This window comes from Anguilla rostrata, chromosome 1 (assembly GCF_018555375.3).
Source record: "Anguilla rostrata isolate EN2019 chromosome 1, ASM1855537v3, whole genome shotgun sequence".
Lineage (NCBI taxonomy): Eukaryota > Metazoa > Chordata > Actinopteri > Anguilliformes > Anguillidae > Anguilla > Anguilla rostrata.
Genome location: NC_057933.1, coordinates 73,861,931 through 73,934,019, shown reverse-complemented (window position 1 = coordinate 73,934,019; position 72,089 = coordinate 73,861,931). Strand labels below are relative to the sequence as shown.

At 40.2% G+C, this 72,089-nt stretch overlaps 2 protein-coding genes across 4 annotated transcripts; both read left to right on the top strand.

The window, feature by feature from the left end:
* The first annotated feature begins 32,469 nt into the window (after nt 1-32,469).
* fpr1 (formyl peptide receptor 1) lies at nt 32,470-45,832 on the top strand. Of its 2 annotated transcripts, none has more exons than XM_064300255.1 (2): nt 32,470-32,818; nt 43,258-45,832. In XM_064300255.1, exon 2 carries the CDS (start codon nt 43,273-43,275, stop codon nt 44,434-44,436), a length of 1,164 nt encoding a protein of 387 aa, XP_064156325.1. In that variant the 5' UTR covers nt 32,470-32,818; nt 43,258-43,272; the 3' UTR covers nt 44,437-45,832. The 2 variants fall into 2 exon arrangements, with proteins under 2 accessions (XP_064156325.1, XP_064156318.1); XM_064300248.1 differs by lacking the exon at nt 32,470-32,818 and adding an exon at nt 41,536-42,273.
* Nucleotides 45,833-50,754: 4,922 nt separating this feature from the next.
* On the top strand, nt 50,755-65,731 carry si:dkeyp-84f3.5 (uncharacterized protein LOC334144 homolog). Of its 2 annotated transcripts, XM_064300237.1 has the most exons (3): nt 50,755-50,965; nt 60,687-63,508; nt 64,785-65,731. In XM_064300237.1, the coding sequence occupies exons 2-3, from the start codon at nt 61,709-61,711 to the stop codon at nt 64,821-64,823; spliced, it is 1,839 nt and encodes a 612-aa protein (XP_064156307.1). In that variant the 5' UTR covers nt 50,755-50,965; nt 60,687-61,708; the 3' UTR covers nt 64,824-65,731. The 2 variants fall into 2 exon arrangements, with proteins under 2 accessions (XP_064156307.1, XP_064156300.1); XM_064300230.1 differs by having other exon boundaries at nt 50,756-50,965; nt 60,687-65,731.
* The last annotated feature ends 6,358 nt before the right edge of the window (nt 65,732-72,089 follow it).

Sequence of the window (72,089 nt, the reverse complement as noted above, 5' to 3'; positions counted from 1 at the left end):
CCCCATAGTTGGTTTGTTTTGTTTCACTGCTTTGGATTACATTACATTACATTTACCATTTTGGTAAATTCTTCTGCATACCGTTTTACTTCAGATTGTCATAATACATTGTAAGTTCATAGTGATGTTACAAACTTTGATCAGTAGCTGGCCATCATCACTATGCAGATTTGACTAAACTGCCTAATTATGTTGCACTCCATTGTCTTTTTGGTATAAACAGTGAACAAGTGAGACCTGCCGTCATGAGAAACACTGTATTATTTGTATTTTACAATAAAAACATTTCCATTCTCACACATTGAGTTCTGCTTTGATGTGTGCAACAATAAGATTGCAGTAGGGAAAAGTCTGGAGCTCACGGATGCAAAATAAGCCCACTAATGGTACATTAGTGGCCTTGCCTTGGCAAGCCCACTCTTGCTATCTTTCATATTTTTGGCTGGACCGCAATAGTGGGACCAGCCCTATAAACGCAAATGTCTGTGACTGAGTCACTGAGTGATGAAGTTACACCATTGGTCGGCCGAGTTATGAAGTTACACCATTGGTCGGCCGGTCCATCCATATACTAGGTTTTGACCTGGTCTTGTTTTATTATCTGCACTTTCCGGCCAATTTTTCTAGCTCTAACTAGTCCTACAGTTTTTGCACTACATTCAAACTTTTTTGACCGGCTAGTTCCAGACATTGTTCTATGTATTCAGATTTTTGAAATATTCTAAACTTTTTGAAATATTCAACTTTTTGTGAGCAATTTTGGTGGTCACTCCATAGAGGGTCACTCATTGACATTTAGTGGAACGCTTTAGTAGGACGCATGCGCAGGTGGTCACTCACTCACTCATGGACGTTTAGTAGGACACATGCGCAGGTGGTCACTCACTCGCTCATGGACGTTTAGTAGGATGCACTTCCAATGGCACAAGATTTTTAAGCACAGCTTTATCGCCTAACGTTACTTTAGCTAACCCTAACTTGTTAGCGTTTCACCTACTTCAGTTAACCTAGTTAGCGTGTACGGATGCTATCCTGCACGCATGAGTAGGTGCCACAGACACACAGCTACAACCACTGATACAGGTGTATAGACACACGGAGGACAAAAATGTCACAGAGGTGAGGACATGCCATAGCTAGCTAGCTATATAGTTAGTCAAGTTTTACTCATGACACTTTTAGGATATGACTAATCCCTCGAACATAATCGCTACTTGCTGATCCCTGGCTATGTATATAACATACGGTGCAGTGTCTGGACGGTTTCGTGCTTCTTTTGTTTTCCACAAATTTCTCTCCAAAAAGTGACAATTGGAAATTGAAGTGCGTTTTTTTATATTTGGCAATGCTAAATGTGAACGGATTTAGCTGGATTGCAGAATTTGCAACATTTTACAAATGTCTCCTCATACAGATAGGCCTAAAGTAGTCTAATAATCATGACTGCATATCAACGTAGGTGTAACTTTTGCCGTGTTTGTATAAATAGCGGGACTGTTCATTATAGTCATATTTGATTAGCTAACTACCTTACTATCTGTCATCGCTCACTAGCCAGCAATCATCATCAGCAGTCAAATTCAGACTTTTGTTTGTGTTGATCAGATGTTTAACCTACAGGGTCCAAGTTAAACTACCTAGTCATTCCCTGCATTTGGAACTGTACTTCCCCCTAGGGTTTTGAACACACTTGTCCTAGTGTTAACTAATCTTTTTTTGTGAATGAACTGTACTGAATAGTAGTAGTAGTACTTTTGCTCGAATCGTTCGCGAACGACACATCAGTACACTTGCCCGAATCGTTTGCGAACGACACAACACTAGTTCGTTCCTCTTGCTGTAGCAAATGCAAGGAGCGAGGAGTCTCTGGGGAGGACAGTTGGTACGGTATGGAATAATGGATAATAATTGGATAATAATCAAACATCACTGTCAAGTGTGCTGTTTATTTTCAATGAAATAACAAGACGTCTCAAAGTAGGCTAGCCAAGGCTACTATTTTATCGACTACATTTTATGTAAGAAAACGTGATCTACTTAACCAACGTATATCAGCACTTTCTATTTCAAGCAGCCGTTAGAACAAGTCACGGTAAAGAAATCAACATCTAGGGCTATAACAACCCATTTTGCGAACTGTAGTGAAATGAAATGGCCACATGAAACACATTCTTTCAAACTAAATTCTGTAGAATAAAATCGAAATGAAAAACATTTTATGAAAAATAGGGGAAGAAAGTGTTTGGTTCCTAGGCTATTAAATATTCTTTAGGAAAATGCTTTGTCTACAAATGCTCCCCCGGTCCACAACAACCAACAGCCTGGATAATGGGGAACCCCATGCTATTCTAGATAAACTCTGTGTGGTAATGACTACCATGAGTCAGGTTCTTCGGTTAGCATCTCACATCCAAATGACACTGCCTTATACCACAAATATGCTGTCTGCAGTGACTCATGGTTGGATAGCTGGTAAGCCTGTGCTCTGGGCGGAAGGTGAACATTACAGACCAGATGGGCTGTTCAGTGCTGTCATCATCGCAGATGCTGAGTTCTCTCATATGCACATCGGCTCCAGGGACTCTGAGACATGCATCACAAAAAAAAAAAAAAAAAAAATTAAACGAATGGTTCAAGGCTTTATTCAAGTTTGTTAAACAGACCCACCCTATAATCACAAGAACTGAAGGAAATAATTGTTTGGTTTCAAACGAGATGTCCACTATCTTAAACAAAAAAAGGTGACACCTGCTTATCACAAAATGAGCTCACATAAAAACAGATTTTTGATACTTTTGAAAATGTATTGGCTATCCTAAGTCATTTTCTTACAAAATGATAGCATTTTTTGAAGATTGAATCCTCTTTATTTGGGAGATATTGAGTAATGAACTTCAGGCAAAAATAAATTTCCCCCAAAATGGGCAAATCTCCTGTTGAAACCAACTGTATCTCATGAATGAGGCAAAGCAGGGGAAGCCATGATTGGGCCACTCTGTCCTGCACTGCTTCTTCTCTGAAACAGAGGCAATTCAGAAATGGCATTGACCCAGTATGACCAATCATGTCACGCTGGTAGGATATGCCACTCCCCCAAATCACAGAAGAGGTGGGAGCAGCCAACTTTTACTAGACTTACTCTGTGAAAGCCATGGGGTGTTCTGATTGCTGTTTCACCTCTCCTTTGATCGAGATGTGCTCTTTCACAGTAGCCCGAACAGCATCCAACAGAGATTCTGCTTTCTTCTTGACCATCGACTCTGGCTAGTCCCGTATGACATGCAAGGCCATTTTTAGTGTGGACCGTGTCACCGCTGAGGCATCCGAGGCCCATTCAGTTGACAATAGGCACGGGCGGGGCCCTCCCATTATTCTGGCGCAAAGGCTCAACATTGTTGGTAAGGTTTCACCAAGTTACGCCTTGTTGCGGCGGCAAGCCATACCATAACGTTAGCTGCCTTTGGCAACAAGACGACAGAGCGGGCGTATAACGTGGCTGTGAGATTAAACTCAAAAATTAGCGTTGCACTTCGGTCTGGTAGGTTATGCTAGATAATGACTTCTTCACGGCATGTATATTGATTTTCTTAAAAAGTGACAATGTTAGCTAGCGCTATAAATCCTCTACCAACGTACTAACAATTAGTAGGTCTGTTGTGTACAATAGCCCATTAAAAATGCTTCCATTTAAAAATATGAAATACATTTTCATTTTTGTCATTCATGGTAAAGGAAAAATTACTAAATCCATGTCTACGTGTTTCGTTCAGCTAGAATGTGTGTTTGCATGCATGTATGCGTATGAATGTTTCTCAACCTACATTTATATGAATTATTATTATCACTAACTCATAACAAACACATCACAAATAGAAATGATATCTGATGGAAAACAGGTTTTCAACGTACAAAAATGGCACGTTTTTCTTACACATACAAAGCACTGTCTAGTGTCAATACGTCATTCATTAAAATCTAGGCCTGCTATTAAAAACATAAATACAGATAAAAATTAGACATATTGAGGCCTATTAAATAAATATTGAATCTTACAAACCTATCCACAATTGTCATACTCATTAATGTACTGTATGCTCGTACACACAGGGCCAAGTTACTGTAGTCACATTTAGGCTACAATTCAACATGTTTTTGGTCAAAACAACAAAATTGCAATTTACAGCTTATTAAGTTATAATAAAATTAGTGCTGGGGACAAAAATGTGGAAATTCCCACATGAAGATGCTTAACAGTGGCTTGGGCCGCCACATCCTACAGAACAGTTTGTATTGACGGTGGCATGTCAGCTGTACCCCTGTCTGTAGTTCTGTAGAAACTGGCACCCATCCTTCCATGAGAAAGTCCATGAACTTCTGAACTTCGGAACGTCTTTCTATAATTTCCTAAAAAAAAAATGCTTGATTGGGTTATAGATGATCGTCTGCCCATATCACATTTCTCCACTGCTCAGTACTTCATTGTCTGTTCTCTTTGCACTGCTGAAATTGGTGTTAAGGGGTCTAATGTGTGCCAAGAAAACATTCCCCACACCATTACACCACCAGCCTGCACCATTGGTACAAGGCAGGATGAATCCATGGATTCTGACCCTGTCATCACAGGAAATCGAGATTTGTCAGACCAAGCAACACAACACATGTGCCCACTGTAGTCTCATGAAGACTCAGTTGTAGCTGCGTTCACTTTAAATTTTGACATGTTGTGCATTCAAAAATGTCCTTCTGCACACCACAGTTGTAAACGGCTGTTATTTGAGTATTTCCGTTGCCTTTCTGTTAGCTTAAACAAGTCTTCCCATTCTCCTCAGACCTCTCTCACTTAACAAGGTGTTTTTGGCCACAGAACTGCTCCTCACTGGATGTTTATTTTTTATGGCACCATTCTGAGTAAACTCCAGACACTACAGTGCATGGAGATTCCAGGAGGGCAGCTGTTTCTGAGATGCTGGAACCACCACGTCTGGCAAAAACCATATATCAATATCAAAGTTGCTTAGATCTCGCATCTTGCCCTTTTCTAATATTTGGTCAAACAAAAAGTAAAACAGGAGCAGAATACTTTAACAGAATGCTTTAACATGCAGGTATACCTAATAAAGTACCTGGTGAGTGAACACATATATATATATAGTCTCTTGGTTACTTCTCTAACACTTGCCCTCATCGTCCAATTTTGATGGATTGTCTGATCTTGATAGTGTCTGGGTTGTGCCATATTTCTACTTTTTTTTATTTTTTTTTACAATGGACATCTCGATACTTCATTTAATTTTGCCATTATTTTAATTCCTGTTTTGACATTATAACAGCAAACTAAGAAATAATCAATGGGGAGGATAAAAGCTTTCTGAAGGAATTTCATTTAACACACACGCATGCACATGCACACACGTACTGTGCACACGCACACGCACACATACACCCACCTAGACCTAGGCATAATCATAATTATTGCAAATAACTCTGGCCCCACCCGTATACCCGATCACCTGCATGCTTCTCCACCCCATTCCACTTGTTGTTTTATTTTTAAGCTTGTGGGTTTTTTTTGTGCAAACAAACGTTTAAAATGACCAATGCAAGGAAACATGAGCAGAAAATATATAGCCTCAAAAACAGTGCAGACATGCTTTTAAAGGTCCCCAGAAGTTTACATTTTTCCATTTAGCTAGTGCTCTTATGCCAAGTGACTTGTACACACAAAAAAAAAAAAGATTAAATACAATACATCTGCATGGGCTCATATTGCATTGCATCTGTGAGGTCCGTGTAAATGCATTGTATTTAAAAAATTATTTTTTGATGCTTACTTTTAAGTCACTTGTAAGAGCGGGATACCAAAGGATATAACAACAAGAATCTGTCTAGGAACCAAACCACAACATTTGCATTACAAGCCTTATGTGCAAAACATGTTTAACTGCATAAACTGACAATGGAATTTTCATACTAAATAACTAACATATGCATGTTTCTCGAGGCAATGACCGAATAAGGTACAAAAAAAATATGTTTTTTTTTTTTATTTTATGGAAGGGTTGTAACGTAATAAATCTCAACTCGACATTATGACAAGACAAAAAAGTTAGTAAAAAAAAGTTTGTACACATGTCTACTATATCATTGTGATGTTTTACATGTAGAACTTGACAGGGTCCGAATTACTTGGGATTGGGGGGGTCTGCGGAAACATTTGTATATCCGTCTTACCTGTAACCGTAAATATTGCAATATATTTCCCATCAGTGGCGTCACTTGACACCAACCCTAGTGACGCCACTGATGGGAAATATATTGTAATATTTATGATTACAGGTAAGAAGGATATATGAATGTTTTGACACCCCCGACCTGTTGTTTTTACATCTTTTGGGGGGGTCCAAGTCTTAATTAGGGGGGTCAGACCCCCCCAATTCCCACCGTAATTCAAACCCTGGAACTTGGCAAATGACTTGCAGATCTGCGTAGATTAGTTACCTAAGCATCTGTATCTTGCATTGCACAAGTATGAAAGGACAAAAGCTTGAACGGATAATGGTGAAAGGTCAAGAAGAAAGTACAGGGGCCTTGACAAAACATTGAATGAAAAGAGTATTCTTGGTTTGTGGAAAGAAGTACCACATTCCTGAGTGCCAGCCCTTTTTTTACGTGTTATACAACTTGACTATGCACCGTGTTAAAGGAACACATTTTCTTTTTTTAAAAATACGTCTATACTGTCCGACATGCCTTCCATGGGCTTTGGCATTTGGTGTTGTTATAGACTGCAATACACAGCAAAATGTCTAGTGTCAATTCAACACTAACAGAGTTTATGTGAGTCCACTCTGGCCATAGGGTTTGATTGATTTAACACTGAACATTTTGTTGTGCAATTGAGTCTGTAAATTTGCAGCTTTTAAAAAAAAGTTTCAAAATCCAACACAGAGGTTGTTATGTGAGTTCCACTGACTGGAGGCTGGTGCAACCCTTTTACCGAGCCCTTGATATCCTTTAGTGCTCAGTTGTTTCCCCCCTTTCCTTCCATCAGCACCCCTCTTGGCTATGCTCAGCCGAGTATTAATGAAGTACAGGGGCGCAGTTTCTACTCACGTATGAATGGACTGGCACATGCCTTTCATTCTGCCGTAACCTGCCTTAATCGGAGGATGTTTTACTGGGGCGTAACCAGGACCTGCGAAAATATTGACGTCAAGTGACTCTACCGGGGTGGGGTGAGGTGTGGTGGGAGTGGGCAGTGAGGACGGAGTATTCTCTCTTTTTTCCCTTTAATTTACTAATTTAATTGAGAATGAATTTTAGGGTGTAAATGCTGAACATATTCCTCTAGCTTAGACGTAATTTATTTTTATTTTTATTTTTTTTTTAAATACCTCCTTGAAGGAATTGCAACCAATGTTCTTACTAAAGAATGACGCTAAATATAAGCTTAGGAGATGGACATGAAAAACATGCAGAGCACATGACCTCAATGGAAGTTACAGGCCTGATATTATATACTTTTTTTCACTGTTGTGATTCAGATAAAGTACCGTGCTTTAGAGTACTGCAAGAGGATGTTCTGCCCTTAAAACCATCTCGGATTTAAAGATGTTTCTGGATTACTTGCCACTCTGTATCATGCACCACAACACACGACCTGGTACCTTATTGTTTATGTTAAGTATGATCAAAACCTTTTGACGACTTTGCGGTTAATATTTGACGTACGCTTGATTGCCTTCCATTCACTGTAAATGATCGGCACTTTACATTACATTACATTCATTTGGCAGACGCTTTTATCCAAAGCGACGTACAAAAAAAGTGCATTTCATGGTCGTAGACAACTGCTAAACACGGGTTCAGTAAGGTGCTTCCTCTTCATCTTTTTGAGTGCGAACATATGAACCCACTGCCAGCCAATTCATCAGTCAGCCAGACAGGAAGTCCTGTTTCTGTCAGTGAGATTCATGTCTCAGCTTGTCAGTCTAATCTGTTTCCTGACCAGCCTGGGCAGTGCTATACCTTAATTTCCCTGGGTTTTGAACAGATGCATTGTCTTTGTTCTGTTTTTTTATTTTTATTTTTTTCACATTTCCCCGCCTTTTTTTTGTTATCTCTTCTTGTTCAAGGATCCTCATTTTGTCAAATGTGATCCCATGTTTCATCAGTGATAAACCAAAACCCGGATGATTGTTCCTTTTGGCAACGTGAGCCCGAAATATTGTGAGCAACTGACCTGACAGCACGCACAAGGCAACAATGCAGGTGATCTCAAAACAGCCTCACATATCACAGAGACATTCCTGCTTTTCTCACTGGTAATACTCAGGGAATTACTTAGAAATGCCCTGCCAACCTTGCCAGCACAGTGTTATTAAGACTCCACAGTTCTCCAGGACCGTGCCCTAATAATAATCATCTGAACTGTGTAGTTTTATACACGTAAAACTGGTTACATACGTTAGCATCTACGTGGTTCATATTTGCCTCCCATGAATGCGTAAACTTGGCTGGAGTTTGCATTTGCGTTGCCATCGACCTGTGTTGCTCCTCAAACATTGGTTATGGACATTAACCCCAGAATTTCTGTGAACCCAGAGAAGGAGCCTCTTCCTCTTCTGTTAGTCCACTGTCTTAGTGCCAATTATGTTCTACTTTTATCTCATGTTGTTTTTCAGACGTGTGTGTTGTGCGTTTTCTGCCTGTCAAGAAGTCTGAGAACTTTGGATGACGTTCCTTAAAAAAAAAACTTTTTTATTCAGCATGTTCCACTGGCATGATATACAACGGCGTTCCTTGACATTTAATTTGTATAACGATTGAACGATTGAGTTCTGAATGGTAAATGGTTGATTTACAGGACTGGACCGTGAATTGCAATGGCAACACAGGATTAAAAGAGTGTGTGTGAATGTTTGGAGCGGGCTGAAGTGAATCTAACTGTATCCATCCAAAATGATAACTCCACAGTTCGTCAATTCCAATGTGTAGGCCATTTCTGGAAAGCCAAGGGAGGGATGCATTGCCTTCTGTTTCAATACTAGGTCCTGAAACTGCAGCCTCCGCCACTGCAGGAACGTGCTACTCTTCTGTTTCCTCTGTTGGTTTTGTGTGTATGTTCATTGCGCAGAAACTTCACCAACATTAATGTGCATGGCGCCCTCTATTGGCTGCAAAATAACATTGTCAATTTGTTTGCGGTCCAAACCCTGCAGGGTGTCAAGACACTCCTTCACACAACGAGTCACTCAGATTGATACACAAAATGACAGTATTTCGGTGCCATGACGCATTAGACACACCAGAAACAGGGTTATCAGGCTGATACATACCGTATTATGTGCAATTTTAACAAATAAGTGACAGGTTTAACTGCTAGATAGAGTTCTCAGTGAGGACATTTTCAAATAAAAATTTCAGTTCTGGCCACAGAACACATAAGCCAATAAAGCAGGATATATTATTATGTACAGCAGAAGGCACAGCGCTCTGGCTGAAGCGAGCCCTCTTGGAAATGAGTGTCCAGTATCTGAGACTGGAGGGGAGAAGGTTAAAGTGACATTACCTCACACTTCTTTTATTTTTATTTTATTTTATTTTTTGTTAGTTATAGTTTTACTATCACCAGAAATGTATTCCTCCATTGTATTTTTTATTGCTGTTTTATTAAGGGATTTGATAAAGTACAAAATATTGTTATTATTATTATTATTATTATTATTATTATTATTACTGCTGTTGCTGTTATTCTAATTCGAATTATAATCATCATTATTATCATTATTATTATTGTAATAGCTTGAATTTTAACATATGAGCTTAACATATGAGCATGGTAAAAAATAAAAAATGGTGGCTTATTTGGTTAAAAAAAATACCATGGCAAATAAATGGTGATGTAGTCACTGGTTTCTGCACAAAGATCTACAGATATGTGAACAAGAGAGGCCGCTAAAACAGGTGCAACAAGGTAACAAGAGAAATGGAAAGAGAATAATTCACTGGATGGTTCCACTGGCATGATATACAACGGCGTTCCTTGACATTTAATTTGTATAACGATTGAACGATTGAGTTCTGAATGGTAAATGGTTGATTTACAGGACTGGACCGTGAATTGCAATGGCAACACAGGATTAAAAGAGTGTGTGTGAATGTTTGGAGCGGGCTGATGTGAATCTAACTGTATCCATCCAAAATGATAACTCCACAGTTCGTCAATTCCAATGTGTAGGCCATTTCTGGAAAGCCAAGGGAGGGATGCATTGCCTTCTGTTTCAATACTAGGTCCTGAAACTGCAGCCTCCGCCACTGCAGGAACGTGCTACTCTTCTGTTTCCTCTATTGGTTTTGTATGTATGTTCATTGCGCAGAAACTTCACCAACATTAATGTGCATGGCGCCCTCTATTGGCTGCAAAATAACATTGTCAATTTGTTTGCGATCCGAACCCTGCAGGGTCAAGACACTCCTTCACACAACGAGTCACTCAGATTGACACACAAAATGACAGTATTTCGGTGCCATGACGCATTAGACACACCAGAAACAGGGTTATCAGGCTGATCCAGAACATACCGTATTATGTGCAATTTTAACAAATAAGTGACAGGTTTAACTGCTAGATAGAGTTCTCAGTGAGGACATTTTCAAATAAAAATTTCAGTTCCGGCCACAGAACACACAAGCCAATAAAGCAGGATATATTATTATGTACTGCAGAAGGCACATCGCTCTTGCTGAAGCGAGCCCTCTTGGAAATGAGTGTCCAGTATCTGAGACTGGAGGGGAGAAGGTTAAAGTGACAGGGCAGTGGGTAGGTGTTCTGGGTCATGTGCCTCTGTGTCTGACGTTCATGTGGTGGCTTGTGGAGATGACATCAGATAACAATCTGATGGTCACGCACAGCTGCCAAAATCATTGGTCTTATTCCGATTGGAGATTGTAAGCTCATTGAAAGGGGTCCCTGGCTCCCTACATGAAGCAAGCACACAACAGGTTGGATGTGATCTGAAAGGGGTGGGCATTAGCCCTTGTGTTCTTTTTACTTATTAGCTGCGGTGAAGCTGTTAGCCTGGGTCAGACATACCCAGGACATTGCTGAGATTTTCATGCAATACAATACAGAAATAGAATTTACAGAGGAATACTTAATATATATATTATCTTTATCTCAGATACAAATTATTTAAACAGCATAAGCGGTTAATTTTCACTATGTGCCTCTGCTGGATCACATTTAACAATGAAAGGGTCATTCGTTTTTTTGTGTGTTTTTGTGTGATGTGATCTATATAAATCCACTCTAATAACTCATGGGGGCATAAATCTCGCTCATCAGTGAAAAGTTTAAATGAAATAAGGTGTTCATGTAGTATTTTGCGAGGGAGAAACAGACAGAGGCAGTGAAAGGCTTTAATCCTCAGCCCACACCCCTAACATGTCTGAAATACTGTCCTTCTGATATCTAATTTCTCAGAGCCAGTGGTCATAGTTCCCACCACAAGGGGGCGCACTTGATTTCTACACAGCCCATGTTCTATCCAAAGAATGTTACTGGTGCAGCTATTGCTTGGACTTTACCTCACACTTATTTTATTTCTATTTTATTTTATTTTTTGTTAGTTATAGTTTTACTATCACCAGAAATGTATTCCTCCATTGTATTTTTTATTGCTGTTTTATTAAGGGATTTGATAAAGTACAAACTATTGTTATTATTATTATTATTATTATTATTATTATTATTATTATTATTATTATTATTATTATTATATATGGCTAATATGCAGTTAATATTAAAATCCATGCAAATGGATGTGTCGTTTCATCACAGGATTGTGGCAAGTGCGCTAACATTCCACAGGTGAAGAGAATCCTAGTTAATGAGTTCGATAAGTAAAGTCCCATCATCAGTAATTTTGTTTCAATCACTTGGATTTGGCTAATTGGCACAATTCTTCAACCAGGAGGTAGAACTTATTGTGCCTTATTGAGCCTGTGTTTCATAATTTTCCAATGACCATGATGTGCACTTTTGTACGTCGCTTTGGATAAAAGCGTCTGCTCAATAAATGCAATGTAGAACTCAGTTGGCTGAATTCATGGGTGGAAGAAACGCATGAGCCCTGGACTGTCCACCTCTGCATAGTTCAAAGGCTGTGGGTCCAATTCTCTATCGGGGGTGCTGCTGTTCTACCCTTGGACAAGGTTCTTGAACTGAATTGCCTCAGTAAACATGCAGCTGTATAAACAGACTGCATTTTAAAAATGTAGTCAATGTTAGAGGGACTGCTGAATGCCAAAATTGAATGCATACATTGTAGGTGGTCATGGTGAGCTACTCCCATTCTGAATGAGTGGAAATTTTCATGAAGGGTGCTTTACAGAATGTTATTTATTATCATGTTCATGGAATGTGCCGAGTCACTTTTGAATGTGTTTCGGTGGTTTAGTCCAACAACACAGCCTACATTTCGGTCTCCAATGGTAGCATTATACCCCATGAAGCATTAATATCAACCCCCCCCCCCCCCCCCCCCCCCCCCCAAAAAATGATCCTCTGACCTTGAGGCACCTTAAAAGAAATGGTTACTGCTTGATACCCTTTTCTCAGCGCACACATAACAGAGGATAACTCCCATACATTAAAATATGTCAAAGTCATAGTGATTTCATTTTATCATATGTAAAAGACAAGTAGCTATTTGGTATTTTGTAATATATGAATAATTACAACAATCACAATCGCAAAATAAATATTTATTTTTCTGAAATACTAAAATATGTTTCCACAAAGCTAGAAATAAGTAAATCTATTCCTAAATAGATTGCTCCCTCTTAAAAGCTTTGTGTCAGGGATGGGATCAGTCCCTTTTCAATTCAGTTCATTCAGGAACTGAAATTAAATTAATTAACTGAAAAATCCCCATAGAAGATCCTCATGAATTGAATGGAATTCATGAATTGAATTAATTTCCTGAATTTGACCAAGGGAGAAGGTATTGACATCAACCCTGTGGAGTGCATTCTGGGCACGGACATCAATCAGTCCGTTCAGCTGGTCGGAGAATGTCTCTTGCCATGTTTAGCAAAAAAAAAAAATTCTCTAAGCAGCCATTCCTACCATTAAGAACCGTAGTTAAAAGAGATACATGCTTCCAATTTGGGCCACATTGCTGAGCAAATTCAGCATTTGTCCCTCCCATTAAATACAGCCCCCTTTACTCCATTACCTATTATCATTATCTTCATTATCTCAAGGACACCATACATCAGTCTTGACAAAAATAGTTGTGCAAAAATACCCATGTGACATGATGTGATAGGTTTGCAGATTTTATACATTTCTGATATGTAGTCTTAAAATCAAAATGGCAGAGGTGAACAATCCAGGTTCATAGAGTAAAAGTCCCCCCCAGTATTTTGTTTAAACCGCCTGGATTGCTAACACACAATTCTTCAGCCAGGAGGTAGTGCTAATTACTGAAATCTGCTGACTGAGTTCCTGGGTGGAATAAACACACGGCAAGACTTTCACTTTCTGACCTCTGGACTTTCCGCTTCAGCAAAATGGTCAAGTTGTCTAATTTCTTGTCTCTGCAACTGATGTGTTGCGTGCAGGTTTGCGTGTTATTAATTTCTCATTTCACCAATGTGTGTGCCCGGTGCTGCTGTGCCCTGTCCTTAAACTCAGTTTTTCAGGGTCTGGTGTTCCATTCATTGCCTGCGGTACATTACTCCTGGAAAACGTAAATAGATGCAACACATTTAATTCCTAAGCTAAATATAGCTGTACTTTTCAACAAAAGCTGCTCTATCTGCAAAAATATATCTGCCTGTGTTCATGAAAAAGAAACAGATTAGCACACTACTTGCTGGCTGTGCAGTTTTTACCTTAGCTTGTTTGGACATGTGCGTGTGTTATTTACTTCGCAGTAAATAGAAATTCATAGTCAAATTACACGCTTCTTTATTGCAAAACAGATTGCTGAACACTCATGTGGAACTTACCAACTGTTCAAAAATAGGTTTCATACATTTTTATGACTGATTCATAAATTGGTTGGATTTAAAAATGAAAACTTGATTTTAATTACATTTTAACAAAATTTTCTGATAAAAGTGGATTCAATAACTGTGTTCTGTGTAAAAAATTGTTTAAGTTTAGCGAATAATGTAAATTCTTTAAATGTTCAGGTTTCAATTTCAGCATCATAACCCACATGGAATGTATTTACTGTTCAAAAATAAGTGTGCTCCTTGAGGTTTACCACAGAACTTTTCCAAGCAATTCAGTAAGATCTGACCGTGCCTTATGACAAACATTTTCCTGGCCTGTGGCTTTTTACACAGATTTAACAGTGCACAATAATTCCAGCACTATTTCCTATGACTATTGTGCAAAAAGCTTGAACACACATAGGTGTATGAATGTATCTGATGAAAAGCACGTTTTCAATGTACAAAGATGGCAAGTCACTTTAAACAATTTAGTCACATTCTCAGAAGAATGTCGCTGTAAAAAATCTGAGGCCAGACATGGGGCCGCTCTTGGAGGACCCCCGAGCAGGTCGTCCCCTCGGAACTGACCATTCCGTGGTAGGACCACTTTGAGGAGGCCAACGGGTGGCGTGCGAAGTGCGAGCCCATCGAGGTGGGATGCAGAGGGTTTGCTGGACAGTCCCTCTGCAGGGCCTATAATATGCTAGGCATCACAGGGGCCAGCGAGCCAAGGCTCATAAAGTTGGTCACCGGGGCGGCCAAAGTTGCCTCAAGGTGGCTGTGGATCAGGAGAGGTGATCCATGGGTTTGGTAGTGCTACCTACACACAAGCCGGGACTTGACCGATCCCGGCTGGGTCGCCTGGGTGAGGGAATCTGATTGTTGAAAGACCCGAAACACCCGATGACTCCAGGTGACACCACTGATGATGTGTCCAGGTGCACACACAAGATGTATTCTACAAAGGAAACACTGGGTAGCATTGCATTGGAAAGATAGCCAATATTGTTTCTTGCATGGTAACTTGGTGTAATTTTGATATCAATATTTTCAATGGCAAGCCTAGATTTCTCCAGTTTGAATGAATGACTTATAGACAGTGCTTCATATGTGTGAGTACCTTGGCATTTTTGTATGCCGAAAACATGTTTTTCATCAGATATAATTTCTTTTTGTACTGTGTTTGTTATAAATAAGTGAAAAATACATTACCTATTAACATGTGTTTTTAAATTAACTGCTGTATGTGATCATTAGCCACTCTAATGGCTGCTGTTGTGAATGAACACTCACATTCCCTGCAGAAGCATGAGCTCATCCTTCATTCCTTTCTTAGTGCCCTCTATGCCCACCTCCTGTACTCCAATTATATAATGCCCATGTGACCAAATTATTGAATTCAGGCATAGGGGCGTAGCTGGCGGGTATAGTGACATTCTTGTGACTTTCTGTGTTCCCTCAAAATGAAGTAAGGACACACGCACGCTCATCACATGAAGCATTACAAATAGGAAGAGGAAGCCAATTTCCCAATCTACAGTATTTGCAACTGCCTGTTGCTTGTGTCAATGAACATACAGTACCCTCCAAAATTATGTAATTATGGAAGTACATCATTCTTTATTTAAATAGCATATTTCAAAACCAAGGTTGCGAAGTGCTTCACAATAAAACGCAAAACTTTTAACACATAACATCACATACATAACATCACATAGACAAGCGCTCAATAACTAGGAAAACCATGATAATTAAAATGTAAAAAAATTATTTACCCAGGGTAGGTTCGCTGAGCACGGATGCTCTTTTGCAGGAACGCAGTGCTTCACACTCATACACATTCATACCTGGGAGCTGCCCAGTACAACCACAATCCTCTATTGTTGGCCACTGAGCAGCTCCACTGGAGGGAGAGCACATTTTTTTAGCCAATTGAATCAGGGGATGATTAGGTGGCAAGTTTTTGTGAGAGCCATATCTGGGATTTTGGCCAGGACACTGGGGAACCCCCTACTCTTTGCGATGTCATGGGATCTTTTATGACCACAGTGAGTCAGGACCTTGGTTAACGTCTCATCCAAAAGACGGCATCTCCTACAGCACAGTGTCCCCATCACTGCACTGGGGCATTGGGGTTTATTTGACCATAGGGAAGATTGCTGGCCTGCTGGCCCACCAACACCACTTCCAGCAGCAACTCAGTATTCCCTGGTGGTCTCCCATCCAAGTATTAACCAAGCCCACACTTCCTTAGCTTCAGCCAGTCGGCAGGAGCAGAGTGCGTGGTGGTATGGCTTAAAGGTAAGGCAACAGTCGAGTGAAATTAGTCATTTTTGGTATATACTGTAGGTGCTATATCTAACTTTACAGAAGTTACAGTTTACATGTAGAAAAAAAATTAAAAAAAATAAGACATCCACAGAGCTTGCAGAAAGATGCAGAGTAAAAGTATTGCTTTTCCTTAAAAAATCATATTGGCCATGAATTGCTATGGCTATGATCACTTTAAATGTAATTCACATCTGTCTGAGCCTTCTGATACTGGGGTTACTGCCTCCAACAACACTCCTGAGCCAGTAGCATGCCCATCTTCATGAATACATTTTTTTGTTATGTTTAGCTTTGATTTTTCAATAGGGATTTTCCCATGTCAATGCATATGCATGTTAAAATATGGTTGATGCATACTGTATGAAGCACATAGTGTTAACATAGAAATATGTATATTCTTTCTCTCATTTTTTTGTCATTCTTGCTTTTATTATAATTATATGTTATTATTATTTTTGCTACTCTTTTCCTATTCTCACTCAGAATTAGTGCTAAATAATACAATTAAAATAAATCAACATAAGGGTCTTCGATAAATACCAAGGGCAAATAGCAGAAAGTTCATGACTGTGCCACTAAATGCATATGCCAAGGTGTTATCTGAAGTAGACAGGAAAACATTCAAACTTGAATGCACATTCAGCTGATCCCATAATTATAGGTACTCACGGTTTAAAAATACCACACTCCCTTGTCATCAAAAAGAGGTCTACGCTCTCCCTCTTTTTCTTTCTTAGTGCTATGCTATGTGGATTGCTTTTTTGTTTTTTTGTGTTACTTAAGTCTACAGTATGTATTTCATTTTTTTCAGTTGCTGCACTATCCACCATTATAATCTTTGAATGTTTACTTGCGCAAAGCAGAAGGATTCTTCAGAACATTGGGTGGAAAAAATGATACATTATGAAATGTGTGACTTGAGTTTGCGATTTGAAAGGGAACCAGAAATGACTTGTACTATTTTTTGTACTGAGCCTGTGACTTTACACTAACACTATCAGGGTGTGTGTGTGTCTGTTTGTGTGTGTGTGCACACATGCATGTGTTTGCTGACAGAAAACCTATAAGACATGGGGCAACATGGCTCAGGAGGTAAGAGCGATTGTCTGGCAGTCGGAGGGTTGCCAGTTCAAACCCCGGCCTGGCCATGTCGAAGTGTCCTTGAGCAAGACACCTAACCCCTAACTGCTCTGGCGAATGAGAGGCATCAATTGTAAAGCGCTTTGGATAAAAGCACTGTATAAATGCAGTCCATTCAAGTCACCAACAGCACCCTCCTCTGAATAAATCCATCATTGATCCTCTTTTTTGAACTGTCACCTTCATTGTTTTAATATCATCCCTTTCTCAGACCAAAGCCATGTGATGTCTTTAAGTTTCCCTTTAAAAAGAGCAGAATGCAAGTATTTTAGTAGAACCATGAGATCTAGAGTTAGCTAGCAAGTCAGTCTATTTGCTGGTCATGTTAGAAAATGTAATATGAACAAATCAGAATCTGATTTGTTTGCTAAGTAAGTTTGCACATTAAGTATTCAGATGCATAAAGTAAGCAAATAAAGTTAACAAGGTCACTCCTGAAACAAATGTCAGACCTACACAATAAATGTGTACAAGGACGCATTGTGTAGAATGGTGTCATGTCCTATAAAGTCATTTTTCAGAAAAATAACTGATTGGCAATTCATCAGAACATTTTCATGAACATAGTCTTTTTTTAACTAATAAATTACTCAGACGATTTCACCCATTTAGCTAATGAGCAAATGCATAGATTAATAGAATGCTACTTGGTGGCACAGTGCTGCAGTGAATAACACTGTAGCCTCACAGCAAGAAGGTGTCCGCGTGGGTTTCCTCTGGGTACTCCGGCTCCCATTCACAGTCCAAAGACACACAGGTTGGGTTAGTTGGAGAGCAGCTCACAGGTATGAGTGTGTGTGTGTGTGTGTGAATGGTGTGTGGGCCCAGGGATGGATTTGAGACCTTCCTAGGGTGTATATCTATTGGCACAATGCATGTTGGGATAGACTTCAGCCAACCCCCCCCCCCCCCCCACCCCCCCATGATTCTGCCCAGGAATAAGCGGTTCAGAAGACGGATGGAGAATAGTACTTCCCCTGCTCTCTCACTAACTCAAATTACAGTGTTGCAAAGGCTTCTCCACTTCCTATCCCTTTCATATCCCTTCCGATTCCCAACCCTTTTTCCCATCTTTCATATTTTTCTATATGTTTAACCATATTACATTGTCCAGTCCCACTTGGCCTGAATTGGAAGCGTACGGCACTGCCCTGGTGAGCTGGTATTGCTCCCTAACTTTTGGTTTACTTAATATATCACAAAGGAAGGTTCCTTCTCAAATTGGCATTCCCCAGCGAACAGTTCCCCATTTCTTTTCTGCTATTTCATGCAAATCACTTGGATCTAAAGCCACGTTTCCACCAAAATTACCCAGAACTTTCAGTCCCAGGAACTACTTTACCAGGAACTAAAAGGTTCCTTCAGCCAATGGTTGTCTGCGTTTCCACCGGGGTCTAAAGTACCGCGAAGATTAGGCAAATTAGCCCACTGACGTATGAAAAAGCGACGTTGTCGTCGGTCCATCTGTCATATGATTTCTTCTGTAACCCCATACTACCACCGAAGTAGCCTACATTATTTTCTAATAACCGGGACAGCCCGGAGGGGTTTATTCCACTTATATACAATGGGTTACCAACAATGACTATATATGGTTACTTTTGTATTTATTGATTTTCATATATCCTCTCAAACACATTCATTATGTTTTTATGCGAACATTCGCTTTCATGTCTTGACATCCGAAGCGACAGGATGCATTCACATTTATATGTATAACTGGCAACAACAGCAGAAAACATGCACACGTTGTAAACAATTTGCTGTTTGATTACTTTCTCGTCGTCAATTCCATATAGGCTAATCGCAAAATGACAAGAATAGAACGAAAACTCGGACTTGCGTGAAAATGTAAATTAGTAGTGGTACAGCCACCGTTTGCTTTCCTTCAAAGTTACTGCTAGCCGAGCAGCGAAGTGTGCCCTCCAGATGCGAACCATGCACCATAAATTAGTCCATAGTCTTCCTGGTCTTTTCGTGGAATTGAAAAATGGCAGTAAAATTGAGTAAAATTACGGCAGTCTGAAAAAGCTAAAGGGACGATTACTAGAATTAATCTGTTATTTTACCCTGACAAAAAGTGCGGAAGGTGATTTCCAGTTTGCTTGTACTGTATCACCAATGTTAATTACGCAGAACTACCGCATACCTCACATAACTGTATCAAACGTTTTGAATCAATTACAACGGGCTAACAAAGAAAATCCGGAAGAAAATATTCAGCAACCGAATTAATCCGTTTGAATGTTTTAGTACGAATATGCTGTCCCAGCACGAATGCTTAGCATTTTATAAAACAAATACTAAAGCAAGAAAAGAGGAGAAGAGCACGCGTTATAATTCCAAGACGTTGGCAGGCTATAACCAAAAGTAGGCTACTGCGCCGCATAACATACAAGTTTGATTTGAAGTTTGATATTATGAAAATAAATCGGTTTGCGCCTGCATATTTTTAAACATGGTGCCTGAAAACAAAAAACACAAAAAAATGCTGCGAGTACTCGACCAATCAGAAATGTTCAGCGCTGCAAGCTCCACCCAAAAGGTTCCTGTACTTTCGGAAAGTACTACCCCCCGAGCAGGAACCTTTTGGGGGGTAAAATAAAGCCCCAGGAACTCAATTTACACCCTAGTTCCTGGGGTGGAAATGCGGCTTTATATCTCTGTTTACTATGGTTTCTTGTAAATAGAAGTTGTCGGGTAATTTATTAGGCATTATACACACCGTAATATGATGCAATGTTGTGTGTGCTCCATGAAAGGACATCTAGCGCATGCCATGATTTTATTTTAGCCCTATTTTTCATCTGCTGTTTTTACTGTGCTACAGGCCTGTCTGTGGTTCAGCGAGTGAGTGTATTCCTGTATTTCTGTTTCTGTTCCCCTTCCTGTTCACTTAATAGGCCACATCTTGCCAAATTATATGTTGCTTTGGATAAAATGCGTCTGCCACAAAAATAAATGTATTTCAATGTTTTTAATTAGACCACTCTTCACTTGCTTAAAATCTTTTTGAAATCACCACAAAGAACGTGTAAGAGGGTTCACTTCATGCATCAAAAGGAAGTCACATTTGGAACATGTGTGGAAAATCTGGGAAGTACATGAGTAAAACATAAGGAGAAGCCCCCCCACTCCTCACCCCCCCCCCCCAAACCCAGTGACAAAAGGCCAAATGGGTGTGATGTTTTGAATCTTCGTTTGTTTGAATTCTGAACATTTATACATGGGCTGGTTCAGGAGAAATATATTTCAACCTAAAATGACATATATACTACAATATAACTAACCCTAACCCAAACCCAAACCTTTCTGACCCAACCAACAGTCAGAGTGGGAAGTTGCACTTCATCATGGCATCGTGAGCCTTGCAGAATGTGCAGTTCTGCGAGAGTAAGTTCAGTTTAAAGTCACCGCAAGCACCTTTGAAATAATTACATTACAGGCATTTAGCAGACGCTCTTATCCAGAGCGACTTACACAACTTTTTTACATAGCATTTTTTACATTGTATCCATTTATACTGAAGCAATTCCGGTTAAGTACCTTGCTCAAGGGTACAACGGCAGTGTCGTACCCGGGAATCGAACCTGCGACCTTTCGGTTATAAGCCCAGTTCCTTACCCACTGTGCTGCACTCCGTCCAGTGTCATCATGTGTTGTGTTTGTGACACAATCTCCACGGTATGGTTAGAGATCATGACTTTTCCTGTGATCGGTCCAGCAGAAATGCTTGCTTTAATATGTAATGACATTGTTTATTTGAGTAAATTAAAATATGCAGCTGCAACTGCTTCATAAGTATTTCACATGTGTGTCATGATACCCATCTATGTACAAGTACAGGCCAGTCAATCGTACAGGCAAAAGAAAAAGATCTCCAGGGCCCACAGTAAATGCTAAAATCCCAAACCAAGTCCAAATTTAAAAGAAACAATCACAATAACTATGTGTTTGTGTGTATGTGTGTGTGTGTGTGTGTGTGTGTCAGAAAGACAGGTCAGGGAATGGGAAAGAGAGGGAGAACACTCCAGAGAGGAACCATGGAACACATGTGACATGTGTTCCCTCCCCAAAAACAACCCTGTTGAGTGCATGATATAAAGACTGCTCTTGTAAAAATTGTTTGATCCTTGGGCTGCTTTAGTCTTTGTGAACACAAAAACAATTAAGCGAACATCAAATTTGGAGATAATAGTACCTGCCACACGCATCAGTTTTCTATAATGTGCATGCATCATTTACAAGATGATAGCTGTAAAACATTAATCCTGCTACCAAGACAATTTCAATGACTGCATGCAGAGATCATTTTTAATCAACATAAGAATTTCTGTGTCAACGGTACGACTGATCACGAGGCCACAGAGCATGTTTTTAGCAAGTTAATGAATGTCTGCCTTTTCTTATAGGTCTACCCCATGTTTAAGTGCTGGCACAGAGCTATAAAATTATATTTAGGACCGCAGATGGATGGCTAGCAGTACCACACCATGTGCTTCGCAGATGCTTCTCAGTCTCATCTTGGCTGACTAGACTGTACTCAATGAAAGCAGTAAACTTTTATTTTTTTTATTTTTTTCTTTCAAAAGGAGGATAAATTTCACAAAGTCCTAGCTTGTGCACGTATAAAGGGTGTTGACCTTGTCGGCAAGCCAGAGGTACTCCCCCCTCCGCACCCCCCCTCTTTCCTTTCCGGTCCGGCTTCCTCCGCTGGGTCTTTGCCGGACAATAATTCCTTTCTTGGTTCTCGTCCTCCTCTCTGGTGAGATCAGCCCCCCTGCTCCTCTCCAGATGTTGCCGGGCGGGGACTGAGATTCCTAGACGAATGTCAGCCGCAGGGTCTGCTCGGCGCACCCTCTGCGCACCCTCTGCGCACACTCTGCGCACACTCTGCACACCCTCTGCGCACCCTCTGCGCACCCTCTGCGCACCCTCTGAGCAGCTTGTTTACGGCCGGTGTCCATCGATGCCGCCGACCCTCGGTCACCTCTTATTTCTGTGGTTGGCCAGGAACTTGTAGGTGGGGGGGGGCGGGGGGGTCGTGTTTTGCCTGTGTGCCATGTTGCTGCAGCTGGGAGTGGGCAAAGAGGGAAGTGGTTTGGCTGACTGCGGCTCGGTGCCTCATTTATTTATTTTGGTGGAACGGGGATGAAAGGGAGCTGAACACGACACAAAAATAACATTTTGGAACAGCTAACCAATTTCCAGGCAATGGTCGTGACCTTGCTGTCCAGCGTGAGTGGCCATTCTGTTGCACTGCGCGTCTCCTTCAGGCAAGGCGCTTCTCCGATCTCTGGCAGTCTTTCCCGCATTTCCCAAGCTTGCTGACCACTTTAGCAGCTGGCGTGCTTCTTTTGTTTTTGTTGGGTGAATGTGGTTGTTCTGCTTTTTCGTTTCCACAAAAGAATTGTTGATTTCAAGTGGGAAAGAAAACAGTTTTCATCAGCACATAACGGCTCCCCAGGAAGTCCCTGAAATTTCATATGTATCGTACCAACAGCCAGCCTGATATATGAATGCAAGCTTTTCACTGTGTTGATTGGCATTCTCTTGACTCTGCCACAGGGTTGCCGGGTGAAGGTCCCGAGCCTGGGACAAAATTATATTATTATATTATTGCCAAGGTCCAGGACAATAATATTTACAAGGTAACAGCCCATTGGGCTCCCCCTCCTCCAGGGCTCGCTACAACACGTTCCCCCACGTACAACCCTGCCCCCCCGCCCCCACCATTGGGCCAGCTCTGCCACACCCTAGCTCTATGGTCATAAAATAATTCCTACATCCCCCACCCCCACCCCCACCCTTCCCTCACCCCAGAAGGAAATCATAGACCCGAATGCCAAATACACATTCACTCCAAGACTCCCACTTGTTGTCTCATACGCCCAAAATTGGTATTTGTGTCTGAGAACGTAATTACAAGTTTGGTTGGGAAATCAGGGAGTGTGGTAAAACACAGTCGGTAAGAACAGTCCACAGACTGCAGCTTAGCTACAGATAGTCATTTCCTCAGCTGACTCCATTATTTTGGCTAACTCAGAATGTATGTTAAAAAAAAAAAAAACTACAGCATCGCTCCTGAGCAATAGACTTAACAGTAAAAGTGTTCAGGATCAAATAATAAAGAAAATAGCAAGACATAATTTAAAAAAAAGTAACAATGAAACTGCAATAACAAAATACAACCCAACCAATATGATATTGTTATTTCCCTATAAACCAGTACAGATATCAACATGTACCGTACGGATGTACGATGTTTTACATAGGGCGGAAGCTGAGGCTAACTACAAACAGGTGTACAGTTCATGTGTAAGTGCACTTCAAACATGCATTCAGCCATTGGCTCATGGGACTGACAGAAGAATTGTAAATTCTCCCACTCATCCATATTAGTGTTGTTATTATAATATTTTTTTTTTATTATAGCGTAGGATGTGCACTCCCACTTTCTCTCTCTCTCTCAATCTCGAGTGCTTTGTTCCGTTCCCCCCGGTGCTCTCACAGTTCCCTCACATCTGGTCCGCTGGCAGTGAGGAGGAGTTCCCAAGCAGTGTGTGTACTGGCTGGCCTGTTTCACACTGGCTAGCCGGATTCATGCGGGCCACTTCTCCTTTGAGAACTTGCTGTGTCTTCAGAGTTTCCTGCCATAGCAGCACCCAGACACCTGATGTTGGTGCAAAAATGTTTTCTCAAAGCAAAACCACGCCCTCACACTAATAACCAAAATAACACTGGCCGTTAGTGTTGGTCTCAGTTTCTTGTTGACAAGTCCTTGCTGGTGCAGAGTTAAACAAGAATGACCACAGTGATTTTTCACAGAGTCAACACACATTCACATGAACAAAAGGGGAAAGAAACATGCGGTCAACCAAAACTGGAACCAGAATGGCTTTTGTTAGGTTCTTCCTTTTTTTATCGTAGAACTTATACCATGAGGGATCATAGTCATTACTTTGGTCATTCTATAGCTCCCACATTAATAGTGAGGTAGAATAACTTTACAGTAATAAGCACTTCAATTGTGGCCGCCTTCTTTGCAAGACAGGGTAATGGGCTGCTTGCGCTAGGGTTTGGTTCCCAGATGAGGTGCTGTCTATGTACCCGTAAGAAAGGCACTTAAACTGAATTGCTTAAGTAGATATTATAATGAATTTGAAAAAATTTAGTTCTGCGTACGATGGTGGGAAAGGGCATCTGCTAAGTGCTAAAATACAATAAAAATGTAATTGAATTGATCGTTGAGCTTTAAGGGTTTATTGGCTGCTAACAAACACAAAACATTCGGCTCACAAGATATACAATTTTTTACAAGAACTGGGTATAACAATAATAATTAGCAGTCATTTCGATTCATTTTTTTTTTCTATTCTTTGTTTGGAGGTTGTGTTGGGTTTTCTTTTTTTTTTGCTTTCAAGATTGATTAAGGTGTCCGCAAAAACCTGCCAAAACTCACAGCCGCCCCCACACAAGAAACATCCCTGGACTGTGGGTGTGCAAAACAACTGGAGCCAGGAACAAGTGGGCGATAAGCATGGGATTTCGTGGGGAGGTGGACAGGAGAAGTTGTGTTCATCCAGCGTTTGACTCTTGTGGGACAGGGGAGCTATGATGTAACAAAATCAGTCTCATATGTACGGGGGAGGGCTCAGCGCAGGCACAGGCAAAAGAGCTCAGCAACTCGCCTCCCGCCCCCAGTCTTACGCATTCTCCTAATTACATAGACATTCTCATGCCCCCCCTTCAGTCCTACTTATTTTCCTAATTACATAAACATTCTCATGCCCCCCCCCCTCCAGTCCTACTTATTCTCCTAATTACATAGACATTCTCATGCTTTAGTTTAGTTTAGTTTAGTTTATTTGACAATTATTAAAATACATGTTACAGCAAGTCGTGCATCCTAAAATGATCAAGGATAGCACAAAAAAGTCACAGACTTATTTCCATTGTGGTCCTTGGTCTCAGCGCATAATATAATACGCAGCTCATTGCTGCTATGGTCGCATTCACACGAATGTGGGTTCTGGCCAGATGTTGACACACTCAAGTGCCGCTCCTTTGTCTGAAGGATTAGGCTGCGGAGTGCCTGTTGACATAAGGGAATCACGGTTCCTGACTCACGGCTTGGTTGTTTTGACTAAACAAACATTTTGTTTAAGCTACAATGTAAACCCCCTATAATTTGGGATTTTATAATTTGATTATTGGGCAGATGGGTTTCAGCCAAAGTGACTTAAAAAAAGGTGCATTTAACACGGTTATCGCGGAAGAAAATGGACTATGTTCCACAAACAGTAAACTAAAGGTCTGGTGCGAGCAGGATTAGGTGGTATTGCAGCTGAAACTGTCACAGCTTCACAACCTGGCTCAAGGACCAGTACAAAAAGGGCAGGATACTGCCGTTGTACCCTTGAGCAAAGTACTTAACCTGCTTTGCTTCAGTATATATCCAGCTGTATAAATGGATGAAATGTAAATGCTAGGCCTATGTAAAAGTTGGGAAAGTCAACCTGGATAGGAGTGTCAGCTAAATGCCTGTAATGCAATGTAATGTAAAAAGACAGATGCACAATAATGAATTTAAAAAAAAACGAGTTCAAATTTATTTTAAATAACCAAATTTTGCAAAAATAAAAGACAAAACAAACAGTGTAGTGTGAATGTCAGTATTATCAGCTCTGTAGGGGAGTGGATGTGGAAAAGTATGGTGGAGCGAGGTGGAACCAAGTGCAGAGAAACGCAGGAGATGGGGAATAAACGAAAGGGACACCTTAAATAAGGAGAACCAAAATAACAAACAGGAGGGAACACGAAGAACTAAACGCAAAACACTACACTGTAGGAAAACAAATAATACAGGAAACCACGAAAGAACAACTAACAAACACAAGAGATACCAGGAATAACAATAGACAGGCACTAGAAAACAGGCTGAAGACACACGGGAAGGCAAGGACTGAACAAACACAGCAAACTTAAACACCGAGAACAATCAGGTGAGACCAATGACTAACGACACAGGTGAGGAAACCTAATCAGCCAATAAAACAACAATAGAAAGACTAACAAGGGAACAAGCGAGAAACAGCTTGAAGCAAGGGAATCAGGTAAGTACAACTCAACAAAGAAGGGAAGCCAAGCAGGGGAAAGATGGGCAGGGCTAGGATGGGGTACCAACAGGTCTCTGGCTTCCAGGGACTGTGACAGAAGCAGTGTTGAAATATGGTGTAAGCCAAAAAGAGAACTATAATCTGGTCTAATTGTTCTATGCCGAATAGTCAAAGTGAATCTTTCTTTCTGTAATGTACCAGTGTAACGGATTCTTATTATAGGTGTTGCGTGTCTATTGATTGATTTAAATAAAAACACATACATTCAGGTAATTATTGACTTATATATGCCTGTGGTCTAACATCTACAGTAGATCTTGTCATTTCAGTTTAGCACTTGGGGTTAGAAATGCAGAGGAAATTTGCTTATCAAAAATGTTTTTCAAATATTTCCAGTGTCAAAGCAGCAGGAATGTAGGAATGTGAGTTCTACCATCTTCCCATAATTGCCGTTGCAGTGCTTTTGAACACTGGTCCCCCATTCTTACGAAATTCTGGAAAACCTTTGCTTCACCTCAGAACGTAATCACATGTCCGAAGGCATGTAATTTCCCTTACACTCCCAGGCTATAGCAATTTCTTAAACTAAATTACAAAACATGGAGAGAGAAAACCCGAGCTGTTTTTTATACAACGCAGCTACTATAAATAGTGAGAGCAACAGAGAGGGTGAGGTAAGCAAGATCATTAATAAAGGTGACATTATCACAAGAGAGCAACTGAGAGCTCCTGGAATTCCTAGATAATCATACTTGTTGTGTGGTGAAGATTGGCTGTGAGTTGCAATTCTCCATTACATCTGCATCAGAGAATATGCAAATAGATCTGTTCATGAACAGTGTTCTTCTGTAAGAAAATCTGTGAAAAGGTTGTTTGTTGAATATTTCCTGTAAACAAATACATTTTTTTCCCAAAATATCTGTTTGAGATGGTGGGGAGGAAACACCAATATGCAATGTATACTAAAGTTCCTTAAAATATTTATTTTAGTAATAAATAGTCCCTATCTTTTTTTGTATATAATTGTAGACTGTCACCATCATGGTAAAAAATTAAAATTAAAATAAAATTACGTATGTCTGGAACACTAATGGGAGAATACAAAAGATTATTTCGTTTTAGTACTCTGGAATGGTTACTATGCAAACATTGTTTTCAAAACAAACTTGTAATGGCTGTGCTTGAGTTAGTCCAAATATTGATTTAAAAGAAACAGGGTCAAAACCAAGACAGAACTAACAAAAAGCTTACAGTGTTGTGCTGTCTGCACCACTGGCCATGCATTGACCAGGGGCAAATGTTGGTTTCGTGATTTATATTATATATAGTATGGTGACATAGCAATGCTTTGCCATTGTTTCTTTATTTATTGGTATTTGAAGAAATTTCCAGCATGTTGCCAAACTTCAAAAGTGATCTACCTTCCACATTAACAGATTTTCTGCAGCACTTTTCTGTGTGAGTGTGTGTGTGTGTGTGTATGTGCATACAAGGTCTAGGTATAGGCTACAAAGATGGTCACCTAGGACACTATCCATCTGTGGGGGGGGGCATCAAACAGAAGGGGGGAAAAATCTATGCTTTCGTTTCACAATCACTATCTGCCCCATTTCACAATCACTATCGACCCCCCATTCCTCCCACATAGGTGCAGTGCAATCCCTGCAAACCCCCCCTCCCCCCCCCAGAGGTTTTCCACTTGGAAATCTCGCCTAGGACATCAGGAGGGATAGAGCTGTCCCTATGGGTGTGTGTGTGTGTGTGTGTGTGTAAGCAACAGACCAAGATAGTGAGAGAGGGGGTCTGAGAGAAAGAAGACAGTACAATAAAAACCACTCCATTGCTGGGAAGAAAAATCTACACAAACCCATGAACCGTTGTCTAAACAAACCCTTTCTTGTTGTCTAAATTTGGCATACGTGGTTGGCACATTTTGGAGCAGTTTATAACCGATGACGGCTGTAATAACTCACAGGCACTGCAGAAACCCATGTGTGAGTGAGTGAGTGAGTGAGTCAACACAAAGCCATTACACTGGCTTCAGAAATACATGAGGTTGCCCCACCAAAAAAATTTAAATGGAGTGATGTCGGCAGCATGATTGGCCGGTCACTTGCTTTCAGTGACAGAGTAGGCAGTCAAGTGCCTGTACGTACTCTAATGCATACATTACACTGGTAAGGAGCGACTGGTGTAGTTTCGACTTGACTACAAGTGACATCACTCCGTGATAATTAAATTGCTGTAAGTGTCCAGGAGCTTTTGGGTGTAATGGGAAGGAAGATTTTTTTAAAATAGTGGTTCCGCTTTCTGAGAACTTTCTGTAATGCAGAAAACATTTCGAAACACGTCTGTTGCAAGAACAGAAGAACAGATCAGAGCATTCATGAAATGCGTAAAAATAATTTGTAACTTATGTCAGAACTGGGAACTGTAGAAACACCAAACAGAAGCCACAGGGATTGTAACAACTTAATTTTTTAAGTGGTCATGGCACATTAAGTGTTTAGAGATCTCAATGTTTTTTTTGTTTTTTTCTGGTTCCTAATCACTGAATTCATCCTAAACCAGTTATTGTGTTTTTAGTCTCCATGTCTTGACCGCAGGTAGCTAGATATAAAACTCTTTCACTGACTGATATTTAAAGAGCAAACTGAGCACAAGACTAGAACATAAAAACATACAGTGTGCATTAATTCTCAAAACTCTGCAATAAGACCTGTGAATGTAGCAAGACTGTCTGCAAAGGCCTAGAGAACACAATGGAAGTCTGGAATTGCAGGCTTAGACACAGGGTGGGATGAGTTAATTCCCATTTCTTTGTTCTTTATCCCAAATTGTGAATGGTTTTCATCTGACACTGTGACCAAGCACTGATGCATATGGGTCCAATTCTTGAGCAGTGTAAGCGCAGTGCTGTTTTCTAAATGGATTTTCATGGATTCACTGCTGTCTTTCCTTTTGGAATTCAGACTGATTCTAGTTGGGGCTCATCTCCAAAAGCAACATGTTAATTCTAATTGAGTCTCTATTTCACAGCATGTCTGAATTCATCTTCACTGCACGGTGAATTGCGCATCCCTTCCACTGAGTGATACGTAATAAAATGTGTGAGGATTGAACTAATTATCGGCTATGCATTTGTACTGGGTGGCAAATGTGCTGTGTTTGGGGAAGTCGATCACTAATGCTAATTGTTTTATGGTTGGTAGATACACAGTGAACGAGTTCCCCCAATAGCATCTGCTGTCTCAGTAAACACTGGAAAAGGTCCCTAATAGTGTCCACGTTATCGCTGAGGAGAAATTTATTGTGAGCAATATCTGCATGTTCACATTCTATGTTTCCCTACACACATAACCAAAAGGTAATTACACGTGCAGTCTTCCTGTGATGGTTGCCATGCAATTTGTTGGGCAGAGAACAGAGAGATGTGACGGATCAAACTAAGAAACAGGACCTAGACGCAAAGATCGACACAGAGGCAGCAGCAAGTGAAAAAGATTAATCTTTCCCTTGAAATGTAGTAGCCAGCAACACAAAACAAACGAGGCACACGAAGGGATAGCATGCAAAAACTAGCCATGGTGTGACTAGCAGCTAGGACTGACATCTATGAGAACATGAAGACCAATGAAACGGGAGGAACAGGGCACTTAAATTTATCCGCCAATGTGCAAAATTAATCAATAAACTCAATTATACTAAAATGGGGTATAAGGCAGAAGGAGGTAGCATTTGGATTCAAGTATAAAATTGACAATACTAAATATTTTTTTGTGGTTTTGGGGTGATTTTGGGGTGTGCTTGGGATGCATGTCTTGTGGAACAATCCATATATTCAACAATCCACCAAGTTCTAGTATCTGGGGCAGGGGTGCTAATACATATTTGGCCAAAATGTCTTGGTCCTTGCTGAAGTACTTGATTCCATTTATCTAAACAAAAATTTCAGGACCCATAGATGCAAAAACAACCCCAAGATCAATTAAAGCCGCAAGCGGCGTTGGGAGGGGTCCAAGCATTGGCATTATCGCGCCCCCTATGGAGTGATTTTTAAATGGTTTTGTCCTCGTGATCATATACCTTCGCCCAACATATCTTCTGCATCGCCATGGATGTCTCCTAGCCGCTAGTCGTAAAGGCCTTTACTATGTCGTAACACTAAAGGCTGTTTTATACTTCTGCATAGTACATGTAAAAATGGGTCTGTGTAGGGGTCGTGGGCAATGTGCGGCACGTGCGACGGTTGCAGACCACGGCCACATTGAAGAGGCAGAACTCCTCAAGAAATTAAAAGTGCGTAGTTAGTAACCAGTGCCCGCATTCGCCGTAAAGAAGATGATTGGTTGACTGCTGACATGAGGTCACTGGCATACGACTTTGACTAACAGGTTATAACAGTTGATTCACAAAACCGTTAAATATGCTACTAAAAGCGCTTTTGTCAGGTGAATGTCTTTGTTGCAACAAGTTACATCTAGCTGAGCATTTTTGTGGTCATTGGTGCAGTATTTAGTAGGTTTGGAAATATGAATGAAGGTGTTGTCTTTTGAACTATAACGGTCAGTAACAAAATCTAATTACGTGGCCTGTGCAACCTGTGCAATATGCCGCACAAATGGTTTGGCCCTTCGCGAGTGCCGCACCCAACGGAAACTATGCAGACTAAGCTAAAGTATAAAACAGCATTTAGATGGTCCAGCGTGTATGAAAAGCTGCACCGCTTCCGCGCTGCAACAAAAACTGAGCAATGGATTGGAATATGTGTCTGACGTACTGTTGCACAGTATACCGAAACTTCAGAACTTTTTCGGTAATTAAAAAAAAAAGAAAAAGAAACGGTTCGGTATTAGAATTAGATGTTCGGTTGTTTTGTGTCAAATCTAAAAGCCAGGGAAATGTGTCTCCTGCATTACTGATTGAGAGTTTTAAAAGTGTGATTTGTCAGAATCTTCACTAGATGGCAGTAGCAACTAAGGTTTCCAAGTGAGGTGACGTGCGCTTGCGCATTCACTTCGTTGATACAGCGCAAGCTTCGACTCAGTTCACTTCAGTAGCAATAGGTGTTCTCATTTGTAAATATTTTATTGTAGGAAGATGCTGTATTGTTATTAAAATATGCTGTTTTTAGATTTATTTAAAAGTGAAAGACCTGTTTAAAGATTATTTAGTTTACAATGGTTAAATTTTTTAAATATATTTAATATATTTTTCTATTGTTTAGTGTTGTAACACTATAGGCCTATGCTTATTAATATATCGAATCAGTATCATTTAAGTTTCAAGCATCAACAACGCAGTCTATGCAAAAATACAAGCAATAGTTATATGACGAGTGCATTAAGTCACCTACGAAACAGCTACCGAGTTACAACCCTAAGCTTACAGTCAATTTAGAGATTAAATTGAGAATACGATTTCTCTCAGCATAATGACGGATTCAAAGACTAAACAAACTCACCCGATATTGTCTTCAAATGGATCCATGCCAAAGAAAAGTAATGAGTTTGCAGTCCAGTGTTTGTAAGTGTTTTGTTGTACTCATTTTTCATTTTTCACACCAATTATTTTTAAATTATAGGCAGAAGAATAGATTTTATTTTATTTTTAATATGTTGAAAAGTTTGTCTTGATGCATTATTTTTGGCTTGCTGCCCAAACTTGTAAACAGGACCACCAAACAAGGCCTAGCAAAAGGGCCCTTGTGCGACAAAGTCTGCAAAAGAAAAGCTCGTGGATTATATGATTCAAAATGCCACCGTAAGTGGCATAAGAGTGGCTTCAGCGCCTCTCCCTGGAGTTGTTCTGATCAGCTAGACCACCATCTCCCAGCCCCTGTTCCATTGTCAACATTCTCCATGGCTGCCAACTGATGTTGTCTATGAAGGAAGCTGGCCTGCACATCAGTATAAGTTTTTTTTTTCCTGGTCAGCTGAATCTTCTTTCTACCTACACTTCGCGGCTCTTTGTGAGCAACAAGCAATCCAGTCCTAGTGCACCTGGCAACCCACACAGTGTCTCTCTGTGATCAAAGACTATGGCTATCTGGCAACCCGTATAGTGCACACCACGGCCTGGAAATCCGCTTTGAGCGCATCTGGCAATCCTGGCGTTTGAGCTCACAACTCAAATCAGTGGGTCAAAGTACAGTCAAGATGAAAGCTCTCCTGGTAATAATATACTATCTACTGACCGTCCGTAGCGAGCAGAATGTGGTGAGTAGTTCCAATCACGAGCGTTTTTCGCGGATGATCTTCCCTTTGACTACCACGGAGTCAGTATTTCATCATGCCATGTCTGTCGTCAAGCCAACAAACAAATCGGAAATCCTACATCATCTTCATAGTTTGTTGCTTTTGAATGACTACTTTGTTGTATCGAAAGACTCTGTTTTGAATTTTGTGGACAAATTAAATGCCGAAAAAGTGATGTTTAAGCACACTAAACTGAGAAGCTTAATTGTTCTACTGTTGCTTTTATCCGGAAATGTTCAACCAAACCCTGGCCCAATTAAGTCTAAAATGTTTGAAAACTCTGTCAGATTTTAAAAGTACATCGGGTCTGGGTATAGTACATTTTAATGTTCGTAGTTTCGTTCCGAAAATAGACCTGATAAGGATTTGGGTTGAATCAACTGATGCTGATATAATTGTGATATCTGAAACTTGGTTGAGCAAGTCGGTTCCTGATAAAGACATTCATATATATTGCTACAACGTGTTCCGCACTGACAGACCCAAAGGGGGACGTGGTGTAGCTATTTATGTCAAAAGCAATTTCCGTACGAGTGCGTGCAAACAATTTGAAATGCTTGCTCTAAGAGTAGAGGTGTCGAAATTAATAAGTGGCCCAACACGTCCAAATCAGAAATGTCCAGAGAAATCGACCCTTATTGATCTTTTCCTGACAAATGTTCCGCACAAATATATTGCGACTGCTATTTTTGTTAATGATCTGAGTGACCACTGTGCCATTGCAGCTATACGCAACACTAAGATCCCTAAAACTAACCCCCGTTTTCTCCAAAAACGTAATTTTAAACATTTTTCGGAACAATCGTTTTTACACGACCTGCACTATTGTGATTGGAGCAGGATCAGTCTTATTCCAGATGTTGAAATGGCTTGGACTTTCTTTAGGGACAATTTCTTGAAAATCTCAAACAAACATGCTCCTTTTAGAACTTATAGGATTAAAGGTAGGGAAAATCCTTGGTTTTCTGACGAGTTGTCTAAGCCATTACACATGAGAAACCAAGCTTGGGCTACTGCTAGGAGAACAGGTTCAGAGTGAGATTGGCTAATATTTAGGTTTTTGAGGAAAAAGTATACACTTTTAGTTAAGAAGCTAAAATGTGACTACTTTGCATCAACCACAACTAAAAATTTAAACAACCCTTTCAAATTTTGGAAAGTAATCAAATCCCTGAGTACAAACTGTAATTATGAACTGCCGTCATGTATTATAAAGGGCGTTGATAAGGTCACTGATAGAGCTGAAATGCTCAACTGTTTCAACAAACATTTTGTTTCCTCTGGTTTTTTGTTTAAGGCTACATCAGGTAATCAGCCATTTACTGATGCCGTTGTAAATAAGAGAATGGGAAGTTTTTGTTTTTCCCCTTTTTCTCTACCAGAAGTACACAGAGCGCTTAAAGGTATAGACTCAAAAAAAGCAGCTGGTCCTGACAACTTGGATCCTTATCTATTGAAACTTTCTTCTGATTTTATTGCTGAGCCCCTAACGTATCTATTTAATCTCACTCTTGAATTGAATGTTATCCCCAGTGTATGGAAATCTGCCTTTGTTCTGCCCCTGTTTAAAGGAGAGGAGCCCTCAAATCTAGATAACTACAGGCCTATTTCTAAGCTTTCTATTCTGGCTAAGGTTTTGGAGACACTGGTGTGTGATCAGATCAAGGGATTTTTAAGCAACAACTATATTTTAGCTGATTGCCAATCAGGTTTTAGAAAACAGCATAGCACTACTACTGCAGCAATTAAAGTGGTTAATGATGTTATCTGTGCACTGGATAAGAAGCAACACTGTGTCACCCTTTTTGTTGACCTGTCAAAGACATTTGACACTGTAGATCATGACATCATGCTACAAAGATTAGTCAATATAGGATTTTCTGACCAGGCAGTTTCCTGGTTCAGAAGCTACCTCTTAGAACACAGTGCATCCAGTTCGATGGAAAGACATCTGGTGTTTTAACTGTATAGAATGGGGTGCCACAGGGCTCAGTCCTAGGACCTATTTTATTTACGATTTATTTAAGCAATATTGGCAAACACGTGTCAAATGCCAGTTTTCATTTTTATGCAGATGGCAGTCATCTACTCTTATGCAGAAACAGTAAAAAAGGCTTTTGAAGACCCACAGTCTGCTTTTAATACCATACAGGCTCAGCTTTATCAGCTGAAGCTTATTTTAAATGTTGATAAAACCAAGTTGATGCTCTTCACTAGGTGAAAGATAGGGCCGCAGACATTACCTTGTATCGTTACCACACAGAATAAACCAATTGAAAGGGTGACAACTTATAAGTACCTGGGTTTTTTATTAGATGATGGTCTCACTTTTAAGTTTCATATAGATTCCCTTGTAAAAAAGATTAGGCTTAAGTTGGGTTTTTATTTTAGAAACAAGTCCTGTTTTTCTCTTGAGGTGAGACAGAAGCTAGTCTCAACTACTTTCTTACCGGTAATAGATTATGGAGACATTTTATATATGCATGCACTTTTAGCGTCATTGCGTCAGTTGGACATGGTGTATCATGGGGCACTGAGGTTTGTCACAAATTACACATTTTTGACACACTGTATTCTTTATAGAAGAGTGGGCTGGCCCTCCTTGGCATTACGTAGGCTGTGTCACTGGTATATTTTCATTTACAAGGCCATATTGAAAATGCTTCCATCTTACCTTTGCATGTACATTGTCCAGCAGACTAATGGAAAATACCGACTTCACTCACAAAACAGTGTTTTATTGTCTGTGCCAAAGGTTCGTACTGAGGCTGGCAAAAAAGCATTCCAGTTCTCAGCTCCTTCTGCGTGGAATGAGCTCCAGAAAGAACTTAATTTACAGGAGCTTTTATCATTAAATGATTTTTAAAAAAGGCTTAAGGTTATGGAGGAAAGTGAAACTTGTAATTGTTTTGACCCTTAGTTGCACTACAGATTACTCATGTTAACCAGATTGTGAAACTTTGAACATTGCTGTTTGTCTGCTTTTATAGTATGTTAAATGTTGAAATTTTGTTGTGTCTGTAATCGACTGCTGCTTTCTTGGCCAGGTCTCTCTTGAAAAACAGATTTATAATCTCAATGAGACTAACCTGGTTAATTAAAGGTTAAATAAATAAAAAATAAAAAAATGACTCATCCTCTCAAAAAGCTTTTACTAACAAACTTTTATTAGCAAAAAACGAAATATCAACATCCTTGCTACCAGCGTACTGCGCTCAGAGTACCGTATTATTTATTTAAGTAGTATTATTTATAATACTATAATACTATAATAATAATAAGTAGTCTTTTGTTTATATTCAATATTAGTAATTGCAGCGAGAAACTGCAGCTGCAGACACAAGATAGTTTGTTATGTTATGGTAGCAACGGAACGAAGCTGACTATATATGCATTACCGTCATTGTTGTATTATACCAGCGTGTTTTCGCGCGTTTGCACAGAAACTCAAAACCTATCAATAAAATGGTTTAGCTATTTCTCAGCATAATGACAGATTCAAAGACTAAATGAACTCACCCGATACTGTCTTCAAATGGATCCATGCCAAAGTAAAGTAATTATTCATCCTCTCAAAAAGCTTTTACTAACAAACTTTTAGTAGCCTAGCATGCACTCTGGCTGGCACTGTCTTCCATTGCTTCCCCGACGTTCAGACCCTCCCCTCACTGATAAAAACTAGAACCTACGGTGTTGGATTACTTGCATCACCATGGATGTCTTCTAGACGCTTGCCGTAAAGAAGATGTCATAACACTTTAGATTTGGAGCTACAGCTCTTCCGCACCCCAACTAATAAAAAGGTCAAAATGGCGGGCAAACAATATGGCGGACATAGGTGGTCCCAATAGCAAAGTTGTAGAGCACATTCAGATGCATAGGTCGATGAAGTTTTGTGTTGATCTAACTTATGGTGTGGGAGTTATGGCCTTTTACGCATGACCCTTTGTTATAGCGCCACCATCTGCCTGACATAGGTGATTTATAGTGCCTGAGTAGTGGGGGGCCATAGGAACCCACCTGCTAAATTTGGTTGCTCTAGGACTTATGGTTGTTGAGCCTCAGACACTTTTAGCGGAGACAAATAATAAGAATAATAATAATAATAATTCTAACAGATACAATAGGGTTCCACCAGCTTCACTGCTTGGACCCCTAAAAATAAATGTCCACCACATTAATTTTCAACGTAAACATCTTTCTTCCGATATCAAATTGAAAAAAAGGTAAATATTAACCTCATCTTACCAAAACGCCTGGCTTCCAATCCTGAAGTCAACCTTTGTACTATATAAGAAGCACTGCAGCTGAAACACATGCATTTGAGCCAGTGACTATTTTTCACACTCAACAGGAGCAATAGCCCTGATACAACCATGGGCGTGTCCCTCTCTATTGGCGGCTTTTAAACCTGTTAGTTTCCCATACTATGTCTCAGTGCTATCAAAGCTCTTGGGGGAATCTTTCGTGGAACCTCTCGGGGGACATGGGCATATAAGAGAGGCTTTGGATTACAGCATGCTGTAAAAAATGGAGCAGATGTGCAGTGTAAGTGTATAATTCGTCCAGGTGCGTAGAACTGCCGAAATCCGTCCCGCTAGAGTTGGCTAAGTATCTGCGTTCATTTGCTAATTACATACCGCGTTAGATTTAAACTTTTCCCTGTGTGGTAACTGTTCTTTGTTTTTAGGTTGTGTTAGGTTTTTATCTGCCGCTTTTTGATTCTTAGAATTGATAGATTGGCTACTTGGGCTTAGCGATTGCAATTATTGTATTATTACTGACTGTGAACCCGTGTTATCAGTGCATTATTCGATTCAGGTTTTCAATTGCTAATTTGGTACACGACGCGTCGCTCCCTCCTAGTTTATGAGTCAGCTTCCCATTCCAGTCTGCTCTCTCCCCCTCAGAAGGCGCTTCCAGCGACGTGGCCCCCCTTGGCAATGGAACCTCTCTAACCTCTGCTACCCCCGCTGACCCCCTGTGAGAACTTCACGGTCACAGGGGGGCTATGGAACTGCCAGTCTGCTACGCGCAAGGCAGACTTCATTTCCGCCTATGCCTCCCTCCTATCCCTGCAGTTCCTTGCCCTCACAGAGACCTGGATCACACCAGACAACTCTGCCACTCCTGCTGCCCTCTAGTCCTCCTACTCCTTCTCCAACACCCCCTGGCGATCTGGCCGGTGGTGGTGGTACTGGTCTACTGATCTCCCCCACCTGGAAATTCTCTGTTCTCCCCCTCCTTGACCTGTCTATATCCACTTTTGAATTCCATCCTGTCTCTATCACCTACCCTACTAACCTCTATATTGTTGTTATTTATCGTCCCCCGGGGCCCCTGGGAAGCTTCCTGGATGAGCTAGACACCCTGCTCAGCTCCTTCCCTGAGGACGGCACCCCGCTGATCCTCCTGGGAGATTTTAACATCCACCTAGAGGCCTCCCAGTCTGCTGCCTTCCTACCACTACTCCACTCCTTCGACCTCTCCCTACAACACTCCCTCAACCCACAAGGCAGGCAACCTCCTAGACCTGATCTTTCTGAGGAACTTCTCCAGCTCCAATCTCACGGTTACCCCCCTGCATACGTCTGACCATCACTTCATCTCCTTCTCCCTCCCCCTCGCTCCCCATCCTCCCTCTCCTCCTCCCACCCCCACTGTCACTGTCCGCCGTAACCTCCGCTCCCTCTCACCCTCTTCTCTCGCTCCGCCCGGTATCTCTCCTCCCTTTTCTATCCAAAACACTTGAACGTGCTGCATCTAACCAACTCTCTGCTTTCTTCTCTCAGAATAACCTGCTTGACCCCCACCAGTCTGGCTTCAGGCCTGGCCACTCAACAGAGACTGCACTCCTCTCGGTCAGTGAGTCACTCCATGCCGCACGAGCAGCCTCCCTCTCCTCTGTCCTGATTCTTCTAGACCTCTCCGCTGCATTCGACACTGTGGAGCACTCCATCCTCTTGTCCTCCCTGCAACAGGGATCTGCGGCACAGTCCTTGACTGGATTGAGTCTTACCTCTCCGACCGTTCCTTCCAGGTTGCCTGGGTGGGTAAGGTATCACCACCCCGTCCCCTCGCCACCAGAGTAATCTCTGCCCGTGGCTTGTCCTATCACTGCTATGCCGACGACACGCAACTCTTTCTCTCCTTCTCCCCATTGGACACACAGGTCCCTGCCCACATCTCCGCTTGCCTGAGGGACATCCAGAGCTGGATGGACAATCACCACCTGAAGCTCAACCCGGGAAAGACGGAGCTAATCTTTATTCCTGCTCTAACCTCTCCCCTCCTCGATTTTTCCATTTCCCTAGGGGACACCTTAGTGACATCATCACCCTGTGCCAAGAATCTCGGAGTGGTGATGGACAACAGGTTGTCCCTCTCCAAGAACATCGCAGCAGTAAGCCGGGCATGCAGATTTTTCCTGTATAACATCTGGAGAATCCGCCCCTTTCTCACCACCTAGTCAACCCAGCTCCTGGTCCAAGCAATGGTTCTATCCCGCCTGGACTACTGCAACTCTCTTCTGGCTGGGCTACCGGCATCTGCCATCAGACCCCTGCAACTCATTCAGAATGCTGCAGCTCGTCTGGTCTTCAACCTCCCCAGACACTCCCACGTCACTCCCCTGCTCACTACCCTCCACTGGCTGCCTGTTATAGCTCGCATCAAATTTAAAACATTGGTCCTAGCATACCAGGCAGTCAAGGGATCAGCCCCAGCATACCTCCACAAGATATTCAAACCCTACATGCCAGCCAGATCCCTCCGTTCCGCTACCTCAGGACGCCTGGCACCTCCCCCTCTTCGCACCTGCGCTTCCCGAACACATCTCCTGTCTGTTCTGGCCCCACGATGGTGGAATGACCTCCCCGTGGAGGTCAGAACAGCTGAGACATTGACCCATTTCAAGCGACATCTGAAGACTCACCTCTTCAGGCTGCACCTCTCCCCATCCCTCCCTACCTCCCTGTAATCTCTTAAATGACTGTAAGCTTAGGGTTGTAACTAGGTAGCTGTTTCGTAGGTGACTTAGTTAATGCACCTGTCTTAACTACTGCTTGTATTTTTGCATAGACTGTGTTGTTGCTGTTCTCGTTTGTGTTAGTGTTAATCAGTTTAACCTTCAGGGTCCAAGTTGCGGTTGTTCCCTGCACTTGGACCGGTACTTCTCTCTAGGGTTTTCGTCATACTTGTTCCTGGCTATGGTTATACACTTTGTTGTACGTCGCTCTGGATAAGAGCGTCTGCCAAATGCCTGTAATGTAATGTAATGTAATGTGCGCTGTGAAACATTTCCAGAACCGGGTCATGGTTTGAGCGTGGGAGGTGGAGGGCTAAATCTGGGAAACCTGTGGAAATTCCAGAAGCCGTGGGCTGTTTTTTATTATGCCATATTCCTACGCCCCCAGACTGTAAATAATGAATAATGAAATTTAGGCTGGAGATGGATAAGCCTGCACTTGCAAGGAGTGTCTTGGCACTGAGCTTCTTGGGATTTAGATTTAATGTGTTTAAAATGCTAAAGTTCTTCTTTGAATCTGGATTTATAAATATAGGCTACATGCAGCCAGTATTCATTAGCCTATAAAGCATTACTTCCACAGAGTTGTTTTCTAGCAAGTATTATTCCACAAGTCACCATCTGTTTTTCCGTCTGTTTAAAGCCAGTCGTTTACGATTTATTTTGGGGTTTAATTGCCATGGTACAGAACCATTTTGGCACCCTTTGGTTTAAATGTCATGCAAGACTATCCACAACTGTATGTATCGATAGAATTCCACAATTTTGGAGGTAGGCTATGTCGCAATAATAATCTTATACACTTAAAGTATGAATAATGGAGAGAGACTTTTTCACTTGTGTCTGCAAAGGAGACAAACAGTTCAAACGTAATGTGATGGTAAACGTTGTCCCCAGCTATTTACAGGCCATTTCCTTTCGTAGGAAATTGACAAACTTTAATTAGGTCGCATCACAGTATCCACATTCATTGCCTCGCCTCTCCGCCTGTTAGCGGAGAATAGCGGACGTTCCTCGGTTTTACACGTGGAGAGGACGTGCGTGTGTGCCTGTGTATGAGAACATACACATTTCAATTAAGCAGATAATTTTACTCAGCATTTAAGTGTATTGCACAATCCATAGTTGTCACATTGGATTATCGACAAATAAAAACACAACTACTTAATTGTGAATATTGATTTTTATTTCAAATTCAAAACCAAATTCAACATCATTAACCACTGTTGTTGGCACGGCTGCCTGACTTTCTACTTCTTCTGTGGGAACCTTTTGACAATACCGGGTCAGAGTACGGTAATTTATGCCAAAATCCCTCGCTGTACTCGTGATTGATTTCTTTTGCAACTTCACCTGCCTCACAGCCTTTAACATTATATCAGGTGGTGTGCTGCCATTCTCTGTCCTTCTTTCATAATTTCTAACCATCTTTCTTCCTTCCTGCCTTCCGAAGTGTCTCTCTCTGGGGATTAATAAAGTTTATCCATTCTATTATTCTATTCCTTCCTTCCTTCAAAAATATAATTTTGAACATTCATACCTAACAAAGTTTTATTACATAAAATGTAAAGTGTCATTTTTTTACTTTTGAAGGGGAAAAATAAGAAAATTGAGATCACCTCAGAATAGAGTGACTTTAACCACATGTGAACAGGATTTTGACCATAGAACATGTTGTCACACAAAGTAGCTATTTAAGTTTCGAGATAGCGCCTTTTCTGTTGGAGGTATGAGCAGTGTGACAGCTTACCCGTTCTCCTATACGTAATTACTTTTGGAAGTTCTTCCAAAGATTCTCTGGTTGGAGCAGCCACGTTTCTAGGCTAAAATATTTAAGAGCCTAAACCATTAATGACGATGTTTTTAATAGTAGCCAATTTATGTTTTGTGATTGTTGGCTTAATTTCGAGTTTCGTAGGGAAACAAATGCAACGACCCTATAGGGTAATAGCCTGGAGTCATGCAATTAAACACACGTTTGGTGTAGCCTATGCGAAGCTGCAATATGTAATTAAATGTCGCAGTCATCCATAATAACAGTATTTTGTGGGATTCTAGGTATGGAGCTTTGTAACTGTTCGCAGTGTTGTTTGATTTTGATTTTTTTTTTTTTTTTTTTTTAATGAGCAGCTATTCGTAATTGATTATCACGGGCAACATGGTAATGAAATAAAAGTTTAAAAAATGAAATCGATGTTTTACACGATCTGTCTTTGAAATACGACACCATGTAACCGATGGCAGTAGCGTGACGTCAACACGTCTAGAATCTAAAACTCTTTCCCTCTGCCTCGACATGAATAGTAGCCTGTAATCCACTGAGTGGACCAGGACGTTGCCTACTCATCGCCTGCAGTTTTGGCTATACTAGTTTCTTTTGTTATTTAAGGTAAGTGTCATTTTTACTTATATCGTCTTGGATGAGGGCTTCTATGTGAAGCTTTTGTGACTTATTTTCAGACCGATAAATTATATTTTTCTCCAAATCGCTAACATGTCAGGTGGGCTGCAGGTAAAACTTCAATAAATTCATATTTTAAGTCAAATCTAGTCCTTATAGTACGTGTCTAGTTCATCATAAACTGTTAAATGTTTATACTTAAAATTATGCGAAATTGAGCACCCCGCAAGGTCATACAACTAATTATTATTAGATCTTTATTTAACCAGGATGGTCAGTTGAGAACAAATTGTCATTTACAATTACGATAAGGCATTGAGAAAACAACAGCAATATAGAGACGACAACAACTGCAGTGGTGGTGATGAAATGATGGTTTACAAAATAGTCGTAGCAGCAGGCTATAATCGCCAATATATACATATATAGGTTTATTTATGAACATACACATAGACGTGTGTGTCAAATGCTATGTCCAATCTTGTGTATTTAACAGATTGTGGACAATTCAAAATGCAAATTTGTTCATTTAAAATTTGCAGGCAATATTTGGAAGACAAGGTTTACAGCTTGTCTGGTCTTCTTTCCGCTAATGTATTGCACTTTTCGTTTCTTCCCCAAGGAAAGTTTAGAAAAAGTAACAGAGTAAATACAACATTTGCGTCTGTTTCCATAAACACTATATCTAAACTGTACTCGTGCAACAAATTATTAAAATTTAGAATTCCTAAATTTGAGCTAGTTTTGTGTCAATTTAGAACTTCTGCTTCAGAAGCATGAACATCGTCTCCCTCTAGTGGCAACATAGTTACTAGCAGTGACCTTAATCCCCTCAAGAATTATTAAACCGTTGTGCACGCATTGATGTGTGTGTGTGTGTGCGCGTGTCCAGATTCCACATTGTCAGTGAATTGTGTGACTCTAGAATGTGCTCTGCAGTCTGTGCCTGACACACTTCCCCCATTCTCCCAGGTTTAAAAAACAGTGATGGCATTTCTCATGATCACCACCACTGCCCTGTATCCAGGCAATGGAATGGAGACGCCTTCCAGCAGCAACCACACATTGGCCACCAACGGAACAGAAGACGAGTACGATGAGTACTACGATGACGACGAGCACGCAGAGCTCCGGAAGTCTCTCAACATCATGTCCCTCATTGTTTACTGCTTGGCCTTTGTGCTGGGAGTGCTGGGGAATGGGGTGGTGATCTGGGTGGCGGGATTCAAGATGAAAAGGACAGTGAACACTGTGTGGTTCCTCAACCTGGCTGTGGCTGACTTCCTTTTCACCGCATTCCTTCCACTGAGTGTGGCGTACACTGCCATGGGGTTCCACTGGCCCTTTGGCAAGTTCATGTGCAAGCTCAACAGCACCCTGAGCTTCCTTAACATGTTTGCCAGCGTCTACATCCTGGTGGCGATCAGCATGGACCGTTTCGTGTCTGTGGTGTATCCCGTCTGGGCCCAGAATCACCGCAGCCCACGCAAGGCATCAGTGGTGAGCCTGGGCATCTGGCTGCTCGCCCTTGCCTTGAGCACCCCCTATTTTGTCTTCCGAGACACTGCGCCTGCCTACGATGATGAAAAGGTGATCAACTGCTTTAATAATTTCGCCCTTTCGGAGGACTACGTTACGCCGGCGGTGGTGGAACTGAGGATTAACCGGCACCGGGCGATGATCATCACACGCTTCCTCCTGGGCTTCGTGGTCCCTTTCACCATCATTGTCTCCTGCTATGCAGTCATCATCCATCGTCTCAAGAGGAACCGCTCCCTGTCTAGCCGCTCTGGGCGCCCCTTCAAGATAATTGCAGCCGTCATCACTGCCTTCTTCCTGTGCTGGGCCCCTTACCACATTCTGGTTCTGATTGAAATGGTCAACCACATGGCTACTGAGTATAGCACCACCCTTGACCACATCACCACTATTGGAATTCCCATCGCCACCAGCTTGGCCTTCCTCAACAGCTGTCTTAACCCACTGCTTTATGTGTTCATGGGCCAGGACTTCAAGGACAAGGTGCGCAAGTCCATTCTCTCTGTGCTGGAGACTGCCTTCACGGAGGAGGTGTCTCGGTCCAATTCACATTCAAATTCGGCCATCAACAGTCGCACCAAAGAAAAGTCATTCTCTGATGCGGAGGTATGAGCACTGGCGCCTGGCAACACTTTGCTTGCTGGACTGGAGATACTTATGTCATAATCACAGGAGTTACAATGTTCCTATACGCTCCAATCAGCATACCTTTAACTGAAGCACATCAATAGTTGCCTTTAAAAGGATAAAAATTTAAAAAAGGAGCTCCATGTGGCCAGGGAATGGTACATTATAACAGTACAGCTTTTACCAAACAAGAACGGCTTGAAATTGAAAGATAAGGTATGCATACCCATACAAACAGAGATTACCGTATGTTCAGATACAACATAAAGCTCTCAACCCTATTACAATTGGTGCACTTGATAACGATCTGCAAAAAAGGGCTGTATTAAATAATCAACACAGGTATTGAGCTATATTGTGTGCTTTAAGAAATTGGGTAATATATGGTTTCATACTAGTACGACTGCTCAAAGACAATTTCTCCAATGAGGAACTTTCATTGGAACCACACCCTATGGTCAGATGAGATCAAGATGTAGCTTTTCGGCCAGGTGTACCTGTAGTGAATTTGGAATCCTAAGAAGGAGACTTATGCTGAAAAGGATGCCATACCTATGGTGAAATATGGGGTTAGATCTTTGAAATTATGAGGTGGTTTTGCATCCTAGGACTCTTGTTAAGGTCAGTAGAATCATAGTAACTCCAGCATATCCCAAGATATTTTGGCCAAAAACCTGGTTCCCTCTACCAGGAACCTGTGTGAACTTGGCCACAAAAGGATCTTTCCACTAGACACAGATTCAAAGCATACTTCAAAGTCAACCAAGAAATGGTCAACTAACCATAAAATAATTCTTTAGGTCATCTCAATCTCAGACCTGAACCTTATTGAAAATGTATGGTTTGAATAGAAGTGTGAAGTCCATAGGCACAGGGCAAAGGTTCTGAAGGGTCATTAATGATTCTTTATGGAGGAATAGTCAAATGTCCCCTAAAATTATTCAGTTGTTTTAGCACTGCAAAGGGAGGGTGCACAAAGTAGGCTAATAAAGTTAGTAATTTGGGGAAAATAAAATGATTACTTATTTAACAAAACATTTTCCCTGAACAATTGTGTTAGTATGAAAGAATATGATTTTCACATTTATAGCGTATACAGCTATTTTGGAGGGTGGCAATCAATTTGGAGAGCAATGTATGTTGTATATATATATTTTACACTCCAAATACATCTTTTGCTGTAAATCGTCATGTATAAGCTTGTTCATTTTAGTTGATATAGTTTGACCTGCTCAATTTTAATGCTATATGTTGCTGCTGCAGAATTGTTATTTGTTCCCATGTTTGTTGTCTTTAACATTGATGAAGGAAGCTTTTTAATTATTCATTTTAAATGTGATATGTCATTAAAAATAAATAAATAAATAAACAGTTAATAGAACTGGTCTTGAGTGAATGAGTGCCACAGTAAAATCAAGTGCTGGATTAACTAAGAATTAGGTTCTTTTTATCTGCTGCATCAATATTTCAATCACTGTCTAAGCTTTGACTGTTTTTGCATTATTTGCACTACAAGATAATTATGAGAATGTGAAGTGCATTTAGCCTGTATTTCAAAGGGGATCTTTCCAATTCATATTAAAAGCCATTTTTAAAAATATTAATGATATGGATGCTAATTCATGCATTTATATTTCAAAAGGATGTTTTTTAATATGTAAAAGAACCCTTAAAGTATATCAAAAAAGGAAAAGTGGTGGCCAGGGGTTCGAGTCCCGACCACTGCACTTCCTGTACTATGATGTCATCTCTATCTGAAGCCCTCTTTCCTTTCCCCCTATTTGGTGAAGTGAAGCAATATGTATGTAGGGTGGACTGCTCTCATTTAAAAAAACACCAGAACCAAAAGTGTATCACCAAAATAATTTTAACTTTTATTGCGGTATCATGCCAAAAATGTAATTTGACCCTTTTTTAATATATTTTTTTCATTTGTTCTGCTCATTGACTGTTTTTGTTATTGTTTTGGTAATTGGTCATTCTGGTAATTCCTTCTGATTTCTTGTTGATCTCTCTCATTGTTGATCTCTCTCATTGATTTCCTATTGATTCTTTGATCTCTGTTGATCCTGATTTCTATTGTTATTGAATCAAAGCTGCATGCCCCCAAAACCCAAATTCACGTCTGTTGACATCGATCAATATTGCTGGTGGAACTCCTGATTAATTTCTTGTTGATTTCCTATTAATTCATTGATTTTTGATGACCCTGATACACCGACCATATGCATACACACACTTATACTCACTCACCAATCATATAAATACATACACACACACAATTATACACACAGAGCTCCCATATAATTTAACGGACCAGCAACATCTCAATACCATCCCACACATCCTCTCATGGGGCCTCCAACCCCCTCTGGTCAGGACCGTAAGACATATGGCCCATCAAAAAACATAAGACAATGTTAGAACTACTGTGACCCTTCACAAGGCTGAGTCTGGCAGCGGGTAGCGGCCCAATCAAGCCCCCACACACCCAAGGGAACCTCCCTGGGGGAGAGCCATGGCAGCTTCTAAACCTATCTGGTGGGGACTCCATTGCTGACACCCAGGTAGCAACAGTGCTGGCAACACTACCTGCAGTGACCCATGGGCAGAACCATCACACTGGACCAACTGCATGGAGCTGCTTCTGGGAGGAGAATCTCAGTCGGAAGCTGGTGTGTGGGGGTACAGGGGTGACCCTATTTCAGTTGCCCCCCCCACACACACATCCTCAATAATCTCTGCTAGCATTCACACATAGGCACCTACACACACACGTGCATACACGCACGCACGCATACAGACATGACAGATATATGCCTTGGCCTGCCCATAACCCTCCCTCCCACACTCAAGGAACCCTCCTCTACACCCATATAACTGCACCCCCATATACATGCATACTTCACAATATATGTTGACTGTCATGATTAACCTTGCCTAATTTGTTATTAATATATTATATTTGTAATCACTTTTTGTCTGTTTTGCTGCCTTGTGTAATGTTTTATTACTCTGTTATGTAGCCACTTTTTAATGCACAATAAAAAAGAAGGAAAAAACATAATTGTGTCATGCCATGGCATTTTTAAGGTCTGTCACTGTCAGGTTAGCACAGGCCTGTGTAAGAAGTCAGTCATTACATTTAACCTGTCAAAATTATTTATTTACTTATTTATTTACTTATTTATTGGTGTTATTTTGGTATTGACATGGTCCACCAAAAATTGTCAAAATGCTGTGTACTAAGAGAAGGAAATGCATAATTCTTGGCAGAATTTGATGTTCATGATGTTCAGCTGTGCGACTGAAACAAAAGCAATCCTTTTCTCCAAAAATGTGATATTGCAAATAGTGCAAAAGGAGACACATCTTCACACAATGCATGGCTTCAACAATAACACTGAATAAAATAAGTGGATAGTTGTGAAAAAAAATATTATCTAATGGTGTTTCATCATAATGGAACATACTGTTTCTAGTTTGTTTGATGCTGCTACTGCAATACTCCTTGTTTTTGTATGTAAACAGTGCTTTCACCTAGAACAACAATGCAAATTGCAGGTATCTTGTTTTAAAAGACATGCAATATTGTCATTACAGGCCGCTCACAAACCTGCATTTACACTAAATTGGCAACTGTCCTTTATATATATATACTATTTGTGTAAAGAATGGGTGTACCTTTTTTCTTTAACAGAAACAGTATATTATTGGCCACAGAATGACTTCAAAATGGTAAAGAAAATAAAGTGCCCTTGTGAATTTGACCATTATTGAAAAGTATTTGTTCACATTTTAGCATCAACAAACAATAGTAACATGAAATGAAAAGTTTGAAGTGTAATTGTATCTGATTTAAAAATAAATATTTATTTATATTTACTGTGACTGAGAAACCAATTGAAAGCAATAATAACATGAGAACTAAACAACGTGTGGATTGACATTACAGTTTAATTAAAAGTCATCATTTGTATTTACTATTTACTTTAAATGTGGACTTTAATTAAACTCCCTGAGGTATACCATTTGGTATGCGCACCACCCTTGTTTTGAGCACTGTGGCTTCGATGAAAATTTTAAAACCAGTAAAACAAAAGCGGCTGCCATTGTTTAGACTTCCTACGCAGTTGCGATTGATATGCGAGTCCCCGTTTTCTGCATGAAAGTTATACCTCCAATTATACCTCTACATGGCCAGGGTTATGTTGAGTTTATATTCACTCCTAATGTACCTTAGCCCAGTCTGGTACCAGTTTTTTTTTTCAGTTCACAGACTAATACAGTGTATCCCCTTGGCTGCACCCCAAACCACACACTTCACTTCCTACCCACCCATTCCACATGTACTCCTAATAGAAGGCTGGCCAAATAAAATAGAAAGCATGCCACATATTTCTCAAATATCTTTGCAAGAGCAGCAGTGCCCTGAACCACTGAAGTAAATTGCCCTTCATATAATTATTTCCTTTAGCATTATGTTCCTGTCACCAGACTGTCAATGGAGCGTCCAAATTATTGCCTGGCTTCAAGCTAGGTCAAATAACAGATGGCATATTAGTAAGGCCTTTCCGGACTATTCTACAATGAATGGGGTAAACTCACCCCAGCGATCACTAATGTGTACCACGCACCTTCAGCCAGCTGAACTTGAGGAATACTATATATGGCCAGACAGAGCCAGGCTGGGAATTTTCCAAGGACACCTGTAATCCCTACGTGTGATTTAGGATTTTATTAGGATCCCCATTAGCTGATGCAGAACATCAGCTACCCTTCCTGGGGTTCACACAAAACACAAAAACATGACAACAGATAAGACAACAGACAAAACAACCACGTGTGAGTCAGGACCTTGGTTAAACATCACACTTGAAAAGTGTCTGTCTCACAGTGTTTCGCAGCACAGGAGCATTGGTTTTTGGCTTGATCAAGAGGGAAAAACCACCCCCCCTGTTGGCCAACTCATACCACTTCCAGAAGGCATGAGGTCTTTCATTCCAGCACAAATCAGCTCAACATTTCAGTCATTAGGGTTGCCATTAGCCAGCACAGGGTGGTACTGCAGCTGGTAAAATGCAAAACCCTTGTCCTGAGGAACCCCTGTGTATGCCGGTTACCATTTGGCTTCAGCCTGAATTCAATCTGTCTTTAACTAGAATTTACCAGTAAACACACGCTTAACACTTGCTCTTCACAAATTCAGTTTGGCAAGTTAGTTTCAGTGATTGCTGAGTTTGAAAACTATATTTGGGAAGAAAAAATACAAGTTTTAGTGATTGCTGAGTTTGCCCAACTGTAATTGGGAAGAAAATAAAAGTTATTGCTTTTTTTTTTTTTTTGCTTCAGCCTGAATCCAATCTATCTTTAACTTGAATTTACCAGTAAACACCAGCTTAACACTTTCTCCTCACAAATTCAGTTTGGCAAGTTAGCAAATTCAGTTTTTAAGTTAGCTGATTGCTGAATTTGCCAAACTGTATTCAGGAAGAAAATAAAAGTTATTGCTTTTAAATGTTGGTCAGAGTAAAGATCAAATACCGATTTGTCTTAACAACCATTTAGGACTTCACTTATTTCAGCTGTAAGTCCATGAGTTAGGTACTGTAAAGTGTAGGCTAACCTCTTTCAAAAGGACTCATTTGTAACAGGACATTACAGATAATGAAAGAATTCGTTTAAGACCTAATCTGACTGATTAAAACTATTTAAAACACTGCAATATGAATGTTTCTGCCATAAGTACACCTCCTTCATCACAGACTAAAAACAGAAAGGCATTGTCTACAATAATTAGTCAGATAGGCAGAATGACCCCGATTTCTGTCACCAGCTCTATATTGAATGTGAATGTGGTGGCTATGGTAAGAGTCACTGGTGTAAAGTTTTCAGAGCTGTGGAACGGGGTCTTTTGGGAACTGGCACAATGTATAGGCTTTACAATATATATTATGCACACGTCTACAATAGTCTCTTTTTATTACAAATACTACTGACTTGATAAGATAGAACATTTGTTTTAAATTTTTTACCTGAAATGTAGGCCATATTACTTCTTAAATGTTGCAGTGTGACTTTCTTTACTCTAGCTAAGTTACAACAAACGCTTTAATACAAGACGAATCTTCTCTCAAATGTCAAGGATCTTGAAAAAAAATACGTTTTCAACGTAATAAAACGATTCAGGCGATATTATGTCACAATGTCTTCCTGGTGCTTCCATCTGAACTAGCTAGCTAGTTACTGTATCACCGTTGCGCCAGTGTCACAATCTCAACGATTTATCCGTCTTTCTATGCCCCCCCACAAAAAAATGTCCCCGCCCTCTAACCCTCCCCCGGGTAGCTTCTTGTTACGCTAGCTAGTCAACCCAAAGGTACAATAAACGTGTTTCTTACACAATGGCAGTTAGCTAGCGATACAACCACATTATTGTTGCAGGAGACACTTGCTCTGAGAAAGTGGAAAAGTGATATTTCGTGACTCAAACGGGACGCATCACATTTAGTCGGTAAGTGTGGCTACAAGTTAAAGACAATGTTACAAAATATTTACATAAGCGCTAGCTAGCGAAATGTATGTGTGTGCAGTCTAGCTATCAAGAGGCCTTCTTCCTCATAGTAGCTAAACTAGATAGTCTATAAAAAATTAGTTATTTTTTGGTAGCTAGCTTGACGAATGCGCTTACTTTTAGCCCTTGGGCGCATTTGATACGAAGATTAGTTAGTTAGCTAGACTAGCTGGCTGAAGTTGAACTGTTTCACTTAGTGACGAGGGGAAGTATCAGGTTAGCTAGCTAACTAGTAGCCATAGCGTTGCGCTGTTGCAGAATAGTACTCTGATAATTAGTGTGTAAAAATGAATAAGAAAAAAATTATAAAAGACATACTACAGATGTAGTCTAGCTGGCTGTGTATGTAACACTAGCATGTTAGTCAGACTATCGTCTGTATGATTCCTTTATTGTCTGTTCATGTCATAAATAGATAGCTACAGTATTGAATCAATGCCTCCCATGATATAACGTTGCTGCATATTGCATGCGTAGTTTGCTCAATAGCGTTGTTATTCCAGTAGCCTACTCGTGTACCAGTATTTTGAAGTTACGAACGGTGTTGGCTGCAGGAGTTGCATTAAGTGTTCATATTCATAGCTAGCTAATACGTTTAGTGTAACTCGCTAAATGGCTGCGGTCTGTGTCTGGATGGCGTTAGTTGGCGATATGTGTTTAGTATTGCCAACGTTAGCTAGGTGGCTATCTAGAATACATTTCAAAAATCCAATTATACTAAATTGTCTAACTGTATATCACCAAAACGACAAGACTCTTAATATAGTTACTTAATGTGGCTTGCTACTTTTGCATGTTAGCTAGCTAGATTTTTTTTTAAAGATACAGTATCTTTCAAAATGGCCGCTTTTTGTCAGTAGGCTACCGGCTTACTTGCAATAGGTATAGCTATCACGAGGCGTTGATTCACTTTAACAATAGCTAGCAAGCAGACTGGATTCTTGTAATTTACGAGCAAATTATTACAAAAACGTTGTGTCATTCTTTCAGTTAAACAGTGTAGCAAGCAAATTCTAAGACATTGTGTTTGTATAGAACTTACAGAACTTTAAATATTTTACATTGTTAAATTGATCTGTAAGTAATAAAGTCTTATGCTTTAGATTCAGTTTTAGGTAGGCTACATTTCATTTACCTAAAACTTTAATATCATTAGTGGGCCCACAGAATTTAAATTTAAGTGACTTAACGAAATAGGGGAAATGCTGCATTTATCTGTAAAACAACTCAAAGAAAGTTGACACCAATTTGGCAAATGTGGCTACAAGTTAACGAAAGATAGCCTGTTCTCATATTATTTGTGGATTGTTGTGTATTAATTAGAAATACACAACCATCCACAAATAATATGAGAACAGACTATCTTTCGACTACAGTCTGAGGATGATTAACCGGAGGTCGAGAATATGGAATTAACTCATCAATAACTGTAATAGACATGATAACAATACATAGTATAATGTTGTATAAAAAGTATAGTACAGTATAAATATACATTAATACTGTACTATACTTTTTATACAACATTATTTATACTATGTATTGTTATCATGTCTATTACAGTTATTGATCAGACTGTACACAAAGTAATTTCTCTGCTGGACCTCCACTAAAGTGGTAGAACAAAAAGACTAATATAGGCTAGCTCAGGTGAAAAGCGGAAACATTTTTATGGCACACTCCCCATTTTGAATGAAAGGCTGTGTTACAACTTATTTCTCAGGGGGGACTATAGAGGCTTTAATGGGCACAGATTCTGACAGCAAATGATGAAAAAAATGATGCAGCAAATTATGAAGAAAATGTGTTTTTAGCAGTTAAATCGTTAAAATCCTGTGGGGTTTTTTAACGTATATAAATATTTTATAAAAACAGGAGCAAAAGTTTTCATATTCAAGATTTTTCCACAGACTCCTTGTAATTACTAGTGTTAGCTGTTAATTGACACCATATTTAAAAAATCTAGCATAGCTAGATAGCGCACTTTCTTTGTGTCATTCTGGTTTTCAACCTGGCTCTTACTTTCATAATTTTTTTCATTAATCCTATCGGTTCTGATAGTATTTTACATAACTGCTTCATTTTCGGGTTTTGACGTTTTAGACAGGTTTTTCTTCTCTGCCAGATGCTTCACCACAGCGTGTATTGGGCATTTCAAGATAGGTTACAGGTTCAGTGTACCTGTTTTATACTGATAAGGCTGATAATGGCTGATACAATCTATTATTATTATTATAATGCAATATATATATTCAGCACTTCAGTGTAAGGGTACTTTTACTGATTGTGGTAATGAGGCTTGAGAGTAATTAGACACCAGAGATAGATTTTGATTGCTCACACTTCACACTTTATTAAGCTGTCTTATTAGCTCACCTTAACGCGACTATACACTTTGTTCTCAATAACGATTACATTACACACATATTTTAACTCTATAACATATATATATATATATATATATGTTATAGAGTTATACTCCACTTGACTGTTATTGTGATGGCAGGGGCATGCCCCATACCTATACAGCACCGAGAGTTTGGCACTTTTCAGGGTTCCCCACAGAAATAACCACAACAGCCACAGACACTCAGCCCTTAAAAACATTAAATTCTGTACATTCTGACCCCATTTCAACAGACAGATTTCATAAACAACTTCACATGTCCACACAATAAAGCCCCAAACTAAGGGGATTTTGCGTTTTCTCCTTCTTCTTCTTTCTCTCTTTCTTCTTCTTCTTCTTCTCATTCTTATTTTTTCTGCCGCCTATCCCACTAACAACATGTCTCCCCATTGGACATTTTACCGACATCAGCCAAATCTTCACCTACACGACCCAATCAAAAACTCGCATACACACGCAAAATACCCATACTTTTTTACTCTGAAACATTTCCAGTTCAAACAGCTAATCTGCCTGTGGCGTAGTGGGTAAGATTACAGTCTTGGGAACATGGGGTCTTGGGTTCAAGCCCAGCTAGGGACACATTTCTTTAACCTGCTTTTACCCACACTAATAATTGTCTACTACTTCTCAATTATTGCTTTTGCACCATATCTACCCGCCATTCACCAAACGTATACGCTGCATTATTACGTACCATCTGCACGTTCAGTTATTAACCGGCTACAATATTGCAAAGCCATATGGCCATGGGAGCTCTTCTGTGCTTACTGGCCCGTGTTCTTCTTTAAAACCACGGACAGGTTTGCTAATTATATTTCACACATTACATAGCTATGTCATGGTGCTGCACTAACAAAGTCACAGACTGGTTAACCTCAGGCAGATAATTTCCTCTTTTACACTGACGTTTTCTTACGCTTTTATATTTTCTTTACCAAAACTCACTCACGGCTACCCATATGCATTTCATGACAGCAAATGCATTCCTTTTATTAAAACGTTACACCAGTTCACCACTGTGCCATTTCTACTAACTATATTTCTTCACTTGGCCACTGTACAAAACCTTCTTATCAGCAAACGCCACGTTTCTACATTCATGTTACCTCGCCCTGTTCTCTATCTAGCCTCATGAAAACAGTTACTACGTATGTACGTTCTGCAACTCCCCATTAAAACATTACATTTAAAATCATGACTCACTCATAATTATAACTACTAGTACTGAACATGAGAAAAGCACATCAGTGCAATAGATTTCACATGTTACTTAACCCTCCACTTCAACGGCTAATGCTTTATACTGACTGTTGTATATACCGTTCGATAAGGAAACTAAGCTCACTCATGGTCACTTAATTTACTTCGCACTATAGTCTGTGATCATGTCAAACTTCACCTACATGCCCATTTTTCTAAAAACATATTGTTTCAACTACGCAATTTCATCATTTCATCCTAATTAATCTCACACTGTTGTTATTTTCTCATGTGCAAAGCCTGCTGGGACATACACGTCTGCTCCTGTTCTCCAGTATCAAGTTTTCCAGTTCTAGCTTAGCAAAACAGCGAAGAGGATTCCCACCTGCAGATAAGCCTATCAAAATGCCTTATAAACCTTACAAACACTAAAAGTGCATCTCCACGAAATAACGGACAACGGTGCAGGACAGCAGGGTACACAAATTGCGACCTAGGGAGCTCTAATTCTACGGGCTTGTTGATTCTTTTCTCAATCAAGGCTTGAAAGAATTGAGGAAATATTGGGTAGCATTGCTTTGGAATACATCTTATTTAATTTTGGTGAGGCAAGTCAGCCTGTATTGTTTGTAGTACCGTAACTTGGCGTCATTTTGATATCAATACTTTTAATGGCAGGCCTGGACTGGTCTTGTATGTGTGAGTAACTTGGCATTTTTGTACGTTGAAAACGTGTTTTTTATGAGATATAGTTATACTCCACTTGACATGGAGAAAGCCGGTCAACTCTACGGTGTCAGTCATATTACACGCATTGTCTGTGACTAATGCTGGGTCATTCTCGGTAATGCCCCATTCCTCAGCTACGTTATTAAGTAGTTCTGCCTTGTTTGCCCCGGTGTGACTGTCGTGCAAAGCCCTAGTTTCGAGGACGTGAGAGGACATACACAATTCGTCAGTTATGTGATGGGCTGTTACTGTGACATATGACTCAGTGGTTCGGGACGTCCACGCATCGCACGTCAGAGAAACTCGCTCAGCGTTACTCAACAATTCCCTAACTTCTGTCTTGACCTCATTGTAGATCTTGGGCAGGGCTGTGTCAGAAGAGAAACGTCTTGATGGTATTGTGTACCTCGGCTCTAAAGTGTAAAGCATGTTACGAAAGCCTGTATTTTCGACCACACTATAAGGAAGAAGGTCTTTGCATATAAAATGAGAAATTGATTCTGTGATGCGTTTAGCCTTTTCCATACTGCTGGGGAGCTTACTAAAACATGTATCCAGCGTTCATTGTTTGCTGCTTGCAACTGGTTTGGCTTCCTCTGCCGCCTTGTCTGATAACTCAGGATGGTGTCGAGTGATATGGGCCTGTATGTTTGTCGTATTACCACAATACTTTATTTTTCCGTGGCATAGAATTGCTCATGTCTAACTCATTTTTACCTCGTAAATTATGAAAGCCAAAGTTCTTCCAGATTTGCGATTTAAATTGTTGAGATGCAGCATTAATCTCGCGAGTGTTGTCCGACATGTTTGCTGTTTCTGAATGTAGCTTTTGTATTCCTACCTAGCTACTACGCGTGAAGCTGCGCTTCTAGCCGGAAGGAAATCATGAACGTATTTGTTTAAATAGATTGCATTGTGCCATCTGTAGGATTATAAGTGGCAACGTTTTTTCCGCCTCAAATAAAATATTAATTAAAATAAAAAATACCTTAAAGTACAGACAAAATATCGATTTGGGAGGCAGCGTGGCGATTTAAAAATTGTCACACACAAGAATCGCGATTCGTAACTGAATCGATTTTTCCCCAATCCCTAGTGCATTCCAGTTCAAATATAGTTGGCCTTCAAAGTGAAGAGGCTTGACAATATTGTCGTAATAGTCTGATGAATAATTAGCTTGTGCAACATGTTCAGGATGCTTTCTTTGTTACCTGTTGCTTAAAAATAAAAAAAGCTACAGAAATCGTAATTGGCTGATTTGGCTTTAAAAAATTAATTTTATAATCGTCATCGTGATTTGACAGTACCGGGCAATGGGACGAGTACCGAAACAATAACTACTAGCTAAATATCAATTCTGAACGTCAGAGTTAGCCTAAGCGGTATAAAAGATTCGCTATTTAGCAGTTCTTGCATGTTAGTTCATTGTACCTAGCACTATGGAGTTCATGGAACAAACGATGATACTCTCCCAGTTGTGTCCTCGCTTGGTTTATTTTGTGCGTTTGTGTCCATTTTTTTTTGAGTTGGCGGACAGGAGTGGGTGTTAAAGTTCACAACATGATGTCACGCAAATGGGCCATGTAGTGACACACCCACATCGCCGCACAACCCTGCGGCAAGGTGCCGCATTGCCTGATCTGGTGTGAATGCAGCCTTTGCTAGCTACCTAAGTTAATTTACTTAAGTCACATTTTCTCTTTTGTAACACTAACAGCTTCAGTTTTTGATATTAAAACATAATAGCTAGCTTGTGTTAGCTAGCTAATGTTTACACGGGATGGAATACACATATCCTGGACATTAACATAGTCTGAAGATGTTTAATTGAAATATTGTTAATTTTAGTCTATGAAGACTAGTTGTTGTCAACAGAAATAAAAGTAGGTGTAGTCTACAAAAATTACAGTTTCAGTCTAATTGAAAAATATTGTGAATTTAAACATTTTTTAGTTTTTAGGTTCACTGGAATGTTTGTTCTTAGGAATTATTATTGACTGACCTTTATAAACAGAGGCTGCAATCATAATTACGTTCAGGAATTTTATGGGAAACTGTTGTTATTATTGCACAGTATCTAAAAAGATTGGAACCTGCACTATTTGCAGGCCCGTTCCTGTAGAAATAAAAGATGAATGAAATTTTTAAAAAAAGACAAATCACCCTCAGCAAAAACCAACCAGTCTGAAATCTCTTTGGTAGCTGAATTATGAAACGAGGCTATTAAAATCAATGTTCGCGACTGGAATTGAAGTGTAATAGAGCTGAATAAAACATCAACAGTGATGAATTCACAAACCATGCTTTGCAGAACACAATCAATTTAAAAATATTTTGGTCTGAGAAACAAATGGGGTTTTACCCACAATCCACATTGTTTGCAGTGCACACAGTCCATTTTACTTGCCTTGTACCTTAACCAGGTCAATTTTTTAGCCACTCTTTACGAAGGGTCTATACTAGTTTCTCTTTGCTCTCAATGAACTTTTCCGCTGGTCAAGAGGGTGGCATATCTTCTTTTTTGCATTGTTAATGTTGATTTTTTTTTTAAATATGTATTTTTTATTTATTAATTTTTTAAATAAAAAAAGAGATGTGATTGTTCAGCCTAGCCTTGAGGGAAAACTGGTTCAGCTGACTAGCATTATTTAGGTTTAGGGAATGCTTGTTCGGTTGGCAGCTGGTTGGTTACAGGGGAAACAAATGTGGTAGTTTGTCCATTTGCAATAGCTTGCAAGCATTGTTTAAAAAAAAAAAAGAAAAGGAAAAACTGACAGTCGCCCCAGGACAGTTGTTTGCGGTCGCACCAGTGCTCCCAATTTAAATTCCCAGTTGCACCGTTTAAATTCAGGTTGCATCTGCCTGCAAAACAGTTGCACTCTTGAGCCCTGTTTAACCATGTGAACGGTTTTCCCAGGCTGCCACAATTACAGCAGCATGGCATAATCATTGTTTTTATGAAATGGCTATACAGTACTGTGCAAAAGTCTTAGGCACCTGTAAAACAAAATGCTGTACAGCTAAGATGCTTTTAAAAATAATGAAATGAAAGGTTATAAATATCAAAAAAATAATATAAAGAGCAGTAAATAGTTAAAAACAAAATAAAATCAATGTTTGGTGTGACCACCCTTCGCCTTTGAAACTACATCAATTCTCTTAGGTACACTGTCCGGCAGTTTTATAAGAAAATCGGCTGGTAGGTTGTTCCAAGCACTTTGGAGAACTTGCCACAATTCATCTGCAGATTTTGGCTGTTTCGCTTGCTTCTGGCTCTCCAGGTAATCCCAGAGACCATTGATCAAGTTTTTATCTGATAAGTAGTCTATTGCTTAAAATATTACTTTATTTAACAAAATACAAAAATGTATCTGTAAAATTTAATTTTTTGGAAAATTCATGTTTGGAATTCTCAAATTTGCTCTTTTCTACTGACACACTAATGCAGAAAACAAAAAATAAACATCTAAGACCAAATATATACTATATATTATATTTTAAAATCTAGGGTGCCTAAGACTTTTGTACAGTACTGTATATACTCAGTGGGCAATTTAGTTACACCTATCTAGTAAATGGTAGGCCCCCATTTTGCAAATAGTTTTTGTAAATGTCCTCCTTGTGGGCTCTCACCCTGTTGTGATCATGTGTTCAAGGATTGGTCATTTGGTAAAGGTTATTCAAGCTTGAACATGTCTGACGTTAATTCTGAGATAATAGTTTTATTAGGTGGGGTCAAGAAGTCACAGATATAAACGTGACGATATTGTAGTGAGTAAATCTAGTTAAGTACATTGCTATAGCAATAATCAGGTGGTATATGTATGACCATTCTGCAAATGTCCATCTAATCAATAGCCAATGTATTTCTATTGAATACTGCATGTATTGTGTATGATGTCAAATAAAGATAAACGTACGAACAAGATGTATGCGAAGGAGATTAAGAAACCTCACCTGCCTTGAGCACCAGGAACTAGACTTTGCAGGTTCTGGGATGAGCAAAAGTTTCAGGAAAACGAAAGTTGGTATGGGAGGGGGAGTAAGAAAGTGTCATGCCATTCAAATTACCTCATAGAAAGATAGCTTACAGAAAGATATAAGAGGCAGAACTTGTGAACATCAGTTTGAGACTGTTCTCGAACTCTGAAATGTGTGCTTGAACAGTTTTTCCTATTTAGCCAAATAAAAGTTGTATTACTTAATTACTCTGTGACCTGACTAAATGATTTGCCTCCATTGAAGGGAAAATCCATGGCAGGTGTTTAAGGGGTTAAACCACTTGCACTACAGGATATGAATTACCCTGTTGAATGGATTGATGAGTTATTTTTATTATAACACCACGTTTGCCGCTACAGGTTTATTTGTTTATTGCACAGTTAAGCATTAATAAGTAGCATTGATAAGCAATATCTTTTGTCTCCGTCACTGTGGGAGTTCAGCCAGCCTGCAAAAAAAATGTCAGTGGTTCCTCCTCTCCTGTGCAGATTTCTCAGTCCGTGAATCCGTGTTTGAATAATTTTGTTTCTTGACATTGTGGCCTTACGTAATGCAAACGTATCCATTATTTTGGAAGTTGGTTGATTTGTGAAAGTTTTTTTTGTTTGCATGTGATGCTTATGGATATTTACAGGATTGGGTGAAGTTTTATGCCTGAAATTAGGCAGTGCGCTACTGGTCTGGTAGCCTGCATGATGTTTTGGAATGCATTTTGACTTGAATACATTTTGTTGTACGTTGCTCTGGATAAGCCGAATGCCTGTAATGTAATGAATAGCCTTGATTTTCCAGTAACTTAGTTTGCCATTTAGCTATTTGGATACAATATAACAGTTGTCGTGTTTCTTGTGAAATACCATCATAATTATTTTACAGTATAAAAAGAGCATTTTCTGATGTGTTCCTACTGGACAAATAATTTGGGAGCACATTCACTAATTGGGATGCATTACTGCACTCATACATTTTTTAACTTAGGAGCACATTTTAGCTTAGGGCCTATCATTTTGCTAGCTGTTCCTGGATACATATGCAGCTGATCACAAAGGAGCTGAGAAATGTTTTAAGGGGCTAAGTGTGAAATTTTATGCTGATGCCTTTGTTGTTTTAACTGATTGGGCTGTAGTTGGATGTTCTCAACTATGGTCAACTGAGGTAGTTATTTAGCCAGGTAAGTGATGGGCTGTTTTGAAAAATGACTTTCTCTGGAGACCAGTGCCATTTTCCTCTCTACACTGAGGCCCAGCTGTAATTTGTTACAGGAAACACTGACCTTTCTCTCATGTCTTTCTTCCTCCTTTTCCATGCTAATTTCTTCAGATGATGACCTAACAATCTGAAGTGGGGAAAGAAGACCAGATAGAAGACACACAGAGTTTATGGCCATGTCCTCATGCAGCATTGAAATTCTGCAGCTATTCTCTACATCTGAAAAGGAGTCGGTCCTGCGTGATCAGCTTGCTTTATTTTTCCCCTTTTGTTTTTTGTTCAAGTTTATGTCCAAAAAACCACTGAATGGATAGCCTGAAGCAAAGTATGGCCATTCATTGTTTAGATTTTTGTATGCTTATGTTCTTCGGTACCATGATATCTTTGAGTCAGTGAAGACACCGCTTGGTATGGAGTATTCATACAAGATCATCAACTAGATCGATCATCAATCTTAGAAGAACTTGAAAAATAACAATAAGTCGGTCACAACAAGTTTTAGCTGAGGAAAAGATCTTGGAATCAACCTCGGTGTCACTTCAAACCGAAAAGGTTAATTTGCTCGCATTACTACATTTAAAATATCTGCAAATACGAAGACTTGCGCGGACCAATAAAGTTACAACATTTAATGTAGAAGGTTTTTTAAACTATTTTGCACTGATACATCAACAGTGATGGGACAACAGTTATGACTATTTGGAACAAATTCCATAATGGTATCTTTAAATCCAGAGAAGTGAATTGCTGGAACTCTTGGAACTATCACAAAGTGATCAAATTGCAAATTAACTCTAATGTATATTTGTCCTGCATGTGATAAATGTTTTACTGAATTTGTCTTCCTGGTTATGCTTAGTCAGTCATTGACTTGAATTCAAGTGTTACAAGTTCAAGTTGTAACAGTTAATTCCACTGTTCTTTATGGAGTACCATCTCTTGATGAATTTTTTGCAAGCCTAATGTGCACTGCATGTGGTTCTATTAAGCTATGTTCTATGAAGTTTTAAAGACATGCTTCACATACCCACAATATCTCTATAATTATGTCAAAAAAATTATTTAAAACTTTTGAGGAAATAAGCTAATTTGGTAGTGCCATCTCCACTCCCAGTGACACAATTACTCTTAATATGGAATACCCCCCGATGGACTACATCAACTGTGGTGAGCAGGCAGGGGGGGCAGGTGCCTTCATCTGTACTGAATGTGGAGAGGGGTTTGACCACTACCCTGACCTTTTGACTCACATGCCGGAGCATGGCCCAGTGGAACCCTTCCCATATGATTGTCAATCTAATGGCTTTGGGGCACCTCTTGAATTTGCACTCCATGAAAATGGAATGCTTACCGTGGTTGACAGGTCAGCGGAATATAACTACACTTCGAATGGAAAGTCATCCTCACAAGTTCTACCATGGAATCCAGCCACTCATCTTGCATCCCAGGCTAGTCCCATGATCCTAGCATCAACTCAAGCCACACGTCTGGAGTCCCAGCCTACTTCTGTGGTTCAGACCCCCCTTCACCCCCTCCCCCTGGAGTCCCAGTCAACACCTGTGATTCTCGCATCCACCCAAGCCCTCATTCAGGAGTCTCAGCCGACTCCTGTAATTCAGGCCCCCTCTCATGCCTCAGCTCTAGACTCCAAACCTACACCTGTGATTCTCTCGCCCACTAAGGCAGCTGAGAGTGAAAACAGTTCTAACACCCTTGTGCCGCCTCACCCTGCACGCTTCCGATGTGAAATGTGCAACCAGGTATTCAATACACGACTTGGCTTACTGCGACATCAGCGCTATCGCACATTGGAGCGGGGATATAAATGTACCTTGTGCTGCAGGGTCTTTGGTGAACGAGAGGATTTACGTCAACACCTTCAGTATCATTCCCATGAAAGATTTTATAGCTGCAAGCAGTGTGGAAAGCGCTTCCTCAAACAGGAGAGTTTGCGTACTCACCAGGATGAACGCCATGGCACAGCAGGATGCAAGACTTTGAGGAAGCTTGGAGAAGGACAAGAGAGCAGCTTGGAGAAGTCGTACCCTTGTAAGATGTGTGACCTGCGTTTTTTCTGGCTTTCTGACTTGCAGAGCCACCTACTCAGTCATGCCAATGGAAAGATTGTCTCAAGTGTCCCTGCTTACACTAGTCCACCCACCCAGAAATCTCCCTCAAAAAATGAAGTATTACTTGATAACCATATTCAATCCAAACAAGATACACCTGTCTTCAAGAAAAAGACTTCCCCTGATTCTCCTGTTCCTAGTGCCAACGTGAGTTTCAGACCATACCGCTGTGGTTTGTGTGGGAATCGATTCCAGCAATTATCTGACTTAAAGAAACACCACCTCACTCATCAGACACAGGACGATCGAGTAAATGTTGAACCAGAACCTGTGCCTAAGCAGCAATTTCGTAGTGTGCCGGCAGCAAGGCAGCAGATCCAAAGTGGAGCGGCAACAAGGCAGCATATCCACCCTGGGGTTGCAGGGAAGCAGACAAAGACACGGGGCAGGCCTCCACGAGGAAGCCAGTCTAACCACAATGCACGGGTATATCCATGCAAACTCTGCCATCGAGTATTTGTGCATTCCAGCAGTCTCTCAAGGCATATGCGGTACCACAAGGGGACTCTACACACTTGTGTTTTCTGTGGGAGACACTTCCCACAGCGTTGTGATGTGAGGCGACACATAGCAATGTATCATCATTCAGAAGTTCTGCCAACAAAGCCTGAGACTGCGGAAGGTGCAAAGGTTGAAGATCATAATTCTCAAGGGGCACAAATCACATTTGAGTTGGAGAAAGGGTCACCTGATAAGAGAATGGACAGTCTCTATCCTTGTGCAAAATGTGGAAAGGAATATTTGAGCAAATATGAATTGGACGGCCACAGTTGTGCTAGCCAACAACCCATAGATCCCAAAGAGGTGAGTTCTTCCCCAAAACCTCGTGTGACCTTCCAGTGTAATGACTGTGGTAAGGGTTTTGGATTACTTTGTGTATACCAGCGCCACCAACGTTACCATAGAAGGGAACTTGCTGGTGAGGTACACAAGTGTCCCCACTGTCCACGGCGCTTTCGCCAGTCCTCTGCTCTTTTGCGACATCTTGACACTCACCAAAATCAGTCCCCAGGGGAAGATGACAATGATGTGCAGGTATCTTCTACTACCACATACAGTCAGGATGCTGCCATAGCTTTGGAGCATGATGATGAGGATTTAGAAGATGATGAAGACACAGATGAGGAAGAGGGTAGTGGAACTGCCTCAGCAGAAGTGCTGTATGAATGCACAGAATGCACTGAGACCTTCTCTTGTCTGGCGACATTTTTACAGCACCAAAGTGCACATGGTACAGAAAGTATTGGATGATAACGTCTCATTACATTTTCCACACTTTTCCATATATGTCTGAAGGATGAATAAATTAGTGGTATCAATAGTGTCCACAAGAGTTGAGCTATCTAAAAAAATTCCTTCATATTCATAAACTGAATGTCATGATGAATGAAAATAAATTATGTGGCATATTGAGATTTCATATGTTCTAGTGAATTTTAGGACAGCTTACTGTTTAGATCAATGTTTTTGCTTATGTGAATAAATATTGGGCATATACATTGTGTTAGGGGGAGTCTCAAGATTTTGGCAAAGAAACATTACATCATGACCCAAACTTTTTCTGGCAGATTCCCAGTTTTCCTTATTAGTTTTTCCTTAAAGCAAAAGTATTATGCCTTTCTTCAGTATGTGGTCTCTTTCTAGCAACTGAACGTCTTGCTGTTGAATGCTGTTCTCTGTCTGTATTTAGAGTCAAACAGCGTTGAAACTGGCTGTGAGAGTAATAAATGGTGATGCTTATGTTCTGTCTGTTACAGGGTGAATATTTAATAGTCTCTTAATGAGGTGATGCCTTTGGGATTGTAATTTATGTAATGTTTGCATATAATGTATGAAAAGGACACTAGTGTAGTTCTTCATTGGATTGTCATTTCTGTTCAACAGGCCATATGTTGCTTTCAAAAATGACAAATGCAATAGAGATCATTACCAGTAGCATTCCCCAGGTTTATTCCTAGGACATGTCGGTTTTGTTTTTAATAACCACACACTTTCATTTAAATGCAGATGACATGTAATACACTTGTGGTAATTGCAGGTATATTCATAATTTACAACACTTCTGGTATTTGTTTTTCAGTTTGCTATCGATCACCTACAAGGCTCTACGGGGCTCTGATCCTGGCTACCTCGGTGACTTGCCCTAATGACAGCTAACCTTTATAATTAGATGAATAACCCCAACAAAATTAATCTGCTCTGTAAGAGACTGAGCCTTCAGTAATACTGTCTGAAGCCTCTGGAATGCAGCTCCAACCTAAGACCCAAGGACAATAGACAGCTTTTAAATGGGCTTTTACATTTGTCCTTTGAACATTTTACCGTTGTGTCTTTACTTCATAGAATATTGCTTCTTTAATTTGAGCAGCAGTAATGCTTGCTCTATGGTGCTTTTTGGGGGCGACATAGCTCAGGAGGTAAGAGCGCTTGTCTGGCAGTCGGAGGGTTGCCGGTTTAAACCCCGCCCTGGGCATGTCGAAGTGTCCTTGAGCAAGATACCTAACCCCTAACTGCTCTGGCGAATGAGAGGCATCAATTGTAAAGCGCTTTGGATAAAAGCGCTATATAAATGCAGTCCATTTACCATTTACCATTTGAATACACTCTTCCCTTTCATTCTGTGTTTCAAATCAGAAGGTTGGAGATGTTTTGAAGTAAACTTTGCTGCTCATTATTCTGCACAGAGAATCAAGCAAAATACTGTCCTGGGTGATGTGATTAGGTATTTGTATTTTAAACATTTTATTTGAGGACTGTAAGGCATTCTTGAGATCTGTAAAATGTGGATCTGCGACCATTTACATCATGTCATGTTTTTCTTTTTCTAAGAGAGGACTTGACTATCTTAATCATTGAATTTGAAAATACAAGGACCATTTTATGAAGTCTTGGAAATGAAACTGGTTTGTGACATGGGGATAATTGGCAAGCTGTTGCCTTGTGTATTTTTCCAACGCCAAATGAATAAATGGACCCTTCCTGGGTAAATGTATTGTGCCATAATAATAAATGGAAATGTGTGTTTTATTTGCTTGAAATCTATTTACTGAACCATTTTATGATTTTCCCCTTTGTTTTCTGTGCGCAGCCACAGTAATTACAGCAGTATTGTAAAATGTTTTTCTTTTTCCAGTTGATGTTGAAGAGGGGGATGATCCACAGTATTTCAGGCTGTATAGCCATTCATTTCCATTATTATGTGGATATGTAATCTACCTCCTTTTTGGTTCTCATTTAAGCTTTAGGTAAAGCTGCAGCGAGCTAGACATGTTGGTGTTGTATTAAAGGATTTTATGTACAAAACTGTCAGGCCCAATCAAATGCGTACACTAAAATATATATTTATATAATATAATATATATATTGATTGGGCCTGACAGTTTTGTGTGCAATGAAGCACAGCGTACAGTGATGCTATGATTACAGAGGCTATAAATATAAGGTAAATTTTGTTGAATTATTGTGCCGTTACTTTTTTTGTGAGCAGTGGTCTCATTTTACATACATCACAGGAAATAATCTTAACCAAAAATAACATTAAAAATATTTCTAGACTAATCGGGTTATATACAGAAGCATGTTTGTAGGCGCACCGTAATTGTACAGGCTGCTTTGGAGGTAAATTAAATGCTTCCTTGCTTTAGAGAACTCGCACCCAAATACCCCTAGACCAGCCATTTTAATAAGGTCTGAAGTATCCTTCATTGCACACAAAAAATGGCCCAATCTAAAACATGAATGAGATAATGAATAATGATTTTTGAAATTATGTCAAAATCTGAAAAGGTGGAATATCTAATGTCTAAATGCAGGATAAGGTATTATTACAGCCCTTCATGAATGTTTCCCTCCTTTTTCTCCCAGTTTGGAATGACTTCTTGTATTCATCAGTGCTTGTGGAATGTTAGTTTGTAGTCCTAAAACCCGGAAGTAAATTTTCATTTTTGAGCCATGGGTTCCCTCGTCAGATTTCCCATAGAGATTTTGTTTTCTGCTGAAAATAAGGTCTGTGGTGAACATAAGCCTAAGAGAGTTTCACATTTTGTTGTACAAAATAAATTATACCCATTAACATCTCAAATGTGGATTTCAAAAAGGTTATGTACTCTTAAAAAGTAAGTTTCTAAAAAGTTGCTATATTCAAAGTACAACAACGGTCGCTTTCTGGCAACCGGCACTCAAGTTTCCATACTAGCCTGTCTGCACGTGATAACCATTGTAGTTTCAATATGGCAACTTCCTTCCTTTTTTAAAGCACACAATGGCTTCGAAACTCACGGTTGAGATATTAATGGGTGTAATTTATCTTGCAGAACAAAAAGTGAACCTCTCTTCAGCATATGTTAACCACAGACCTTATTTTCGGCAGAAAACAAAATCCCCGTGGGATAAAAAGCATTGGAAGTCTGCCGCGGGAACCCATTGTGGAAGAAATGTCCAGGTTTGTCCTACAAAAAGACGTAAGACTATTGCTGCAACCACTATCAATTTGAGAGAGTGCAGACACGCATGTGCTCCCTGAAGCATGGGATATCATCTGCTTCTTGCACAACACAGCTCGCAAGGTGGGCTTGCACAGAGTAGTCGTTGCATGGTACTACATGCCCAGCTAACAAAAAATGTTCACAATGTTACTGGAATGGTTAGTCAATGTTATCCCCATTACATGGGAGCAACATTGGGAACATTTCCTGTTAGCAAGGTGTGCAACTCAACTGGCGGGCGCCCGGTTGAGTAAGGGGTTGCTAGAGAGCGATGAGACATTGGGCTCATTCCAGTCACTTATTTTATCTATCCTTGTCTCTTCGATCCTGCCTTGACCCATAAATTGATTGAGGTCGACCATCTTTAAGGACATTCCAATTCATTGTATTCTTGATGTAGCTAGGAGGCTCCCTGGGGATGCTTGCATGAGGATACACAAGTGCATTCTTTGTGGAATTATTTTTTCAGAATGCATGGTCTGAGCCATGAGCCACATCTGTAATTGATATGGCTTCTAACTGATGCTTCAAAGAGGAAGGACGTTCATCTTGCCTAATGCATGTTTCCTTGATTCCTCTATTCTTGCATCTGTTCTTCGTGTCCTGTCCCTGCTTCCTCCATTGTGCGGAGCTAAGGAGCAAGGAAAGGAATGAGCCCTCTGAACCCTCTTTTCCCTTGTCAATGCTAGAACCAATTGTGTTTCACCCTGTGGGGCTGCTAGTTCCACTTGGCACTGGGATGGTCCAGATTCAATACCAGTCTCTGGTTGTATAGCGAGACAGTTACTCCAGCTAGCTAGGTTTTGTCATTGATGTAGCTTTCTGATTAACTTTTCAGTTAGCTTAATATTTTATAATGATTCTCCAGAAAAACATATTTCATACCAAATCAACTTAAATGAGTACTGTAACTCAGGAAAGTATGTTCCTTTACATCCTTTTTAACCTGCATTTCTATCCTCCAACAGCAAGAGGTCAATACCAGACTTTCTGAAACCGTTTGGTCAGCAGTCAAAATGAGGGGCTCATTCTAATCACTTATTCTCACTCCCTGCATCCTTTTCTTGTGCCCTTTCCTTACTCCTTAGCTGCTCCCAGCAGAGGACACAAGGAAAGGATGCAAGAAAAGGATGTGAGGAGGGAGAAAATGTGTATTACGCAAATGAAATGCCGTTTTTTAGTCGTCAGTTCAAAGCCTCATCAATTAGACATAGCAGATGGGGAGAGGTGGATCCACAGGTTCAACATTTATACAGCATGCATTCTGAAAAAAATAATTTGGTAAAGGATACACTTGTGCATTCTCACTGAAACATACTATGGGAGTCTTCTCTCTCTTTGCTCCTCCAAGGAGCATTTAACAGACCATAATTTTGTTAAAGATGGAGGACCTCAGACAATGTCCAGGTCTGTCGATGGTTGAGGTCATACACTCACCGGCCACTTTATTAGGTATACCTGTTCAACTGCTTGTTAACGCAAATATCTAATCAGCCAATCACATGGCAGCAACTCAATGCATTTAGGCATGTAGACATGGTCAAGACGATCTACTGAAGGTCAAACCAAGCGTCAGAATGGGGAAGAAAGGTGACTTAAGTGATTTTGAACATGGCATAGTTGTTGGTGCCAGATGGGCTGGTTTGAGTATTTCAGAAACTGCTGATCTGCTGGGATTTTCACGCACAACCATCTCTAGGGTTTACAGAGAATGGTCCAAGAAAAGAGGATATATCTAATGAGCGGCAGTTCTGTGGGCGAAAATGCCTTGTTGATGTCAGAGGAGAATGGCCAGACTGGTTCAAGCTGATAGAAAGGAAACAGTAACTCAAATAACCACTCGTTACAACCGAGGTATGCAGAAGAGCATCTCTGAACATACAACATGTCGAACCTTGAAGCAGATGGGCAACAGTGGCAGAAGACCAACCCGTACTAGCAAGGTGTACCTAATAAAGTGGCCGGTGAGTGTAAATAAGTAATTGGAATGAGCTAATGGAGTCCATTTATTTATTTTGTACTATAGGCACTATAGCTAGCTAGCTCTGCAAGCAGATACATGGCCTCAAGATACTTTTAAGATGAAGGTTTTATCTACAGTTGAAGTAGGAAGTTTACATACACATAGGTTGAAGTCATTAAAACTAATTTTTAACCACTCCACAGATTTCATGTTAGCAAATTATAGTGTTGGCAAGTCAGTTAGGACATGTACTTCGTGCATGACACAAATAATGTTTCCAACAATTGTTTACCAACAGATTATTTCACTTTTAATTCACTATATTACAATTCCAATGGATCAGAGGTTTACATACATTAAGTTGACTGTGCCTTTAAGCAGCTTGGAAAATTACAGAAAGTGATGTCATGGCTTTAGAAACTTCTGATAGGCTAACTGACATTATTTGAGTCAATTGGAGGTGTACCTGTAGATGTATTTTAAGGCCTACCGTCAAACTCAGTGCCTGTTTGCTTGACATCATGGGAAAATCAAAAGAAATCAGCCAAAATGTCAGAAAGAAAATTGTGGACCTCCACTAGTCTGGTTCATCCTTGGGATCAAGTTCCAAACGCCTAAAGGTACCACGTTCGTCTGTACAAACAATAGTACACAAGTATGAACGCCATGGGACCACGCAGCCATCATACCGCTCAGGAAGGAGACGCATTCTGTCTCCTAGAGATGAACGTGCTTTGGTGCGAAAAGTGCAAATCAATCCCAGAACAACAGCAAAGGACCTTGTGAAGATACTGGAGGGAACAGGTATAAAAGTATCTATATCCACAGTAAAACAAGTCCTATATTGACATAACCTGAAAGCTGCCCAGCAAGGAAGAAGCCACTACTCCAAAACCACCATAAAAAAGCCAAACTACAGTTTGCAACTGCACATCGGGACAAAGATCTTACTTTTTGGAGAAATGTCCTGTGGTCTGATGAAACAAAAATTGAACTGTTTGGCCGTAATGACCATTGTTATGTTTGGAGGAAAAAGGGCGAGGCTTGCAAGCCAAAGAATACCATCCCAACCGTGAAGCAAGGGGGTGGCAGCATCATGTTGTGGGGGTGCTTTGTTGCAGGAGGGACTGGTGCCCTTCATAAAATACATGGCATCATGAGGAAGGAAAATTATGTGGCTATATTGAAGCAACATCTCAAGACATCAGCCTTAAAGCTTTGTCGCAAATGGCTCTTCCAAATGGACAATGACCCAAATCATACTTCCAAAGTTGTGGCAAAATGGCTTAAGGACAACAAAGTCAAGGTATTGGAGTGGTCATCACAAAGTCCTGACCTCAATCCAATAGAAAATTTGTGGGCGGAACTGAAAAAGCTTGTGCGAGCAAGGAGACCTACAAACATGACTCAGTTACACCAGTTCTGTCAGGAGGAATGGGCCAAAATTCCAGAAACTTATTGTGAGAAGCTTGTGGAAGGCTGCCCGAAACGTTTGACCCAAGGTAAACAATTTAAAGGCAATGCTACCAAATACTAACAGAGTGTATGCAAACTTCTGACCCACTGGGAATGTGATGAAAGAAATAAAAGCTGAAACAAATCATTCTACTATTATTCTGACATTTCACATTCTTAAAATAAAGTTGTGATCCTAACTGACCTAAGGCAGGGAATGTTTACTAGGATTAAATGTCAGGAATTGTGGAAAACTGAGTTTAAATGGATTTGAAGGTGTATGTAAACTTTCGACTTCAACTGTATTTGAACATCATGAAAGTAGTCTATGCCTTGTAATGTAATAGTTTACAGTAATGAAGGTTGAGTTAAGTAAGAAGAAAATCAGTTCCTATATTCAAGTCTGGCTCATAACTGGCTAATGTTTTGTTGTTCAGCCAAGGAGGAAGGATTTCAATTGTGGGATTGTCCACGTCATCATGTGAGAGCAACTTCTCTGATTGGCCAGTTGCCTGTAGTCTGACTGTAATGCATTAATGTGGTGCAGTGTAGTAGGATGTGGTTAAAACCCACCCTACCCTACTAAGAGGAAGCTACAGTGCAGTCTGGAAGTATTTGGAAAGGTGCACATTTTTTGTAGTTTTGGCTCTGTACTCCACTTGAAGTGCAGACTTGTTTAATTTGAGGGTATTTACATCCATATCAGATGGTCCGTGTAGGAATTAGGACACTTTTTGTGCATAGTGCCCCCATTTTAGGGAACCAAAAATAATCAGACAGTTGACTACTCTGCTTTTTCTTGGCCAGCTCTGTGTTGTTGCATCATTGGTTTGTGCACAAGAAAGATAATAATAGGTTCAGATGATTATAGTTGTGGCATTTTCATTTGGAATCTGTTGCTGTTATTTTTCAACAAGAGGGTCAAAGAGGTACTAATGCCAGTAAAGCAGGCCATCATGATGTGGAAAAAACAGAATAAATCAATAAGAGACATAGCCAAAACATGGGATGTGTCAAAATCAACTGTTTGGGACATTGGTAAGCAAGAATGCACTAGTGAGCTCAGCAATGGCCTAGTAGACCACAGAAGACCACTGTTGTGGATGACTATCTAGACGTTTGGTGAAAAACTGGTTAAATTTGGTTGAAATGTGAAAGTTTTCTAGCCGGCTAGGGCATAGTCAGACTATATCCAGGTAAGACCTGCAGTAAATTATGGCTAAATTGAGCTGATGTAGTCCATTTATGTCAAAGCATCTTTCAACCTAGATATACACCCCTCTGGACTTCTAGATTCCGTCTATATTCGGGCTTGTTCTCACTGGGAATGAAACTCTGTGGATGTTCGTAAATAACCATGGCATCATATTTGGAGAGACATTGAGATTTTCAAATGTAAATTTTTGGTGCTTTGCGGACACGTTGTGGTCCTTTGTATTAGGCTGAGCTGCAGAGGGTATCTAGAAAGTTTGTCAAATCTCAG

Excerpts from the sequence above, each read along its gene's own strand:
- fpr1 (XM_064300255.1), top strand. The coding sequence starts at position 43,273 with ATGGCATTTCTCATGATCACCACCACTGCCCTGTATCCAGGCAATGGA.
- si:dkeyp-84f3.5 (XM_064300230.1), top strand. The coding sequence starts at position 61,709 with ATGGAATACCCCCCGATGGACTACATCAACTGTGGTGAGCAGGCAGGG.